Source organism: Lactuca virosa, chromosome 1, assembly GCF_052849685.1.
Source record: "Lactuca virosa cultivar CGN04683 chromosome 1, Lactuca_virosa_CGN04683_v6, whole genome shotgun sequence".
Classification (NCBI taxonomy): domain Eukaryota; kingdom Viridiplantae; phylum Streptophyta; class Magnoliopsida; order Asterales; family Asteraceae; genus Lactuca; species Lactuca virosa.
In genome coordinates, this window is record NC_136426.1 from 74,773,402 (window position 1) to 74,845,490 (window position 72,089).

At 36.5% G+C, this 72,089-nt stretch overlaps 6 protein-coding genes across 7 annotated transcripts; 4 read left to right on the top strand and 2 right to left on the bottom strand.

Moving 5' to 3' along the window:
* Positions 1–8,749: 8,749 nt before the first annotated feature.
* Positions 8,750–12,968, top strand: LOC145146685 (squamosa promoter-binding-like protein 1). 2 transcript variants are annotated; one of them, XM_079075019.1, is made up of 10 exons: positions 8,750–8,870; positions 8,958–9,975; positions 10,065–10,213; positions 10,294–10,620; positions 10,718–10,792; positions 10,881–10,988; positions 11,135–11,252; positions 11,370–11,668; positions 11,748–12,296; positions 12,373–12,968. In XM_079075019.1, exons 2-10 carry the CDS (start codon positions 9,213–9,215, stop codon positions 12,808–12,810), a joined length of 2,826 nt encoding a protein of 941 aa, XP_078931145.1. In that variant the 5' UTR covers positions 8,750–8,870; positions 8,958–9,212; the 3' UTR covers positions 12,811–12,968. The 2 variants fall into 2 exon arrangements, with proteins under 2 accessions (XP_078931145.1, XP_078931146.1); XM_079075020.1 differs by having other exon boundaries at positions 8,750–9,975; positions 10,297–10,620.
* Positions 12,969–14,593: 1,625 nt separating this feature from the next.
* LOC145146711 (pentatricopeptide repeat-containing protein At3g06430, chloroplastic-like) lies at positions 14,594–16,274 on the top strand. Its single transcript, XM_079075021.1, has 2 exons — positions 14,594–14,975; positions 15,057–16,274. Exons 1-2 carry the CDS (start codon positions 14,646–14,648, stop codon positions 16,149–16,151), a joined length of 1,425 nt encoding a protein of 474 aa, XP_078931147.1. The 5' UTR covers positions 14,594–14,645; the 3' UTR covers positions 16,152–16,274.
* Positions 16,275–25,677: 9,403 nt separating this feature from the next.
* LOC145115198 (uncharacterized) lies at positions 25,678–27,105 on the top strand. The gene has a single exon (XM_079051436.1). The coding sequence runs from the start codon at positions 25,678–25,680 to the stop codon at positions 27,103–27,105; it is 1,428 nt and encodes a 475-aa protein (XP_078907562.1).
* Positions 27,106–28,759: 1,654 nt separating this feature from the next.
* LOC145146727 (calmodulin-binding transcription activator 3-like) lies at positions 28,760–33,075 on the top strand. Its single transcript, XM_079075023.1, has 11 exons — positions 28,760–28,905; positions 29,006–29,084; positions 29,552–29,671; positions 29,765–29,880; positions 29,955–30,043; positions 30,126–30,171; positions 30,248–30,556; positions 30,620–31,611; positions 31,705–32,254; positions 32,328–32,606; positions 32,675–33,075. The coding sequence occupies exons 2-11, from the start codon at positions 29,045–29,047 to the stop codon at positions 32,705–32,707; spliced, it is 2,574 nt and encodes an 857-aa protein (XP_078931149.1). The 5' UTR covers positions 28,760–28,905; positions 29,006–29,044; the 3' UTR covers positions 32,708–33,075.
* LOC145146743 (wall-associated receptor kinase carboxy-terminal protein) lies at positions 32,810–34,706 on the bottom strand. The gene is made up of 2 exons (XM_079075024.1): positions 33,850–34,706; positions 32,810–33,023 (listed from the first exon to the last, which is right to left on the bottom strand). The coding sequence occupies exons 1-2, from the start codon at positions 34,640–34,642 to the stop codon at positions 32,920–32,922; spliced, it is 897 nt and encodes a 298-aa protein (XP_078931150.1). The 5' UTR covers positions 34,643–34,706; the 3' UTR covers positions 32,810–32,919.
* Positions 34,707–40,499: 5,793 nt separating this feature from the next.
* LOC145146759 (ADP-ribosylation factor) lies at positions 40,500–42,629 on the bottom strand. Its single transcript, XM_079075025.1, has 7 exons — positions 42,465–42,629; positions 41,827–41,982; positions 41,588–41,658; positions 41,181–41,300; positions 40,978–41,096; positions 40,800–40,881; positions 40,500–40,708 (listed from the first exon to the last, which is right to left on the bottom strand). Exons 2-7 carry the CDS (start codon positions 41,972–41,974, stop codon positions 40,703–40,705), a joined length of 546 nt encoding a protein of 181 aa, XP_078931151.1. The 5' UTR covers positions 41,975–41,982; positions 42,465–42,629; the 3' UTR covers positions 40,500–40,702.
* Positions 42,630–72,089: the final 29,460 nt, after the last annotated feature.

Genomic DNA, 72,089 nt, shown 5'->3' on the forward strand with positions numbered 1-72,089 from the left:
CTACAATAATAGCTACCACGCGGGTATTGACCGTCCTCCCTTCGAGATGTTATACGAGAGGAAGTGCAGGACCCTGATATGCTGGGGTGAGGTTGGGCAGAGGGTCATGGGAAGTACCGAAGTGGTACTCAAGACGACGGAGAGGATCCAACAGGTTCGGAGCAGACTTCAGACTGTTCAGAGTCGGCAGAAAAGTTATGCCGACAAGCGCCGTTCGGACCTGGAGTTCCAGGTCGGGGATATGGTTCTCCTGAAGGTGTCACCTTGGAAAGGTGTCATCCGGTTCAGGAATCGGGGCAAGTTGGGCCCCAGGTACATTGGACCTTTTAGGGTTGCAGCCCGAGTGGGCAAGGTGGCATATAGGCTAGATCAGCCAACCGAGCTTACCCAGATTCACAGTACCTTTCACGTCTCCCATCTGCGGAAGTACTTGGTAGACGACTCTGCAGTGGTGCCTCTAGAGGATATTCAGGTGGATGACAGCCTGAACTACATCGAGCGACCAGTAGCTATCCTCGACATGAAGTCGAATGATCTGAGGAACAAGAGGGTCGAGCTGGTGAAGGTGCAATGGCAGCGTCGCAAGGGCTCAGAATGGACTTGGGAGACGGAGGACGAGATGAGGGAGCACTATCCCGAGCTTTTTCCAGATGCAGCAGCAGACTTCGATGATGAAGTCTAAAATAAGTGGGGGAGATTTGTAACGCCCGGATCCCTGTACGTATTTTAAATATGAGTTTTGACGAGTCGAGGCCCCAAACTCGTCGAGTAGGGGCGAATCTTAGACGCGGGTGGAAGAGTCTACTCGACGAGTCGGAAACCCCGACTCGACGAGTAGATATGTCTGAATGAAACCCTAAATTTTAGGGATTGCACCATATTTAAACACCTTATATGGCCTCTACTCCAACCTCCACCACCCTCAGACCCTATTCTCGAAACCCTAATCAGCTTGTGAGTGTTCTTGAGTTATTTTGTACCATTTTAGTGATTTGAAGCTTGGAGAAGGAAGGAAAGGCTTGGAGATTCAAGAGGAGGGCAGTAGATCCAAAGCTTGGGTTGCATTTCCAGCTTGGTTGAGGTATAAAGCTTATAACTTGGCTTTCCATCACTTAGATCTTCTTTGGGGCTTGCATATTGTCATTTTGGGCCATTTCTAAGTCACTCTCGGGATTTGAGTACATAATAGAGTAATGACTTCAGATCTGGGAACTTTTGAGCTCAGTAAGCTTAAAGTTGCCACCTTTATTAAGCTATGGCCCTATCCCACGCATTAGAAGTCCTTTATGGCTTAGTTTTGGTGTTTTAGCTTCATAACACCCATGCATGCACGTAAAGTTTGTAACTTTACGTGTTATATCGACCCTAGGAGGCCAGATCTATGCTTTGCATGCAATAAGCCCGAATGAAATCGACTATACGTACTTGGACTTTGGGGGACTCGGCGAGTCGTTCATAGGACTCGACGAGTCGGGTCATGGTTCCCCAACCTTTAGCATAGCAGTGCACAACCCGAAATTCGAATTTTAGATCGATCAATTTTTAGCCGACACAACCTAAATGAGAATTGAAGATCTCATTGATAGGAACTCAATGATAAAAAGACAATAAAAAGGGAGTCCGTATGTAGAATATATGAATTTTACATGGTCGTTTAACAGTGTAATCTTCTCATACTGTTAAAATTAAAATGGGTCAAGAATTAGCCAATGGAGTCAAAAGGAAAGTTGTAGATCTTGTCAATACCTACGCGTGGATATAAAGAACGTAAAAAACGGAACTCGTATTCGAAAGTTATGCTTTTTTTAAAATTGACTGCTTCACCTGCGTCTGGCGCCACGTGTCAGCACTAGGAGAAGCCTTGGTGCCTACGCAACGCTCACGACGTGAGATCCAAGTCTCACGACATGAGAGGCCCCAGACAGCTTATAAATAAAGGCGTAGATCACCCCCAAAACTCACACCAAAACCATTCTTTCTCTCCCATTACCCCCAAAACCTCTCTTCCATTCCCTAGTACTTCCTAAGTGCTAGAAGCGTGTTCCGGAGCGCCTGAAGGCACCAAGAAAAAGTGTTTTTCGCCTCGAAACTCTTCCCCTGCAGAGCCTGGTTTTCAAGCAAACCTCCCGGTTTCATCGAAGCAAAGCGTTGTCCAAGTTGGAATCACCACCTTATCAAGTGAGTGCATAGTTACTTTCATCTTACACATAGATATGAAGTATTTTATGTAAATTACGTGCTATGTGTGCATATTTACTTGAGATATGTGCTAGATGAAAGATTTAAACTTCTTTTTTTTTTTCAGATCTAAACCGTATATGTATTTTGTTTTCAGATTTGAACCTTTTCTTCAGATCAAGACCGTATATGTATTTTGTTTTTAGATTTGAACCTTTTCTTTAGATCTAGACTGTAGATGTATTTTGTTTTCAGATCTGAACCTTTTCTTTAGATCTAGACTGTAGATGTATTTTGTTTTCAGATATGAACCTTTTCTTCAGATCTAGACTGTAGATGTATTTTGTTTTCAGATCTAAACCTTTTATTTAGATCTAGAATGTAGATGTATTTTGTTTTCAGATCTGAACCTTTTCTTCAGATCTAAATCGTAGATGTATTTTGTTTTCAGATATGAACCTTTTCTTCAGATCTAAAACTATAGATGTATTTTATATCTACAAATATGTTGGGTAGAACATGGGTAGATAAATGATGAGGGATGAAAGATGATATAGATGAATATTGGTAGCTGCGCCACAACCTGTAGATGTTTTCGAACCACGATGTACTCTAAACATCCTAGCAGCTACGCAAAAGGATAATATCGGCAGCTGCGCCTAATAGAGAACATCATAATCCTGGCAGCTGCGCCTAAATGATAATATTGGCACCTGCGCCTAATAAATAACATTGGCAGCTGCGCCATAGGCAAAGATGGACTTCGTGCATATTCCCTAGGAGAATCCTTAGGAATGAAAAAGTGAATGATAGATGATTCTTAGGCTAGATCCTTAAGAGTAAAAAAAGATAATGGTGATGGGTAATTGGGTTGATTGTTTGATGTTTAAGCATAATAACTATATTATTGTGGGTTGAAAACCCTATGTACTCACCAGGTTTCCCAACCCGACTCACTCAGTTTATTTGTATCACATGTAACGATATAAAGCTACACTACACCGAAAGATTAAAGAGATGTAGATCACTAGTGTAAATGAATGTAAGTTCTGTTTATGCTTATGTTTCTGTATTGACGTTGACATCCCAAAGTTTTATAATGAATAAAATACATTTCTTCGGAAATGCTTTGATAACATATTTATCATGTTTTTCTGGGAACAAAATTCTGCAACACTTTTCTTTAAAAGAATACTCTGATTTTAAAAATGAAACATAAAAAATCGGTTTTTTCTGGCCGTGAAAATGGGGATGTCACATTAGGAAACCTTAGGGAGCAAGAAAATGGATAAGGGTTATCCAAGGAAACTTGCCTTATCCGATACTCCTTACTCACCTATATAAACCCTTCATGGGATTCATAATTTTCGCACTCCTTCTAAAAGAGCCTTAGAGCTGAAATTCCTTCCCATCTCCTCTCTCCTCAAAAGTCTTATATTGCTAGAGTTTGAATACAAACCATTAGACGCACAAGATTTCTGGTGCTTGCTTTATGAAGCTTGTTGAAGAAGGAATTATTGATTATTTAATACAATAATCAAAAGGTATGTAAACCCTAAAACCCTTTATGGAATTCAAAAATAGTAGAACACTCCTAGGGTTCTTGATGTTCAATTAATTGTTGCAAATCAATAGTGAAAACATAGATCCATTAGGTTGGATGTGAACTTAGGGTTAGGTTTTTTCCGCCACATAATTTTTTTTTGTAACCTATAAAACCTATCAGAGATAACCCACAATAGTATTCAGGACCATCAGGTCTTTACAATGTAACTTATGTATTTGTATTGATTATGACATCCTTAGGATTTTAACATTTTAGAAACAAACATTTGTAACCAAAATGATCTGTTGTATTGGGATTTTCCGCAAATATAAATAAATGATTTTAAAAGCGTAAAGAAAAGTTTTAATTGGTTATGAAAATTAGAGGATGTCATAATCTCATTTGATGTTCAACTTTGGGTAACCCGCGTTAGATGTCTAACTTTCAACACATAAGAGGAAGAAATCCCATCTTGACTACATAAGCCTCTTGCACGATTCACACAACACACCTGATATTGGCTTTTAAAACTGCCCGATTAAGGATCAGCGTTTAACTACATCAAAGCATAACACTCCTTACACTTAAGTCCCATTATGTATCTTATGTATTAAGGATACAAAGATAGTACCTTTTTTTTATCAAGTATCACTCACAAAAGTGATCCATAAGGTGATCTTGATGCGGGTATGTTCAATACCAGTTCTCTGACAAGTACCTATGAATATTGGTTACAACAACTTGCCTAATTTCACCTAATGAGATTCAATCAATCCAATTCATATTAGTCTTACTTCATAATTTCTCCCACAATTATGACCAACTATGAACTTTTAGAATAATAAGATTATTCATGGATTAAACATGCTAATATAGAACACAAAAAGTATTAATGTGATGAACATATCCCAATATATGAAAACAATGTAGTCGTCGTTGTTTTAGTGTTCCAATATCCAAATACTAAATCCAAATCAAATCTCATTTCTAGACTAACAAAGTCTTATAGTTTAAGTGTGACCATTCATGCTTCCCTTAAGGAAATACTTATTTAATGGGTATGATTATATTTAATTTGTGTGAATTATGCGAATACTATCATCTCCATATTTAACTTATTCTAAGTATAGTTAAATATCTCAGAGAATATGATTGGTGTTATTATGTGAATTAGAGTCCTATATCTTGATTAAGAGTACTCCTGAAGTCACAAAAAATTTCCAGGTCACCTTGAATGGAAGGATTGAACCTAGTTTTTCGATGAACTCATTCATTCAATCATATTTGATTATAACTTTATGATTTTGTAGTAAACTTTGTTATTTTGTTTTGGTTTGACCTCATTCCAATAAAACTTACTCTTCATTCCATAACGAAATCATAATCCAATTATAATTCATAATTATATTTATCTGTTTTGAAGTTGGCATCTTGTTTCTCTTATTATACGTTCATATTCATTTTAAAACACATGGAGTAATGACAAAAGGGTGAAGAAGCACCAACAATTGGGGTTGACTTGGGGGAATGACATACTCATGTAATCATGCGTTGATGTTAAGTATGGAAATATTGAAACTGATTTGACAGTTATGATGAAGGCTATGATTGAAGACTTTTGAAGTGGTTTATTAGTTTATTTGACATGTGATGTATTTAACCACTATATATAGCCTTTAGCTTAACTTGTTAGGTAAACTTCCCATAAGTTCCTTCTCTGTATCAATATTAGTTAGGTTGAAACTTAACCCCATAGTCTCTCTGTATGTTCCATTTCCCGATCAATAATATACAAGAACTTTGATCAGATTGCTTGCATTTGTGCGTTTGATTCATGAATCTAATTCTTATTCCACATATGTCATTTCATTTTGGACTTCACAATTGGTATCAGAGCTTAATCTTGTATATCTAAGCGATTTTTTTGCAAGAAATGATCAGAAATGACGAAACTCGTTCATGAATCTCAATCTGTTCTTCAAGTTTTGTACGTTTTCTGATGGGGAAGTGAAATCTCTATTGTATTTGCAAAATTTAATCTAGATTTGAAGTTTTTGTTCAAATCTGTTGTTCTCTACACATTCCTTCTTCCAATTTGTTCTTGATTCGTGTTTGAGGAGTGAAGTAGAAGAATATATTCAAGTTTTATTCTCAGATTGTGTTCAAATCTGTTTTCTCTCTCTAAAAATCTATTCAGATCTATTCTCTCTCTTCTTTTTTAGTGAAGATCTAATGGATGAATCATATTTGTTGTTATCCTCCATTAAAGCACTAGGATTAAAAGTTACAAATCGAAATTTTCATATTTCAAGAAGGCATTTAATGTGGAATGTTTATGGTCAATCTCTGTTAAAAGATGCTTTTGATATGTATAATCTCTATGTTGATGAGAAAATATTTTACTACACATGGGGTACATGTGAGTATTATAAGAGTTGTTGGTTAAAAGATGATGATATTTTATGAGAAAGGTTTCGTATTATCAAATATCATTTAAATCGAGAAAATGAAAAACGGAAATTAGAGATGTAAGATGTTCAAAAAGATGTTCTTGGTGTTCTTGATAAAGTTCATGATGTTCTTCAAGTGTCGGAGAAAATTGAGACTCCAGATGCTTTTGTTGAGTGGGAGTCAAGTGTTTCAACAAAGTCTTGTGATTAAGAAGATTTACACTCCGAATATGGTGTGTCAAATGGTGAATCTCAAAGTGAATCTCCTGAAATCGTGAAAGTGAAGGTGTTATGCTCTATTGAAATCGTGAAAGTGAAGTGGTATTGGAAATCGTCAAAGTGAAGGTGAATCTCAAAGTGAAAGTGAAAGTGAAGGTGTTCTAACAGTTGATGTATGGAAACACAACCGAATCGAGATCATAACGATTGACCTACAATTAGAAGAACACGACAACTATATTTCAATAACCAAACAAAACCAAAGATACGATATCCAATCCCTTAAATAGATGGAAATAAAGACGCTTGTGATGCTTTATTGAGTAGAAATTATGACTCCAATGTGCATGATTAAAATTTATGCCGAGAACGAGCAACACATCAATTATCACAAGGAAATAGTTTCTCGCAAACAAGTACCAAACCTTGTTAGGTGGAATCGTTGATTGTTTGTTAATATAACCGCAAAAAAAATATATATCCGAAAAATGGTTAATGGAATGCCTTTTATGTCAAATCAACATAACAAGAGTTTGGGATAATATTTTTCGTAAAGTTGTTGGTTATTTTATTAAAGTCAGGAAATTTACAATGTGCTCTTGGATTGTATTTTTGTAAATAACTTAATATTCAATATCTAGACAGTTATATAATTTCATAATCCCACCTTTAACATGAACAAATTCTAGGCGATCATAAGACTAAACTGCAAAATTGGTCCTTGTGGTTTCATAAAAACTTTGGATAGGGTCCAAAACGTTTCTGACTTGCATGGAAGGTCCAAAATCAAAAACTTCCTTTGATTTTAGTCCATTTTAGTCATTACAAAACCTGAAAAGACTTTTTTACCCTTTTGATTTTTTTTCATTTTTAATATCAGTTTTAACTATTTTATAATTAAAAAAAAGAAGAAAATATCATTCTCTCTCTCTCTCTTCGATTCTTTCTCTGTGAAATTCTTTCTCTTTTTTCCATTTTCTTCCTCACTTTTCACTTTCAAATGCAATTAAATGGAAAAAAAACCAAGATCAGAGAAGCAAATCCATGTCAAAAATGGAATAAGAATCAGTGAAGCATTAATATCAACTTGCCCATTTCCCGACCATCTTCTTCTTCCCCTGTTAATCAACCCCCTGATTGAATTGATTGAACCCACCTACCTCATCTCTATGTTGTGTCTCATTAGAGAAACGTGGTACGATGTCTCTGGCGAGACCAAGCGTTCGTCACCGACCTTGCCTCCACCGACGACTTAGGAAGCTAAAACTCGTGGCTTCCCTTATTTGATCTCCATTCTTGCAATTAAAGGTGTTTTTTTTCTTGCTGATCTTACCCCTCATTGTGGAAATCAAAAACCGAGAAGATGAGATGATGTAAACTGAAAACCCATAAGAATATTTAAACCAATGTCGGAGAAGATGAAATGGTGGCTGAGCGATGTCATCAGATGTCTTGACTCCTAGAACCAACACCTCTATTAGCGGGTTTCGTTTGTGAGAGATTTGATTTTCAGGATGTATATGTGAGAGGTTTCAGTTGCAAGTAAATGTGAGGAAGAAGAAGATGGGAGGGGGTGGTGATGAACCTGCATCAACAACATGAGTCTTCCTCATCAGATCGTTCGATAACGATGTATGTTTTGGGGTTGAACCAGCAATTGTTTATGAGCCTCACCACCAGAAACAATATCTAAATCTGTAAACATGTGTGTTGAATCTAGAATCAAGGTGCACTAACTTTCTGAGATAATCTCATCCTTCAACACATAAACAAATAAACACAATAAAATTAATGTTGATTTCGTAAGTGTGTGCTGATTTCGTCATCGGTTTGACTTGGAAACTGAATCAAAAGTGTGTATGTGTGAGAGTGTGTGTTTATGGTGGAGAGAGAGAGAGACAGAGAGAGAGAGAGAACGGTGGAGGTGGGTGGGGATAATCCTTTTCTTTCCTTTTTTAAAGTTAAAATGATATTAAATTAATTATAAAAAAATACAAAAAAGTAAATGAAAGGGCATAACCCTCATTTCAAATTTTTTTGGACTAAAATCAAATGAAGTTTTTTATTTTGGATATTCCATACAAGTCGGAAACGTTTTAAATCCTATCAAAAGTTTTTATGAAAGACCAATTTTACAGTTTTGTCCGATCATAAATAGTACCTTTTAACCAATACAAGAAATTACGTACAAGAAAGAAAAATTGAATTCATTTTTCAGTCCGTTTCTAAAAAAAATGAATTCATTTTCAGTTATAATTTATTATTATGAAATGATCGATAACAATCAGGCCCCACCACCCTCCCACACTTTTTCCATTTTGTCTTGTTAATTTCCCTCTGCTTTACTTTTATTATTTTATTTTTCACATATTTCTCCGCAGACTGCCGTCCCCAAAAGGCCAAAACTCTCTCACTACATCTCTCCTCATTCCTCAATCATCGTCTTCCTTATGTCCCCTTTATTTCCGTAACTCCAGGTAGTTGTTCATGAATTCAAAGCTCCCTTTGTTTTCTTTATTATTAGCTATAGCTATACCATTCCTTTTTATATGATTATTCATCAGCGCACTTTGGCTGTTGTTCGGATTCATGGATATATTGTTGGTTGCTTGTTTCATGATTCCGGCAATGTAAGAGATTTCGACGGTACCTTTAATTTTACCAAAGGAGTTTGTTGCTGCAACTTACAGTTGTGGATTTAGGTTTTTTTTTTTCAAGGAAACCGGGAATCTATTTACTAGGTGTTTCGGATAAGGATTAATTCACCAGATCATATGTAGCACCTTGGAGTTGAATTGATTTATTTTGGATTTTGATTAATGGAGGCTAGATTTGGGCAAAAGTCCCATCATTACTATGGGCCAGTCCCAGTCGTGTCCGATTTGAAGGCTGTCGGCAAGAGAACAATGGAATGGGATTTAAATGACTGGAAATGGGACGCTGATCTGTTTACCGCCACTCCATCGGATTACAGTAGCAGACAATTGTTTCCCGTTACTACATCCGAACTTCAGACAAACACAGGTGCGTCTAACAGTTCTTCATCTTGTTCTGTCGAAATCAATCTGCAAAATCAGAAAGGGAAGAGGAGGGTTATGGTCCTTGATGAAGAAGAGGTATGTGGTGAAGCTGGAGCTCTAAACCTCAAACTTGGTGCTGGTGGTCAAGTATACCCCATAACTGAAGACGAGGCTGAGAGATGGGAGGGGAAAACTGGGAAGAAGACCAAAGTTGCTGGAACTACATCCAATCGTGCAGTATGTCAAGTGGATGATTGTAGAACGGATTTAAGCAATGCTAAGGATTATCATAGAAGGCATAAAGTTTGTGATTTGCATTCTAAAGCCACCAAAGCACTGGTGTTGAATGTGATGCAGAGGTTTTGTCAACAGTGCAGCAGGTTTCATGTTCTTCAGGAGTTTGATGAAGGAAAAAGAAGCTGTCGCAGGCGTCTAGCTGGACATAATAGAAGGAGAAGGAAGACACATCCAGAAAATACGGTTAATGGTGTCTCTTTGAATGTTGAACATGGGAGTAGTTACTTGCTCATTAGTCTTTTGAGAATACTCACCAATATACACTGTAAGTGCTTGAACATAATACTATATATTGGCATATGCCTATTTTGTATTTACTCTGTAATTTATATCTTAACTTTTTATTTATTGCAGCCAATACCTCAGATCAAAGGAGTGAGCAAGATTTGGTCACTCATCTACTGAAGAATCTTGGCAACATCAATGCGAGTAACTTGTCTCGATTAATAACTGGATCTCAAAATTTCACGAATGCTTCCACATCCATTCCACCCCTTGAAAAGGTAAATACAGACACAAGTGCATAAATTGATAATCTTTAAAACTAGATTCAACATCTAAGAGTGAAAAGATTTGTTTATAGGAGGCTTCACAGCCTTTAGAATATGAAACAATGGAAAATGGAGGAGCTTTACAAATAACTGACCCCTCAAATAACAACATCCCATTCCAACCTAAATCCAGTCCTATGGAAGCTACTGTTGGAGTTGGAAGGATGAAATTTAACACCATTGACCTTAACAATGCTTATGATGATTCTCAAGATTGCATGGAAACCTTTGATACCTTTGAAAATACAGACAATGTCCCCATGTGGTTACGTGGGGGGGACCCACACAAATCAAGTCCCCCTCAGACCTCAGGCTCCACAGCAACACAGTCACCATCTAGCTCCAGTGGCGAGGCACAGGTATTAAATTTTATATATACGTCTAAAATAGTACAATCCTTTGCTTTTTTTTTTTATGAAAAATATCTTTAAAGAGATTTTTTTTTCAAATTTTCAGAGTCGTACAGACAGGATTGTATTCAAGCTATTTGGAAAAGATCCAAACGAGTTGCCTGTTCTCCTCAGAAACCAGGTCTTTTTTTTTTTTACTTATTGTAGGCTATATGGTCTTCTGATATTTTTATTTTTGTGCTGAATTTGGTAAACTGTTTAAAATACAGATTCTTGATTGGTTGTCACAAAGTCCAAGTGATATTGAAGGTTATATCAAGCCTGGATGCATCATATTATCTGTTTATCTTCGAATGGATAATTCCTCTTGGGATGAGGTACATTTCCTTGTCACTCTATCCGAATATTATTTACAGTTAATTACATTTTTAGTCCCTGAGTATAGCTGATATTTTCAATTTTGCTCCCAAAGGTGGTTTGTGGTTTTTGTAACGTTTGTAAAATGACTATATGTTTGTTGCAGCTTTGCTATGATTTAAGCAGTAATTTGAGGAAGCTTCTGGAAGCATCTAGTGATTCTTTCTGGAGAACAGGATGGATTTACACTAGGGTGTTGGATCATGTTGCATTTGCATGCGATGGTTAGTTCTTGTAATCTTTTTATACACACATAATATGCTTTCAAGAAAAAAAAAGGTTACCTTTTTTTTTTTTTTTTCCTTAATCTCACCAAGATTCTTGATTTCTTGCTTCTACAGGCCAGATTGTTCTGAACACATCTTTACCTCATAATAAAGACCATAGAAACTCAACTATTTTGAGTGTTAAACCCATAGCAGTTTCTTTCTCTGAAACTGCTGAATTTTCAGTCAAAGGCTTTAGCTTTTCATGGTCAACATCAAGGTTGACTTGTGCCCTAGAAGGCAGTTACCTTTTCCAAACAAATTGCTCAAATGTAATGGACGGTGGAGATTCGTCGATCAAGCACGACCACCACCTCCAGTCTCTAACCTTCTCCTGCTCTATACCTAACATCCATGGTAGAGGCTTCATCGAGGTGATCTTTATTTTCTTAATCCTCCTTAATTTTTTCAAAGATTTTGAGTAATCTTCTTATGTTTTTATTTTTTGATTAGATCGAGGATGACAGTCTGAGCAGCAGTTTCTTTCCATTTATAGTAGCGGAAGAAGACGTGTGTTCAGAAATCCGCACACTAGAAACCGATATAGACGATTCAAAATTAGAAGCAAGAAATCAAGCACTAGATTTTATAAATGAAATGGGTTGGCTTCTACATCGAAGCCAATTAAAATCAAGATTATCATCCATGGATCCAAATTCAGATCCTTTTTCGTTTGACCGATTTAGATGGCTCATAGAGTTTTCAGTTGACCATGACTGGTGCCGTGTGGTCAACAAACTACTGACTCTAATCTTCAAGGGTATAACAGTAATAAACCACACTTCAATTGAAACCGCCTTGATGGACATTGGTTTACTCCATCGGGCTGTGAGAAGAAACTCGAGACCCATGGTTGACTTTCTGTTAAACTTTCGTGGGCCCGGTCCCGTTTTGTTTAAACCTGACGCAGTGGGGCCCGCTGGTTTGACACCTCTTCATATTGCAGCTGGTAAAGATGGGTCTGAGGATGTGCTTGATGCATTAACAAATGATCCTCAAATGGTAATTGTTTTCAAATTTCAGTTTAATTTAACTAAGTTGTAGAAAATTGTCTGATTTTTGTAAAATGATTTAAAAGGTGGGAGTTGAAGCATGGAGAAGAAGTCATGACAGTAGTGGTTTAACACCTTATGATTACGCGTCCCTTAGAGGCCATTACCCTTACATTCATTTGGTTCAAAGAAAGATGAATAAAAACAAGGGACATGTGGTGGTTGATATTCCTTTAAAAACAAAGGTGAAAGGAGGGGCAGAATTGTCATTTAAGGGATTTGAAATGGAAAAGGAAAAGGAAAAGGCATTGGTGTTTAAGGGAAGGTGTAATGCGTGTGAAGGGAAGTTGGGGTATTATGGTGGGGTGAGATCCTCGCTGGCGATATATAAGCCAGCGATGCTGTCGATGGTGGCGATTGCTGCGGTGTGTGTGTGTGTGGCGTTGCTTTTTAAGAGTTCGCCCCAGGTTATGTTTGTGTTCCAGCCTTTTATTTGGGAAAGGCTCAAGTATGGGGCAAGTTAAATTAAAAGCTTATATATACACGTAATTTTTCAAGACTTTTGTTTTCCATGTATTATTTATTATTATTATATATAGAAAAGGGCTGGATTTGTATGGATGGATATGAACTTCAAGTTGGGTGTTTGCATATTTATATGTATATTTTGGTGCTTGTATTTTCTCATGATTTCACACTTTATTTTTTTATATGATTTGTAGGGAAATTTGTTTCTTCATTTTGCTTTGTTGGAGTTTTGATTTTTTTTTCATAAATCACATCAATAACTATATACTCAACAAATTGCTACATAAATCACATCAATAAACATTATAGTCAATAATTTTCTTAGGCATTCTATTTTATTCATCTTTAAATTAAAAGACAGTAAGACACATTTTTCAGTTAGCAAATGTAGAACATTCAATCGTCAAATTAGTTTAGTTGATGCATCCAAATTAATTGACTCAAATCTTTGGCCTCTAAGTTGGCAGACACAACCCTTTGTGATACGATTTCCATCAAGGTTAGCAGACACTGAAGCTTCATTTTTCAAATTGAGAGACATGAAACAATTTGTTATATAATTTCATTAAAATTATCAAACAAGAAACCTTCAACTTCCAAATTAGCAAACACATATACAATTGAATATTTATATATTTCCACCAAAACACCATAAACAATATCAGCAATAAGAACAAACAAATTATGATCCGAAACCAAAAAGTTGGATCCAAACGAGATTTTTTTTTATCAAATTTAAGGGTATTTTTGAAAAAAAAAAAGTTAGGTTTTTTCTTTTCAAAAAAAAAAAACACCAAATGATGGAACTAAAAAATTTATAAAAATATGAGAGTTTTATTTTATAAATAAAAAATATTTAGATTTAAGCAGAAAAATATAAAATATAATGTTTCTTACAAACATTAAACAACTCTATATCACATTTTTAATATTATTATAAATTAACTGAAATTGCTTTATCAATGACCTTCATTATAAAAACATTTTAATTTTTGTATGATATCTTGTCCAAAACATTTTAGACATTACATATCCAAAATATAAAGAATAATATAACAGGTAGGTCATAATTTCTAGGGTTGCTTGTTTGGATGGATCGATTTGATCCGATCTAATCAAGTGAATCCAAATTGATTTCGATTTTCAAAACATGGATCCGAATAGTTCAAAATAAATTCAAATCCGATCCGATCCGATCCAGTTACAATTCGGTTGGATCGGTTTTTATAAATCGGTTTTCAAAAACCGAAACATTTTAAAGTGGCATATAATTATAATATTACCTAATTTTATACAAGAAGCGAAAACAAATTATTTAGTTTTGATTTGAAAATTATAAACAACTACTATGAAGATATATTATAGTTAAATATTTTATAGATAGAAAACTTTTGAAAGATAATACATATTGATGTTTTTTTATCGGGTGAAACGTTTTGAACCTATTTGAAAAAATAAATTACAAAATTAATAGATAACTATAGATATATATTATAAATAAATAAATAATAAATGTTTATTCGGTTTATTTTGGATCATTCGGTTCTTATTTTATAAATCAAAACCAATCCGAAATCCAAAATAATAATTCGGTTTTGTTAAAAAACAATCCAAAAATCCGAATATCCGAATTAAATAGTTCAATACAAATTATGCAGTTAGACAATTCGGTTTTATCCGAAGTTCCCTAATAATTTCTTAAATTTGGTTGCATTTTGGAGATTTTTTAAATACTATATATTATCCCATTTCATTACTATTATTTTTGTTTACAAAACGATGGAAAGACCTGATTTATGTAGCAATTTTTGCGACTTTCTCGATCCAAATCATGTTATCATCGGCGGCGCCTTCAATTTCTTTCCCATTCTACAACGGCAACCACAACCACAACCGCAACCTCAATCACAATTACGGCATTGCTCCTCCTCGATTCGTAATTCGATGTGCAATTGCGTCAGCTTCTTCCCCAAAGAAGAAGTTGTGGAAACAAGGTGAGCACCCGGGCCATGTATCGGAAAATTCATCCAACAGAAGAACGCCGATTAAGAACATTAAGAAGAAGCTCGACCGTAAAGCTAACCTTAATCCTTGGGTAAATACGGTTACTGAAGCCTTATCTGAATCCGTCGACGTAAAACAGTGGTCAAGAGCTCTACAGGTAATCATATCCTTCAATCTAATGTATTTTATTTCGCGAATTAGGACTGACTACTGAAAATGCTGGATCCAAATTCTCCAGGTATTTGAGATGCTGAAAGAACAACCATTTTATCAACCCAAGGAAGGAACTTACATGAAGCTCATCGTTCTACTTGGAAGATGTGGTCAACCAAAACATGCCCGCCACCTGTTCGACGAAATGATCCAAGAGGGACTAGAGCCAACATCACAACTCTACACAGCCTTACTCGCTGCTTATTGTCGAAGTAATCTAATAGATGAAGCATTCAAAATCCTCAACCAAATGAAGACCCTTCCTTTATGCCAACCAGATGTTTACACCTTCAGCATCCTAATGAAAGCTTGTGTTGATGCTGCAAGATTTGAGCTTGTCGAATCCATTTACCACCAAATGGATGAAAGATCCATCACTCCCAACACTGTAACACAAAACACAGTCTTAGCTGGATATGGGAAAGCAGGGAAATTTCAAGAAATGGAAAAGGTGCTTTTGAGTATGCTTGATAGTGATACATGTACACCAGATGTCTGGACAATGAACACGATTTTGAGCTTATTTGGCAACATGGGTGATATCGAATCAATGGAAAAATGGTATGAAAAGTTGAGAAACTTTGGAATCGAACCAGAAACACGCACTTTCAACATTCTAATAGGTGTATACGGGAAGAACAAGATGTATGACAAAATGTCATCTGTAATGGAGTACATGAGGAAGCTTTCATTTCCATGGACAACATCCACCTACAACAATGTAATTGAGGCGTTTTCAGATGTGGGTGATGCCAAGAACATGGAATACACATTTAAGCAAATGCAAGGAGAGGGAATGAGGGCAGACACCAAGACTTTTTGCTGTTTGATTAGAGGGTATGCAAATGCAGGGGTGTTTCATAAGGTGGCAAGTGTTGTGGAGTTAGCTAATGAAATGGAGATTCATGAGAATACAAGTTTTTATAATGCGGTGTTATATGGTTGTGTAAAGGCTGGTGATTTGATGAAGATGGAGGAAGTGTTTAAGAAGATGAAACAGGAAGAATGTAGGCCTGATGCAGTGACTTATTCTATAATGATGGAAGCTTATAAAAAGGAAGCCATGGATGATAAGGTGCATGATTTAGAACAGGAAAGACTGAAGATTGGTGTTTGTTAACGAGGGAAAGGTTTTGTATAAATGTAGATGGTTTTGTTTAGGATAATCATATGTGTTGTCTTCTGTATTACAACAAATGAATTGTTATTTTGTTTTTTGGACTATAGATAAAATTTGACATCATTGTTTTGGCTTTGTCACCATTTAGTCCTTTAAGTTCAAATCATGCTAAATTAGACCATAAAGTTTTGGCTTTGTCACAATTTTATCTTGACAAATATTTTTTTAAAAACATAAATAAATAATAACCTATATAATACATTATTATGTAACGTTTTACTTGTATGGAAACAAATTAGAAAACCTCCAACAATATATATAATTCACTTTTCATATAACATACAATTCCAATCTCCACACTACAAATGTAATTTGAAAAGTGGAATAGATAACATAAATTATTAAATATTCGATATTGATTCGTTTTTACTAAATTATGTAAGTTAGAATCGGCTTCAATGATATGATCTTCGTTAGGACTTGTGAGAATACTACCTTCAACATCAAGTATTTTTTTTCCATGTTCATCAAGTGCGTCTTCAAGTGATTCTTGATCTTGAAATATTGTGTTCACAGCTAACCAAATAGCTCTTCAAGCAAACACAAACTTCCAAATATTCATCCAGCTAAAACGACGTAATCTTTTCCCTTAGTTGCCACCAATCGATAATATTAAATTGGGAATATTGTTCTTGGATACTAGCTAGGGCTCATTTTTTTTTTCTTCTTAGTTTAATTGTCCCTTAAGCTTCAGTATTTGTGGTAACATTTTTTTTGCTTAATTGGGTTTTGTTTTTTGGATGCTAGCTGTTAAATGCCAATTTCAAATTCAATGCGAATTGCAAGCTCTTGTGGGGTAAGGGTTCATTGAACCTTTCTCTGGTGTCTGGTATCTGGCTTTTCAGAAAAAAAAAAAAAAAAAAAAAAAAAAAAAAACACTTATAAGAATAAAGCAGTGGATCGATGTGGATGTGGATGAAACTTGAATACAACGTGTATCCGGAGGCAAATCAAGTATTGGTTTTACATTAATAAAGCTACTATTTTAGTCGTGTTTGGATTGGTCCTGGAATCAGTCAATCGATGCATTTTCTAGTTCTTTTCAGGTCGTTGACCTTGACTTCAAGTCATAAACACACATATACATATTTGACGTGGATAAAGGGTTTATTTTTAATCATTGCTGGTCCACCACTGACTCCACTAGGTTCTAAATTTTAGTTATTTAAATAAAAAGATTATCAGAAAAATAATTACACAAGTCTTTTTCTAATAATAAAACTGTCATATATTCATTTTCGGTAATTTATTTAAAAGCGTTCATAAAATCCACCTCATTGTCTTTCATTTTATCATTTTATGCTACTTATTTAAGCATGATCTAAGTTTATATATTTATTTATATGCAAGATATACAATATAAGTATATAACTATTAAAAACACGAAAATTGCATAACGAAAACAGAGGTTTTTATATATGTTTTAACTTAATTTATACTAAGGTGATCTTACTTGCTATGTGACTACTATATGTATGTTGTTGCATCCATGAAACATATTTTGAAAGTATTTTCACATGGGGAAAATATCATATTTGAATAAAAACTTGTTTAAGCATCCTATTTTTTGTATATCACTTATTCACTTAATTATAGGTTGACTTGAATGTTTCTCGACAACTATTACGATTAAATCCTATTGCCGGTATAGGTTACCACTTTCAATATTGTTTACCGTGCAAGCTAATAATGTTTAAGAGATTAAATTTTCAAGCTCGTTCCATGGTTTTATATGGGATAACAGTCATTATACATATTTTCAAAACATCGATATTTTTTACCATGCCTTTAAACGAGTTTTGGGTGTAGTACTAGTACCATGTTTATGCCATTAAACGATGAGGACCCTCATAATGCAATGGATTTGTTTGGAGTGTAAAGAACTTGCGTTGGGAATCTAAAAGCACATTCACTATATTTGGTTGAATTTGGAAATGGTTATTTCTAATGCTTCTCATATAACTTATAAGTCCAAATGATTTTAGAAATGTTTTTGGGAGTTTTACTTTAAAATTGAACTATTGCCACTATCCAATTTCATTATAAAGTTTAATTATGAGTTTACTTTCTAGGTTTTTCAACTCTAACATTACTATTTTGACATATACTCACAATATCATATTGGAGCTTGGGATAGTGAAGAAATCATGGATATTTAAAAGGCCACATACCTTGTGATGGTATCCTCAGACTATTGTTTTGATTTATTTGTACACCCTCATATACTAGGTTTACAAACTTGGATTGTTTTATTTCACTTTTAGGATCTAATTTCCTAAACATCTATTTTAAAATGATTAAACACTTTCAAAGATAACTTAATTACTTATAGCCCATACAAGATGTGTTTCACGATCATGAGTTGATCGGTAAAGAGACCACAATCTGATAAAGAAATCATGAAAAAGAACTTACAAGAAAAACACTTTATTCATAGGTTGAAAACTATAAATATTGGTGTCACGAGGGCTCACATGCTAATGTGTAGTTTAAAGGGTTGAATGATTTTTGGTGATTATAATAATTTCTGAAGGGACATGAATTGTTTTATCGACAATGTAGATGCAAAAATATTTGTTGAAAAGAGGCAAAACAAGAAAGATCAAGTGTCAAACTTTTTGTTTAAGATGTTATCTGGTTATGATGCTTATAAAAACAATTTCACATTAAACAACATAATAAAAACAATATCATATGATAATATTATCATGTGTATTGAACTTTTTGTAACCAATTCTACATCAAGAGGGATAAGAAAATATTACCTATAATTGCAGTCAATAACACAACCAAAATGTCCACAATTGAACCTATCTACAAGGTCACACCCCCGACAACAATCAACAAGTATGAAAGACACCTAGTTTGTGTATGAGGAAATTCTTCTAGAACCCTGTTTAGGGACATGGTTTGGGTTGCCAAGGAGAGACATAAGGAGAAGGCCACAATTTTTTATTTTATGTGTCTCTCTAGGGTAAATGGAGGTTCATATTTGTTGTTCACCAAAACCTTAAATGTAAGAACCTGAAATTTAGAAAAATTTGACTTTTATTCCAATATTGACCAAAAGGGCAAAATAGTCAATTATAAGAAAAAGATGAGAATATGAAGTTGTGACTTCATGAAAATAGCCAATAAGAGTTTAAATCACTTAAAAGAGGTTAGATGAGTAAGTTCAAGAGAAAGAATGCATGAAAAGATGAATTTTTTTGTCAAAAGGATAAAATGTGAATTTTATGCTTTTAGGCCAACTTCATGACTTAATAGATTAAGACTTGTATTAAGTCAGTGAGAAGTGACTTAATATAATTATAGAGTACGTTCCCACCTTCATGTGGATATAAAGAACATAGAAAATGAGTTAGAACGAAGAAGGTATGTGCTTTAGAAGTTGGGACAAAAATATCCCAAACCTGGAATGGAATCAGCACGGAGTGGTGAGGGTTAAAAGCGATTCAGAAGAAGTCTTTCGTGTTAAAGAAGTAAGCAATGTACTATGCACCAAGTCGTGGTGGGAAAACTAGGATGCTATGAGAAAAAGTCGCCACAACACGGAGAAGAGAAGACCACAGGGTCATTTAGACCACGACGACATGGTGAAGTCTTCACCACGGTGTGGTCACGCAATCAGAACATAGGTTTTAAACTTGATAGAGCCTCATTTCAAACCAAAACTCCCCAAATCAATTGAGAGCTCAATGCAGGCAATTTTAGTGTTGGCATGTGTGACATCCCCAAAATCACGGCCAGAAAAGACCGGTTTCATTTATGCTTTTAAATAAAATCAGAGTAATCCTTTGATTAAAAGAGTTGCAGAATTTGTTCCCAAAACAAAATATGATAAGAATTTATCAAAGCATTTCATAAAGAAATGTATTTTCATTATATAACAAAACCTCGGGATGTCATGTTCCGATATAGACCAAAAGCATAAACAATACGAAATAGACCTTACAACAGTTACATATAACTACAGGTCTATAATCCAAAAATATCTTGACAATGTCATCCAACTTATGCCCTCGCGCCACTACCTGTAATACAAAGAAAAACTGAGTGGGTCAGGCTTGGGAGCCTGGTGAGCATATAGGGTTTTCAACCCACAATAAATAATTATATTTAATTTCACCAACCAACAATAACCCGATTACCCATTCCCGTTATCCTCACTTTATGTCCCTAAAACAACAACTATTACAAGGGACCTAATCTAGGATTTTCATCGGGACGGACATTACTGCAAAGGGGTTTCCTTAACAATAGATGTCCTAAAGGCAACCATGAGGGGGATAGAGTACACCGGTGAACACATCGTTCACAACACCTACAAGTTATGAACATGCTAGTGTTCTACTGGACTGTCTAGAAAGAGTCTGTGGTCGTCATCCATACTCCGCTAGATGACTAGATCAAAAACAACATCGAGGCCTCTCATCATTTTATTTCATCACACAACAACTGTCTATCCATGTTCTACCCAACATATTAGTAGATAAAAATATATACATTTATATACAACTTAAAACCTGTACAAAACATCCATTCAACAACTAGTTCAAATAATCAAATAATATATAAATAAACACATAGCATGTATTTTATAAAGAATACTCCATATCTATGTGTTAGAAGAAAATGAATATACACTCACTTGATCAGAAGATGATCGGACAGCACTACGGCTCTAAGAGTAGTATCCTGCGGTGAAACCGGGAGATCTTCACACACCGGGCTTCTCGCGGGCAGGGCTTCGGCTCGGAAACTCTTTTCTTTTCGGGATATTCGGTGCTTCGGGACTCGCTTCGGGTCTCGGGATGATACCGGGGCTTCGGGGGTACTTCGGGATGGCTATAGAGAGTATCGGGAGTGAGAGAGAAGAGATAGAGCAACCAAAATCGGCTGACCCTCGATTTCTATTTATAGGGCCAACATTCGGGATTCACGTCGTGAGTTTCCAATGCTCACGTCGTGAGCCTAGTAGGTCACTGGGTTCGTCACTCGTCCACTTGCTCTGGAAGACGTCCATCACTTGCTCACGTCGTGAACACTGTGCTCACGTCGTGAGCTCCGACACAGCCTCAAATTTTGTGTTCCGAACTTCATAAATTCATATCTTTCGCATACGAGCTCCGTTTTCGACGTTCTTTATATCCACGTGTAGGTGAGATCATGCTCTACAACTCTCGTTTAGACTCCGTTGGCTAATTTTGACTTTATTTTTATTATATTATTTTTAGTAGGTCGGGACAAGAAAACTCCGTTAGAAAATCATATCTTCTTCATCTGACATCCGTTTTCGTCTGTCTGTTCACCGTTGGACTACTATCGACGAGATCTTCGATTCTTGTTTAGATTGTTTCGTCTAGAAATCACTCGATCTCATATTCGAACTTCGGGTTGCATACTGCTAAGTCGAAACTTCGAAAAATCATAACTTCCTCATACGAAGTCAGATTTAGACGTTCTTTTTATGCACGCTCTCGGTTTAACATATTCTACGACTTTCGTTTAGATCACCAAGGCTAGATATCGCTCTATCTTAAATTCGTATTTTACGTCATACAGCGTCGTGCCGGTTCTGTCGCGAAACTTCGACATGTCATAACTTCTTCGTTATAACTCGGATTTCGGCATTCTTTATATATTCGGAAACCTTGTCACGACCACTTCGTCTTCATGTATCGATATCGGTTTTATCTAACATTTTATTTTGACGCTTATTTTTATCCTTAATTCATTTAAGTCACACAATTAAGCACAAAACACATAATACTCAAATAATACATCTTTATTATTTCAAAATGAGTTACAAGGTTAACCTAGCCTATTACATCAACATTAATGCCTAGCCCAGAAACACGGGCGTTACAACATGGAGGCAAGAGAAGCTAGAGATAGAGCTTAACAAGGATTTTCATCCTTTATTTATTAAGCTAAAGATTTCTCCATTTTATGGAAATTGTTAGTTTGTGTAGATTGATTGAATTGATTAACCTATAGCTTGATTATGATGTAAATGAGAGTGTTTAGAAGCTTTAATCAAGCTTAGAAAGTGATTTCCATGGTGGAATCAATTCAATGAGAGTTAGGGTTTGAAACACTAACTAGCGAGATTATGAATTGATTCATTAGATGTGGATTATAACACATTAGGTATCACGGGGGTGCTTAATTCATTGGTCGGAATAGATTAAGAGGTAGAAAATGTGAAGTTAGAAATATGATCCATTAAGAGGTCACTTTGACCATAAGAGTCATTAAGCTCTTAATAGGCTAAGACAAGTATTAAGAAACTTGTATATGTATATGAATAGGCATAAGAGCAAAGAAGGTGGATCAATAATGCATCAATTGAAGAAATGAGCCAAAGGGGTAGTTAGTCTTCACTAACTAACAAAGTAAGTTATAATTTTCACACACACACACACACACAAATACACACACACACACACTCTATATATATATATATATATATATATATGTTGTTATATATAATTATATATGTATGTATGTTTGTATGTGAGAGTCATGTAACTGAGCATGACAAAGAGAAAGAAAGAAGAAGATTATATGTACTATAATCTTATGTACGATTATATACTTGTGGTTATACACTTAAGATCATGTATCTGATCATGTGTGTATAACCAAAGTATATAGAGATGTATATAGAAAGAACAAGGGTATTATGAGTAATACCTTGAGAGTAGACACATAAAGAATGGGAATATATCTATTATAATCCTAAGTACAAGTATATGATGATGAGAAAAGGTATACGTAGATACCTAAGAGAATATAGATAGAGACAGAGAATGAATATATGTAGTATAATCATAAGTATATGTATGTATGTCTAGACATGAATGGTATTATATAAAATACCTATATGTTATTAGACATAGATAATGAACAAGTACTTAATGAGTTAAGAATTAGATGTGTAATAGAATATCTATGAGATAAAGAGATGGAATGTCCATGGGACAAGTATTATATGATGAGTCACATAATGGAGATAAAGATGTTTAGAAAGATGATTCATTCGGAAATGTGATAGAGGTTCCTCCGGGGACAAAAGTATGATTCCTTCGGGAATGAGGTGATGGTTCCTTAGGAAACATAGATAGATGATCCCTTTGTGCAGGGCCGGCCCATGGGCCTGGGCAAGCTGGGCGACCGCCCCGTGCCCCCAAACGCTAAAGGGCTCCATATTTATACCTGTTATTGGGTTATATTAGTTGCAGCCCATATTTTTTAAGCCTATATTAATCACAGCCCATATTTTTTTGGCCCAAAATTAACTCCTACACACTGCGCCCAAATTGAACTGCGCCCAAATTGAAGAAGCGGGAGTGACGGAGTCTGACCTACCGTGTTTGAGTTTCTCGGTTCCAATTTCCAAGACTCAATTGAATCTTCGACAGTTCGACTTCTCTTCAGCTTCGCTAGTTCGCTTCCATGGAAAATCCAAACGACACACCATCTCTAACGGTTAGTTCTCGATTCTCCTTCTTCTATTTCTAGTTCAAGACTTCAAGTTTATCGGTTACCCTTCTCCAATCTCCTCATCTTCTCTGAATTTTGATTTTCTGATTCGCCATCGCCGATTAGTCGATTACGAATTACATAATACTCATTCTCTATTTCTCTTTTATTTTCCAATTTCATATTTCTGAAATAGCTGGTGGAGTGGTGCTGTGGTGGTTCTTTTTCTGATTTCTGAATCGTTTGGTGAATCCGTGAATGGTGAATTCAGATTTCGTATGAACTTTGAAGACTGAAGTACAGTACAACGCTTTGATTGTGAGTCTAATTTTTTAATCTGTGAACTATTTGTCTATTTTGTTAAGAGTAGGCAATGGAATGTGATTTAATTATTGATTTTGATTAAATAAACTTCTGTAATGTTGATTTTGTTATGAATGATTAATCAGATTTGAGATTTGAGATAATAAGATATGAGATAAATTTTCTAATTTCTTTGTTTAACTGTTTTTTATGTTCAGATAATAAGATTTGAGATTGCTCAAAGATTATTAACAGCTAAGCTGGTTACAGACTTACAGCCTACTGCCTACAGGTAATTTCTTTTTAAAAAAAGTTAATCTATTTTCTGTGATTTTGCTAAATTTGAAATTTCTCATATTTAAAGATTATTTTGTATTTTTAATCTTCAGATTTCTCATTGCTTTGGGAACAAAGGATTAAGGATATACAATCTTATAAACAAGCAACAGAAAGTCAATTGCTGAGCAGCCACATTAGCCATCAGGTAGTCTACTTTCCCATTATTTTGTTAAGTTGTTTTTTGTGAATCTGTGTGATTGTTTGTTATCGGTTATCTTAATTGTTATCTGTTAAAAATGCCTCCTAGAAAATATATGTCTGGAAGTAAAAAAACAAAAAATTGAACAATTAAATGATTCTAAAAAAGGATCTATGAATAAGTTTGTAAAAAAAATAAATTCTTCTAATGTAGAAGATAATGTTGCACATAAAAATGGTTTAGGTGAAGAAGATAATGTCATACATGAAAATGTTTCAAATGAAAATGTTGTTATTGATGATGAAATTTTTAATAATGAAGATGTTAATTTTTCTCATGAAAATGTTAATATTACAAATGAGAATGAAAATGAAAATGGCATGAATAATAACAATGAACAATTTATTCCACCTTTAGATATATATGATCCTAGTAATTGGAATAATCTTGATAATAACTTAAGAGATCTTTTGATTGAAAAAGGGCCAATAAGAGAAACAAATTTTGTGTATCCTAAAGATAATTTATCTAGACATTTTTCTTATGCTTCTTATACTAGAAAGTTAAGTAATGGTGAGACGAGTGATCGAAAATGGCTAATTTACTCAAAACAAGCTGATAGAGTGTTTTGTTTTTGTTGTAAATTGTTTTAAACCTAATAATTATGTTACTAAAATTTCTTTAGCAAATGATGGATTTAATGATTGGAAACATCTATTTGATAGACTTAACGAACATGAAAATAGTTCCGAACATCTTTTTTGTATGGATTCTTGGGATGAAGTAAAAACAAGATTGGATAATAATAAAACAATTGATAAAGATTTACAAAATAAATTTTTAACTGAAAAAGAACGTTGGAGGCAAGTTTTAAAAAGAATAATTGTTGTCATCAAATATTTGGCAAAATACAATTTGGCTTTTCGAGGTTGTAATGAAAAACTTTTTCAAGAATCCAATGGTAATTTTTTGGGAGCAATTCAAATGATGGCAGAATTTGATGTTATAATGCAATAGCATGTTAGACACATAGAAAATCATCAAACTCATCTTCATTATTTAGGGCACAAAATTCAAAATGAAATCATTTCTATTTTAGCTAATAAAGTTAGAAATTCTATAATTAATATTATAAAAGAATCAAAATATTTTTCTGTTATCCTTGATTGTCACCCCAATGTTAGCCATCAAGAACAAATGACTCTAGTTATTCGATGTGTGAACATGTCTAATAATAAAATAAAAGTTGAAGAATTTTTTATAGAATTTTTGAAAGTAGAAAACACATCAGGTTTAGGACTTTTTAATGAGTTATTAAATGCAATTAAATCATATGGTCTTAATATTGATGATGTAAGAGGACAAGGTTATGATAATGGTTCTAACATGAAAGGAAAACACCAAGGGGTTCAAAAACGATTACTTGAAATTAATCCGAAAGCATTGTTTATGCCATGTGCTTGTCATAGTCTTAACCTCACGGTTAGTGATATGGCTCATTCTTGTGCTAAATCTATTTCTTTTTTTGGAGTTTTGCAACACATTTTTGTATTATTTTCGGGTTCAACTAAAAGATGGTCAATATTACTTGATAAAGTCCCTAACTTAACGGTAAAATCTTTATCTAATACTCGTTGGGAGAGTCGAATAAAAAGTGTCAAAGCCATTAGGTTTCAAGCTCCTCATATAAGGGATGCCTTGGTAGAATTATGTTCATCATGTGATGATGCAAAGTCTAAAAGTGAAGCTGAAAGTTTAGTTCATGCTATTGAAAGTTATGAATTTTTACTTGGTATGGTAATTTGGTATGATATTTTATTTGCTATTAATAAAGTTAGTAAGAAAATGCAAACCAAAACTTTGTGTATTGATGCCACAATTGATCTATTAAAAAATATGATGACATTTTTTAAAAATTATAGAAATGAAGGTTATGCCCTTAGTATAGATAATGCTAAGGCCATTGCATCGGATATGGATGTTGAACCTATATTCCTAAAAAAACGACAAATTATTAAAACAAAACAATTTGATGAAACTAATTGTGAAAATATTTCACTATCACCCGAAGAATCATTTAGAATCGAGTATTTTATATATATTGTTGATGTGGCAATTGCGTCATTAGAAAGTAGATTTGAGCAATTAACAAACTTTGAAAATATTTTTGGATTTTTATATGATTCAAAAAGGTTAAAGTCATTGGATGAAATTGAACTTAAAACAAGTTGTACTAATTTTGTAAATAAGTTTACTCATAATGACTTATGTGATGTGGATTTAAATGATTTTATTACGGAACTTAAAGTATTAATAAAGACTTTGCCAAATGTTGTTATGTCATCGATTGAAATTTTAGAGTTTGCCAAAGGTAAAGATTGTTATCCAAATGTTTGTATTGCATATAGAATTCTATTAACCATACCTGTTACTGTAGCATCAGCAGAAAGAAGTTTTTCAAAACTAAAATTATTAAAAAATTATTTGAGATCATCAATGTCACAAAAAAGATTAAATGGTTTGGCTATGTTATGCATTGAAAAAGATTTGTTGGATAATATTGAACTTGATTCTATAATTGATGACTTTGCATCTAAAAAAGCTCGTAAATGTAAATTTCTTTAGTTTTTTCTTTGTTATGTTTATGTATTATGGTTCAGAGCATGTTTGGCCTTTTATTATTTTTTTTGTATTAATAGTTGCTAGGTTGTTTGGCTTTCGGGGCCTGTCCCGAAGCCCTTTTTTTTCATAGGTGGGGAGTCCCCAGCCTTCAATTGTATTATTTTTTTAATTAATAAAAATTTCCGGAGGTACCGCCCTCCTTTACAAGAAAAAAAATTTATAAGGGCGCCAATTTTTCTTTTTGCCCCGGGCCCCAAAATGTCTAGGACCGGGCCTGCCTTTATGGGATGTAGATAGATGATTCATATGTGAATAAAGATTGTGTATTGTTAGAAAATATAGGGAAAAGGTTCCATGAGTGGAACAAGGTAATGAAGTGTTTTTAAGAACTCAAAGATAATCCGTGAGGGATTAAAAGTAAGGAATCCGTGGATAAATTCAAGAGAAAAAAAAGAATGTCAAGGGATCCGAAGGATCGAGATGAGAAGTATGTGATGAAGTAAGATGCGTATGAGAAGGCATGCTAAGAGTTAGATATATGAGAAGAACATAGTAAGAGATAGAGAATAACATGCATAGAGCATAGAGAATGGCATAGAAATATGAGATGTGATATAGTATATATAAAAAAATAAAGATAAGGGTAAAGAAGATATATAGATAGAGTATGTGCAGAGTATGAGATGAGACTGAGAAGAGGCTAAGGAAGATAGAAGAGATAGATTAATGAGAAGAATATTAGTGTGTGCTTTTAGAGATCAAGAGTATAAGATAGAGTATGCGAATGAAAGAATAGAATGTTAATGCATGAGAAGGGATAGAAGAAAGAGGCATATGAGATGAGAAAAAAAAACAAGAGTAAAGAAACATAATAGAAAGATGCATCAAGAAAAGAAAACAGAAAGATAGAATATGTGACAAATATAGAAAAATTTGAAGAAAAGTAGATGAACATGAAAACAGATTAAAAGATAACTCATCAAACATTGTTGTATGATATTGTAGAGATGTTTTATGTTTTGTAAGTTCAGGTAGCTGCCATGGTACAAGAGGAGAAGACACAAGAACACAAGGACCTAGACTAGAATATTTAGCTGTAATTCTTATATTTGGTGTTCTAATAGGTCTAAGTTGTCTATTGAAGGGTCATATTTTTATCTTTCTATCTATATCTCTATGATAGCACAAATCAACCTTTCTCTTTCTACCTCTTCTATCTTTCAATCATCCACAACTATGAGAACGATCGTCTTTATATCCTACATCTTTGACTACAAGACACAATACATACGGTACGAACCTATACAGGTAAAACATACCTCCACCTAGAGATGCGTCCTCAATTTGCCTTTACCGGTTACATGGGATGTTATCACGGGTACCGGGTGCCCACATCGACCAATGCCGAGATCATTACCATTACCCTAATGTTTTTTTAGAATTTTTTTTCTAAAATTGATTAAATAACTAAAGTTAACAAAATAATCAAAGTACTCTATACGTGGCCAATGCCAAGTGAACTTGTTTTGAGTTGTACAAATGTTCCAGTGAAAACTTTTTGGCCCTTGACACGTCATTCCACGTCTACACAAACCCACGTAGCCAATGCTAAGTCAGGTCATAGATACCAAATCCTCTTTATTCTGGTGTGGACACAACTTTTGACTTCCCTCTCTATCTCTATTATATTTTTCTCTTTATACTTGCCTTCCTCTCTCGAGACTGACACACTTTGGCTCTAGGGTTTTTTTTTCTTCTTCAAGAATCTTTGGTTTCTGTTTTATGAATATTTTTTTCATCTGGGTAATTGACTTTTAGGCGAAACATCAAATCTTGTTATTTTTTTATTCTAATCCTCTCTTATTCGATGACCCTTTTCGTTTTGTGAATGTTCTTCACTCAGATTACACCAAGAAGACTACCGTTCATGAGAGTTTGATTGATGGCTGACACAAAATGTTACATTCCCAATCAATTGTTAGGTTAGTTCTTTCTCTTTATACATAATCTGTTATATTCAATTCGAAGTGTTGCGGACTCTGTTTCTCTCATATGATCGTCTCGTCGTTGTATTGGCAATTTAGCACATAAACCAGCTCGATTTAAAGAAAACGAAAGAACATGATCGTACAAAAAAACCCAATCAATAATCGGTGCAGATTTCCCCCCCCCCCCCCCCCCTTTTTTGCGCAAAATCGAGGAGCCATGGTGCAACGGTACGGTACTGTTCTTGGTACACCGGCGCCTTCGCCTGCCGTTCTGCAATCGTATTCAGAATATCGGAAACGAAATGGTTCCAAATTGAAGAACACGAAAACGTTGATCAAATTTGAATTTAGCTCTCTTGATTTCTTTAATCTGTTTTCTCGGTGTTGGTTGCATGTGAAATTTTGGATTCAATATCAGGTTTATATGTTTTTATACACTTGTTTTCATGGAATTGTGGCAGATTTGGATCAAATACAGCAAGAAGCACAGCATCGGTGGTTGCGACCTGCTGAAATTTGTGAAATTCTAACCAACTATCAGAAGTTTCAACTGAGACCTAGTCCACCTGTCATGCCACCAGGTATCCCACCTATGCTACTTTAACATATACACATATGCATATAGATTACTCATCTTATAACTACTAAACATTGTCACTCTAATTTCATGATAGCTGGTTCTTTATTTCTCTTTGATCGAAAAGTGATTCGATACTTTCGAAAAGATGGTCATCGTTGGAGGAAGAAGAAAGATGGAAAGATTGTTAAAGAAGCTCATGAAAAATTAAAGGTGTTCATGTTTATATAACTTTAACTAATACTTTGAGTCTTGATATAATACTTGCTGTTATTTTCATTTTATAGGCAGGCAGTGTGGATGTTCTTCACTGTTACTATGCACATGGAGAAGATAATGAGAACTTTCAGAGAAGAAGCTACTGGATGCTTGATAAGTTAGTCTTTTTTTTTTCAGCAACGTTCCAACTTCATTTCTTACTTTATATATATTCTTACTTGATCTTTATAATGTTTTAGGCAGTATGAGAATATTGTTCTTGTGCACTATAGGGAGGTTAAAGAGGTAAATTTCCAAAAGCCTTTGGTAGATGATCGTATTTATGTGGACTAAAGTGTCATCCTTGATTCGTCATACACAGGGATACAAGTCAAGTTTCTCCCATGGGTTAAATCCAGATTCAAGAACACTGCTTCAAAACTCTCAAAGCAGTGAACAAACACCACATACTTCATATGGTTATGATATGAATTCAGTTGATAAAAACGAACAATCAGTGTCTTCAATATCAAATAACGAGCACTCTTCACAAGATTTTGGGATCGATTCATTTACAACTGATTTGCTATCTTACAAACTAACAGATGCTAGGTTAGATTCTGACACACATTCTCAAGATTTCTTGAACTCCGGGAATGGCTTTTTTTCTGATCATGAAGTTGCATCACAGGTAACTTTTCAGATTGTTTCTTTCTCGAATCTTGGTTGCATATTAATGGCAGTGTCAATGCAGGTCGATGTAAATACTGAAGTGATAAACTTACAAGATAATGATGCTGGAGGACTGAAAAAGATGGACAGCTTTGGAAGGTGGATGTGTAAAGAATTGGGTGGAGAGTTTGATGATTCCCTGATGGCATCCGATTCCGGGGTTTACTGGAATGCAATTGAAACCGAAACTGGAAACAACGATAAAACCGAAGTCTCGAGCTTATCACACCATATGCAGTTGAATACAAGCCCTGTGGGTCCCTCTTTAGCCCAAGAACAGCTCTTTACTATAACCGATTTTGCACCAGATTGGGCGTATTTAGAAACAGAAACAAAGATTTTAATAACAGGGAATTTCTTGGGTGACAAAAAACGTATGAATGACATAAAATGGTGTTGCATGTTTGGTGAAATCGAAGTGGCAGCTGAACTTTTGACAGAAAATGCCATTAGATGTCAGGTTCCTTTACGTGCTGCAGGGCGTATTCCATTTTACATTACATGTAGCAATCGATTAGCTTGTAGTGAAGTGCGTGAGTTTGAGTATATTGATAGGTCAACAAGATTAACAACAGATGATCATCATCATGATGATGATAAAACTTGGGATGAAGAGGAATTCGGTTTAGTAATTCGTCTTTCAAAGTTACTATCTTTGGGGGTTGAAGTGAACAAATGGTTAGACTGCAAGGTGGTAGATTGTGAAAAATGTAAGATGAAGGATGTGTTTGATTCGATTATAAGAAACAAAGAATGGTGTTCAAATAGAATCACAAAGGAGTTGCTAATACAGAATTTGCTGAAAGATAAACTTTATGAGAGATTAGTTTATGAAGTCCATGAAGCATGTGAAGGATTGCGTGTGTTGGATGAAAAAGGACAAGGTGTTATTCATTTGGCCGGAGCTCTTGGTTATGAGTGGGCGGTTGCTCCGATCACCGCCACCGGTGTCAGCCCTAATTTCAGAGATTCACGTGGCCGGACCGCCCTCCATTGGGCTTCACTTTATGGCAGGTTTTGACTTTTGATCCATTTTTATAAGTCAATGATCAAAAAGAGCATCATTTGCTTGAATCTTTGTGTTATGAGAAAGTGTGTTTTTTGCAGAGAGGAAACAGTGGTGGCACTGGTGAAATTTGGTGCGTATGCAGGGGCGGTTGATGACCCAACACCTATGAATCCAGGTGGACAAACGGCTGCTGACCTGGCATCGAGTAAAGGGCATAAAGGGATTGCTGGATATTTGGCAGAAACTGATCTCACCACTCATCTTTCAGCATTGTCTGTGAAGGACAAGGACAAGAATGGTGTCAAAAGTGATGCGTTAGTGGATGATGATGCTACACATTCACATTCTTTAAAAGGGTCACTTGCAGCAGTGAGAAGATCAGCACATGCAGCTGCTTTAATTCAAGATGCTTTCAGAACTCGTTCTTTCAATCAAAGGCAACAACAAGCAACAAAGGCAGAAACTGAAGAACTTGTTGCTATTGCTTCTTCTTCTTCTTATTCTTCTTTACAGAAGGTGAAGAAAACACGTGATTATGAAGACTATTTGCATCTGAACATTGCAGCATCAAAGATCCAGCAAAAGTACAGGGGGTGGAAAGGAAGGAATGAGTTCTTAAAGATTCGTGAGCGCGTTGTCAAGATTCAGGTAAAGTGGTGTTGGTTTTTTTCATGATGTTAATTTAAGTGGTATTCTTATTTATTTATTTTTAATGTTTTAGGCACATTTTCGTGGGCATAAAGTTCGGAAGCATTATAAAAAAGTGGTGTGGTCTGTTGGGATAGTGGAGAAAGCGATACTCAGATGGAGACGAAAGAGCCGTGGGTTGCGAGGATTCCGGTCGGAATTGAAAGCTCCGGAATCGGAATATGATTTCCTGAGAATAGGTCGGAGACAGAAATATGTTGGAGTGGAAAAGGCGTTGGCTAGGGTGCATTCCATGGCTCGGAATCCTGAAGGCCAGGAACAGTACATGAGGCTCGTGGGGAAGTTTGAAAAGGTAATGACACTGATACTGTTAATTGTTAATGTGGTGGTGGTGATTGTGATGTTTTTTGTGTTTGACAGTTGAGCCATGAACATGAAGATAGCAGCAAATGACGTTGAGTTTGAGAGTTTGTAAGTCTAACCCTTAGGGCCTAGGGTGTAGGGAGTCTAATTCTAGTATGCATGCATATATAGATATAAATAGAAATATGAATATGAATATGAATATGAATATGAATATATAAAGTGAAATTGACGAATAGGTGAGAGGAGAGGAATGTGTTTAGATTGGATTGGAGTTACAAGTAGAGTGAGTACATTGATGATTACAAAAAGAAGAAAGTAGAAAAAGCAAAAAGGATGGTGGAAAGAGACGGAAGCACTGATCCTGTGTGTGCCTCCCCTATACCTCCTTCAACTGTACCTGCACCTGCAATTTTTATCGATTAATCCATAACTAATAATAGAATCAGCCTTGAATCTATCTGTTTCTTTAAATCTGCAAATTTTTATCGATTAATCCATGCACTTTAACTTGTGGGTTTAACAAAAAGGATTTCGAGTAAAGGTCCAAAAGTTTTGACTCCAGTATCTTGTAACAACATTTGTGAGTCCAAACTCCAAGGCCCCTAATGTTCTATTAACATATAATTTCTCCATTAAACTTTATTCAACTTTAACATGTTTTGAAAAAAACTTTTAATACATAACAACATGAATCACATTAATATAAGCAATATAGTTAATGTATCATTGTTAAAATAAAAAAAATTCCCAAATTGAAATTTAAATCAAATTCTCACAATGCACCAAACACTATACCATCCTTTAGACGCAATCTTTTGTTCCTGATTTTTTTTTTAATGAAAGGAAGTAAATGATGGAGGAAAATGGAACGGAAGTAAATGATAGAGAAATACAAATAATTAAGTGTCTGTTTTTGACTTTTTGAGTTGGAGCGAAATATAATGAAATGAAAGAATTTGAGGTTTTGACACGGAAAGAATTAATCTAAACATTTTTTTTTTACAAAGACAAAATGTTTTAAATAACCAACTACTTTATAAAGATACAAATTATATGATGATTAATTATTTAAATCTTTTGAAAAAATTACGGCATCTAGAAATACATTTTTATTTTTTATTAAAGTAATAATAAATGGGAATAAATCATTTTATAAAAGTGGCTTTTGAGAAAAATACAGTTTGCTAAATTATGATGTGACAACTAAAAAACATATTTTGGAAACTCACCACATTCTCTTGTGGAGTTAACGGCGGCGGAGCAAATGCACAGCGTTCCTTCAGTTTCAACGTCAAACCCACAAGTCCCACCGGATTTCCGGCAGCGATCACACCCAGTATCCGGCAAACCATACGACAGCTTCATCCCGTACGACCAATCCAATGGCTTCTCCCCCTTCAACTTATCAGCATCATAGAACGTCGTATAATGCGTGCAATCCAGTATATTCATACTCATAAACTTCACAGTGTTGTATGACGTAAAGCAACACGCCGGAGGAGTGTCGTTGGATAGCATCTGAAAAATCTTGAACGACGTGCAGGAACCATATAGCTCATCACACGAGTGGTCGTCGGAGAAGTTGAAACAAAGGGATTTGTAGTGGTTGAGAACCGGAGAGTCGATGGAGCAGTTCATGAGAGCGAAGACGGTGTCCGGAGAAGGAGGAATGAGGGCGGACTGGACGTCGGACAAGACAAAGTCGTGGTGGGGTTGAAGGATGGTGCAGGTGGACATGGAAGGGTCGTAGATGGTGAGAGATTTGGAGGCGTAATCGATGGACTCTACTTTGTAGCTGCCGGAAGGGGTCTCGAAAAAGAGATCCGTGGTGGAGATGGTGGTGTTGGTGGCAAATGTGGTGGAGCAGTTAAGCATATTCCGGTAGAGAGGAGCACCGCAGCCGTCATCGACGGCGAAAGGATAGTCTATTTCGATATTGCCGCATGAATTCCGACAAAGGGGGAGAGAGTGACATAAAAAAGGTAAAAGAAAGAGGAGATACACGAGAAACAGTGAAGTCATATTTTGTGTAGGGAGAGAATTGAGAGAATGAAATGTGAATGCTTTCGGTGGAAATAGGAAGAAAAAATGATTTCCGCAAATTGCTCTTTAAAGCTGCTTCTTTTTATTTCCTTTTGACTTTTTGGCCCCCTGTCAGGAGTTGATGATAACTTGATAGGTTGTACGCCCCAGAAAAGAAAAAAGTTCAAATAAATTTGAATGAATGTTCGATCCTATTTTTTTTTTAGAAAAATGGGTTAATTATTAAACCAATTATTATCGATTTGCTTTTTAAAACATTAAAGTTCTAAAGTTATTTGATTAACAATGTTTTAAAAACATGTTTGAACCGGATGGACCGGGAACCAAGGCCGAGAACCATTCAACAACGATCAGTTTTATGTTAATTGTTACATCGGATCGAACTGGACGGTTTTTTTAAAAACCGGTTTGAATCGGTGTGATAGAACACGTGTCAAAACTCGTTACAGATTGACATGTGACAAAATTATTTTCATTTATTATAATAGATTCAACCAAACACACACGACTTCAATTCTTTCCATTAAATTTATGAACTTTTTCATATCATCACACGTGGTAATCAAGATTTGTGACATACGCCGAATGATTGACAGTCAAAGGTCTTCGACTTTTGAGGTCCATAATAGGGTCTATAAGTTACGCAAGCGGCTTCGCAAATCTTTAAACTGAGAAATGAAGTTCAACACAATGTTGTAAACAATATTGTTTTATACTTCAAGCATGCAACTTTAGAATTTTCAATTTTGGTGACAAAATGAATTGAAGGGATTGTGAAAAAAACATGTGCACACTTTAACAATTAATTGGTGCAGCCATAAGTGGTTATATATTTGTGAATAACTCTACAAAATTTTTACTATAATGCATATAACTATACCATTTTGGATAAGTCCTTCGTATTTGGGGCTGTGGTTTCTATTGTGTGTTAGATAATAGATTGATTGATACTCAAAAGACAATTACATAGAGATATATAAAGAATACCTAAACCCTAATCACTAACATCTCGCACAGTTTGATCGGGAGAAGACGATTAAACTGGAAAAATAAAAAAAAGAACAAAACATAAAAACTAGATGAAGATAGCGGCAACGGCGATGATAGAGCTCTGACGATGGCGGTTAACATTGACTGCTCGTCGGAGAAGAAGAGAGAAGAAGTTGCAGCTAGAGGCGATTATGTTGTATAAGAAGAAAAGATCGGCTACGGCGACATCGGCGATCATGCAACCGGTGGCAGAGGAAATCGGAGAAAGGTAACAAGAAAGAAAGAGGGCTCGATATGTTGCGGACTGTAACGCCCGTAGATCCGGGCTAGTCAATTTAGAGATAATAGGGGTCGAAAACGACTTTTTGACAAACGATTATTTAGAATAAATAATCTTAACCAGGTTGTAGAATACGTCTCAAGGGTTCCGTACATATAAAGAACGTTGAAATCCGAGTTATAACGAAGAAGTTATGGTCCGTCGAAGTTTTATGGCAAAACCAGCACGACACCGGGAGACGTAAATAGTGAATTTACGATGGAGGACTTTTTAGCCTTAGAAATCTAAACAAAAGTTGTAGTATACGTTAAACCGAGAACATACAAAAAAAGAACGCCCAAATCTGACTTCGTATGACAAAGTTATAAATTTTCTAAGATTTGGCTTAGCAGTGCACAGCCCGAAACTCGAATTTTAGATCGAGCGGTTTTTGGCCTACGCGACCTAAATGAGAATTGAAGATCTCATTAATAGGAACTCAACGGTAAAAAGACAGACGAAAACAGAGTCCGTATGTAGAAGTTATGAATTTTACGCTGATATTTAACAGTATAATCTCCTCGTACTGTTAAATTTAAGATCGGTCGAGAATTAGCCAACGGAGTCAAAATGAAAGTTGTAGATCTTATTTTTACCTACGCGTGGATATAAAGAACGTCAAAAACGGAGATCGTATGTGAAAGTTACGGATTTTAGAAGTCGGAAGTGTGTTGTGCGAAAATGGGTGATGTGGCACAATCTTGGCCATTGCTTTCTCCCCAAGTCTTGCCACTAGATGGTGACATGTGGCACCAAGTTCAACCATTTTTCACCCTATAAATAGAACCTCTTCCACCCTCATTTTCTTCACACCTTTCTCATTCTTTCTTCTCTTTACTCTCTCTCTAGAACCTCTCTCTAGCCCCGAACCCCCCCCCCCCCCCCGAAAAGCCTAGGGAACCTCCCTAGCACGAGGCGGAAGCCCCGGAGTGCTCGACGGCTCCGAGAAGAAGAGCTTTTCGGCTCGGGAACGCTGCTCCAAGCAAAGCCCGGTTATCTATAAAACCCGGTGTAAATGAGCTACGCCTACGCTATTTTTAATATAGCTTTTATTTAATTATAGTAACGTTATTAGGAACTTATAATAAGTACTTGGGCTATTATTATGGGTTATATAAGTATTGTTTAACGCTTATATAATAGTAATAATAGCTAGACTATTAATTAGTCTCGGCGAATAATAGACTAAACTCTAGTGGTAATAATATTAGGTTTCGTCGAATAAAATTATTTTTAAGAAGCGAAGCGTTGTCTGAGTTCAGAATCACCACCTTTTCAAGTGAGTGCATAGTCTCTTTCATCTTACACATAGATATGAAGTATTTAATATAAATTACGTGCTATGTGTGTATATTGTCTGAATATTTGCTGTCTATGCTGGGTGAAATATTTTTTTTATACATGTTTTAAATGTTTTAAAGTGTATATGTATTTTATATCTACAAAATGTGTTGGGTAAAACATGGGTAGATGAAATAGTTGTTGTGTGATAACACGATGAAAAACCTCAAGGTTGACAGTAATCCAGTCATCTAGTGGAGTATAGATGACGACCACAGACTATACTAGACAGTCCAGTGGAACGCTAGCAGGCTCGTAACCTGTAGGTGTTCTTGAATTAGGTGCTCATTAGGTATTTTGAACTGAGTGTGTTCACTAGGTATTTTGAACTGAGTGTGTTCACTGGGTATTTTTGAACTAAGTGTTCACCAGGTATTTTGAACTAAGTGTGTTCACTGGGTATTTTTGAACTAAGTGTTCACCAGGTATTTTGAACTGAGTGTGTTCACTAGGTATTTTGAACTGAGTGTGTTCACTGGGTATTTTTGAACTAAGTGTTCACCATGTATTTTGAACTAAGTGTGTTCACTGGGTATTTTTGAACTAAGTGTTCACCAGGTATTTTGAACTGAGTGTGTTCACTAGGCAATTTTTGAACTAAGTATGTTCACTAGGTATTTTGAACTGAGTGTGTTCACTAGGTATTTTAGAACTAAGTGTTCACCAGATATTTTGGACTACGTGTTCACCAGTTGTAATCCATAAGCCCTGGTAACGATGGACTTTGTGCCTATTCCATAGGATAATCCTTAGGAATGAATGAACGAGAAATTGTTGATTCTTAGGGTAGACCCTTAAGAGTAAAAAAGATAATGGAGATGGGTAATTGTGTGATTGTTTGATGTTAAACATAATAATTATATTATTGTGGGTTGAAAACCCTATGTACTCACCAGGTTTCCCAACCTGACCCACTCAAGCTTATTTGTATCACATGTGTTGATATGAAGTTACATTACACTGAGAATTAAAGAGATGTAGATCACTGGTGTAAATGAATGTAAGTTTTGTTTATGCTTATGTTTCTGTATTGACAATGACATCCCAAATGTTTTAAAATGAATAAAAAATACATTTATTCGGAAATGCTTTGATAACGTATTTATCATGTTTTACTGGGAACAAATTCCGCAACATTTTTATTAAAAGAGGTACTCTGATTTTTATAAAGCATAAACAAAATCGATTTTTTTCTGGCCGTGAAAATGGGGATGTCACACGGAGCCAATTCCGGCGAGATCGGCGACTGCAATGTCAATAGAGAAAGAGATGACTGCAGATCAGAGGCTGTCCGACAGAGAAGGAGCCATCAGAGGGAGACAACAACAACATCAGAAGGGTCTGAATCGGAAAAGAGATCTGAAGAAGTGGCCATTTGAGGAGGATGCAGAAGGCTTAGAGACAAGGGTCATCTGACGAGGAGGCAAAAATAGACGAGGTAGTAGAAGAAGTCGATGAAAGAGTTCTAGTTTGGTGTCGGCGGCTGAATTATTATTTAGTCGGAGAAGAGAAGAAAGAGAAAAAAAAATATGGAACATAATGAAGGCACCTACGGCGACTGTTAGAGAAGGTCGTCGGAGATGGAGGGCGGCGGTTGTGGGTTGTGGTAAGTAGTAAGGTTTTAAACTAGAGCCCTGATACCATTTTAGATAATAGATTGATTGATACTCAAAAGACAATTACATAGAAATATATAAAGAATATCTAAACGCTAATGACTTAAACCCTAAAGGGTTTGGGCCTAAATCCTAATCAGTAACATTGTGGACATCGGTTTTAAACTAAACGAATATCTAACTAGGCAAATAACCACAAAGGTATAACCTACTATTACAAAACACAAACAAAATACTTATTTTAATAAGAATAACTCAATTTTAGACAAGTTCTTCCCTCTTTGAATCGGGGTTTTCATTTCGAACATCATTCGTTTGGATATTAATAACATGAAAGGTGATCTGTAGTAAACAAATATGGTCATTATAATTATAAACAACTTACATGTTACATCATAATCTCCTCTAAATCCATAGTTTGATTTGAAATAATCTGAAATGCAGTTTTTATGCGCGGTGTGTACCCACATTTCTTGGGAGGACCGCGTAAATAGGCAAGTATGCATCAGATTTGGGCTCAGAATGACCCATTTCAAAATAGGTGGTTAATTTCGCAAAGGGCCAAAATCTTGGTATTTTTGCTAATCCAAAAAAAAACATATGATCATTTTTATGAATATCTCTGTTATCGATGCAAGGAGGAGATGATGTCCAAGAAGAAAATGAGAAGATAATATGAGGTTTGACAGGAAGGACTTAACTCTTACAAAAGACATGACCATCTTATTGCCCCCTTGCTCAATTCTTATGAGACTGGGGTATTGCTATTGTTGTGTATTGTTTTCTTATATTTAACTAAATCTATATTATAATTTATAAATAAACTAATAGAAATGTAATAATATAAATTTGGCATACTTTAAATTTTTAATAAGAGATTTGTTAAAAATATGTATATATAAATTACTTGTTAATGTGGGACATTGTGGGTATCAATTCTAAAAGTGGGTTGTTCTCGTATTGGTGTTAGAGGTAATCGCAAAAAAAAAAAAAAGATGACGTGTTACAATTGAAAATTAAAAGTCTAATGACATTGCCCTGGATTGTCTATGTGGCGTCCATTTGACAAATTTGATCCGAATCAGGATTTTATTCAACCTTAATTGATACTAACAAACACAAAGACAGTGTAATGACAAACCAGCGTGATGGTTTCCAATATTGAGATATGGGTTTTGATCCATGAGACGAACAAGAGGAAAAAAGAATGAAGATTAAAGATTCACATTTTAAGTTTGAATTCTCGTTTCCAATGAAATAAACTACAGGTTGGAAATCATCAATGATTTGTTCTTAGTTGTCACAACAACTCGAGTTAGGACGAACATGTTACAAACCCAAATCTAATTTCTTGTTGAGAATAGTTTACTCATCTTAATGGTTGTGCAATTTTGATAATGATGATGACGCATAAAGTCATGTAATTTGAACAAAAACCATATATTTGAATACAAGACGATGAACACATGACCATTCATTTTGATTTTTATTTAAAAACTAAAAATAAGCATGCTTGTATTAATTTATTGCAACTAAATCCACAGAATATGGATTTTAATCATAAGCCAACTAAAAAAACAAAAGCTGTAAACCACACTACTCGTCCATAAGAGTAAGACATCTCAATCTTGAAAATATGTAAAAAGTGACACAAATTTTAGGTTTACATATAACACCCACAACTCGAAAGATTTAGAAACAAACACTCTAATAGTAGCTGCAGTAACCCAAACCAGTAAGAAGACCATGATGAAGATGATCTATCTCTCTCTTTTAAGCCTGGAAATTCAACAAACCAATAATTAAATAATTATCATCATGACTAAAAAAATAAAGAAATGGAATTCTATTTGTTAAATAATTTGTTTACCTTGTTAGCAATGTTGTTGGAAAGCCAATCCAGACCTTCATATAGACCCTCTCCAGAGGTGGCACATGTGCTCTGAATATACCTGTTTCATTATTTTTGTATGATGAATAAACGTTATTTAATATTTTATATGATGATAATTGAAATAATCCAACATAATTTTATAAGATGATTGTACCAGTGTCTCTGTCTGAGAGAATGCAAGCCAAGTTTATCAGTAATCTCAGCAGCATTCATGGCATTTGGAAGATCTTGTTTGTTGGCAAACACAAGCAAAACTGCATCTCTTAACTCATCCTATCAATCTCACACAAAAATTAAAATAATAAAAAAACTGTTTGCAGAAATAAAAATACTATATAAAAAGCATGATAAAAATACCTCATTAAGCATCCTGTGTAGTTCATCTCTAGCTTCCACCACACGATCACGATCGTTACTATCAACCACAAAGATAAGCCCTTGTGTGTTTTGGAAGTAGTGCCTCCACAAAGGGCGAATCTGTAAATTGTACTTTTAAATAATCAAACAAAGCTCTTCCATTTACATGGATTCAATGGTTGTTTCTTTTTTGACTTAATGTGTTAACCTTTTACCTATTTTCTCTTCTTCTTTTTTCCTCCAAATTCCATTCATGTTAAAATTGATGAATATTGTGAAACTTGTTTTTGGAATGTATGGATAGTAATAGTAGGGTTATTTAGTCTCATTAGGCAGTTTATTCAATCAAGAAAAGATACAAAATTTATGTATACAGCACTTTATCCAGACAGAATAAAGAATGATACCTTGTCTTGACCACCAACATCCCATACAGTAAAGCTGATGTTCTTGTACTCAACAGTTTCCACATTAAACCCTGCTCAAATACAACTCATTAAAATATAATTCCAATTCTTATTGATATAGCAGTTTGAAAATACAAATGTCCAACGATTTAAGATGAAATGAATAGAAGTTTAAAATCCAAAAAAGAGTCGTGTGATGACATACAGTAGACTTGAGTAGAAGAGATATAGAAATGTACCAATGGTGGGAATAGTGGTTACAATCTCCCCCAATTTGAGCTTGTACAAAATGGTGGTTTTACCAGCTGCATCGAGACCAACCATCAAAATACGCATCTCCTTCTTAGCAAAAAGGCGACTGAAAAGCTTGGTGAAAGACAACCCCATCTTTGTATCTACCAAATAAAAAAAGAACACAGTGAATCTTTAATGTACGTATCAGATCATAAGTAGTTTATAAGTATCATAATTCCCAAAAAACGGATCACGTTTAAAATTTCAATATCTCTCAGAAACAAAAGGGGATCGAGACGCGACCTAATTTCAGGAATGCAAAAGAAAGCTTAAAATTTCAAGTTCGCTCACAAAATGTGGCTGGTGGAAAGACAAAAACATCAATTACCCTAACAAATCAAAATTAACAGCGAACTAAGATGTGCAAATCACTAATAAAGAATCAGGTAATTAGCACATGAGATCTCGTTTGTACAAACAAATCGGATCATTTGTATAAAAAACAATAAAGAATTAGAAAATCTTCACAAGACGGAAATTAGTAGATCGGATCTGGCATGTACATGCAAGTAAGCTTAGGTATTCACGATTCATTAACGTATTCATACATGTAGAAAGAGAGAGAGAGAGATCCAAGACTTACGATGGGACGGAGATCTTACGGAGTGGGGAGCCGGCGATCACCGATTAAATTTGCGATGAATAGAAGAGAAGGGATCGGAGAGAGTTGAGAGTAGGCGTAGTATTTATTAGTTGAAGGGGTTTGAGAGAAGAAAAGAGGACGTTTGAGAACCGTCAGTTTTTAACCAAATCAAATGGTCCCAGTCACGTCTCTCGGTTTTATATATTGTGCTGTTAAGCCCTTCTACTATGTCTTTATTCCATCAAACTGTAAGTGCTGAAATATGTAATTAGAGCATCTCATATGGACCTTTTTTTTTTTTTTTTTTTTTAATTTTATTTTATCAAACTCTACGAGTTTGATAAAAAATCATGTCGATTTGTAATCATTTTACGTAACTCCGACCACTAAAATATGATTCGGTACATGCAATCGGTGTGACCAAATTTATGCCAACTTGAATAGCAAGGTAGAACGTCACCATGTAAGTTTTCGTATTTTGCTATCGCTTTAATAGTTGTTATGTTTAATTAGTTTTTAAGAGATTTTATGTTACATTGGAACTCATTTGCCTGTAAATAATTTTTATATGTTATTAATCAAATGGATTATCACTTTTGTACATTGGATCTTAGTATAATTAAGTTTTGGAAGTGTAAAATCAAAGTAACAAAGTGTTAGTACATATTAAGGTCCATTAGAAGTGAATGAATGGATCAAGTGTAGAACTGATTTAGACGAGTTCTATTCACTTAGTGAGTTGGAAAACACACAAATGGTCATCAACTATGTCCACTTGACCAAGCTACCTAGTCAGCTAGGTCGAGTCAGAATCCATTCAACAGAGTAAAAGGCTAGACCAAAACCTTGTTTTGCCTCGTAATTTTTGCTACAAAACTCAAAATCATGTCCAGTCTTTTTTCAATACCCTCCTATGAACTTTAAGGTGATTGTGGAATAATAACTTTCTGATACTGACATTAAGAACTTAATTAATGGACCACAAAGGGGTACATGACCAAACTATTTCTATTCTTAGTTGATCATTGAGTCCTTTAACCATTCTAAAGGGATGTGAAGTGTTAAGAGTAGCTAGAAGTTCAAAGATGAGGGAATGTCAAGAGTACATATCCCTATCACTGTTATTAAAAGTATGTTTGATTTATTCTATAGTATAATACTCCTAAATGCTATATGGCTGGTATATGTAAGTTGTTGAATGCATGAAATCCAATTTAAAAATAGTATTTCATTTCATATCAAACTTGATTTTGATATTGATTTAAGCATAATATATGTGTAACACTTAGTTGGGGTTGATTTGAGTGTTTCTCATGCACTTTTGCGATTAAATCTTGTTTTGGTATTCATTATCTCTTTTCAGTATAAGTTACCGTATAATCTAAAATGCTTAAATGATGGACTTTGCAACCCATCCATGGATTCATATATATGATGATAACATGTTTTCAAAATGATGGTATTTGTTACCGAGTCTCTAAATAGGTTTTGGATATGATACTACTACCGTGTTTATGCCATTGGACAGGGCCTAAAAATGAAAGAGGCATCATTTTAGGTGTAGAAAATTTAGGGTGGCAAATTAGAAACATTTACATTGCATTTACTCATAGATTCTTATGTTTGTTTTGAAATGCTTAATATGCTATGTTGTAACGCCCGCAACTTCGGACTAGACAATTAAGATATAATAAGTGATATTATTGTAATTTGAACCCCCGAATAAGGAGATCCCTAGTCGTGCGCGTTACATACTATATATTATAAGTCTTTTTGGAAATTTATCGATAAACGATAAAACAAAATTTTGATAGGAGATTATTTAGGATAAATAATCTTAACCAAAGTTATATTAGATATGAAAATGATTCTGTACATATAAATAACTCTGAAATCCGACTTCATATGAAAAAGTTATGCCCCTTCGATGTTCTGCGATCAAATCGGCACAACTATGCATGTCGTAAAAAATGAATTTTTGATAGATTGCTTATTATCCTAAGTAATCTAAACTAAAGTCGTAGTAGTTGTAAAACCGAGAGTGTACATATAGAGAACGTCCAAATCTAACTTCATATGAGCAAATTATGATTTTACGAAGTTTTAGCGCAACTGTGTTAACATAGAAATAAAAATTCAAATCGGTTGATTGTTAGGAAAAACAATTTAAACGAGAGTTGAAGATCTCGTGATTAGGAGTTCGTTGATATAAAGACAGTCGGGAACGGATGTCATATGGAAACGTTATGATTTTTACATGGACTTTAACAATGTAAGTCTGCTAAAAATATACCTTTAAAAATAAAGTGAGAATTAGTCGTTGCAGTCAAAACGAACGTTGTAGATCTCGTCAATAGATGTGTGTGATATAAAGAACATCAAAAACGAAGTTCGTATGATGAAAATAAGATTTTTTTGAAGATTTCCCGGAGGCGCCACGCGCAGGAGGCGTGACGCGTGCTTCTAAAAGGGGTCCACGTAGGTCCAACGAAATGATGCCACATGTCACGAGGAGAGTGGCCGCCCAGAGCTAGGGCGCAGCGGGCCTCTTCGATATTTGCCCTATAAATACAGATTTACCCCCATTTCAATCCCCACACATTCCAAACATTCTCTCTCGAATTTCCGCTCATTAGATCCAAAAAATTTCTAGTATTTAAGATATTTTGGTTAGCTTGGAGGTCCCTGAGAGCCCGCCAATTAGAAGCTATCGGGTCGGAGTTTTGCCCACACATTTCCCGGTTTTCGCTAAAACCTTTGTAAGTTAAGCTTCACTTATCATAATTCAAGTCTAACTTATATTTATATTTATAGTCGTTATTATGAATCTATAAATAAGATTTATCAGTGATTTCATGTCATAATATTGATTGATCTACTTACGAGACGTGATGTCTAGGCTAGATTTAGTGAGGTGTTTAAAGTGGAATTTCCAAAAAGTATACTCTGTATACTAAACAGATCCTACCTCCAATATGATGTTACATGGATTGCTCCTTATTTGGTAGATCTTGATGTAGACATTGAGATTGTTGAGGAATCTAGACTATCATTAGTCACGATGAATATTAGACTAAGACTTAATGATAATTAAAACTAGGTCATATCAAAGGAAAAGTCAAGGTGTTAGGCGAAGCGCTGCCGAATTCACGAGTTATCCACTTTTAACAAGTGAGTGCATATTTAAACGTACACATAGATACACGTATTCTAATTGCTTAAATGTTATGTGTGTTTAGGGCTGTAAATGAACCGAACGAACATGAACAGATGCTTGTTCATGTCCGTTCGTTTAAGTTAGCCGAACAAATAAACGAACAAGAACGGATAAACAAACGAGTTTTCTTGTTCATGTTCGTTCGTTTAACAAATTGCATTGTTCATGTTCGTTCGTTTATGTTCGTGAACATGCTAAACGAACATAAACAAACATAACTGAACCTATATGAACATAAATGAACATATAATATAGTAATGTAATCAAACGCAATTAAGCATATATGAACAAAAAGAAACTTATATAATCGAACATAAATGAACAACATAAATGAACGTTCACAAACATAATCGGACAAACGAGACCATTGTTCATGTTCATTCGTTTAACTAAACGAACGAGAATTTGTGTTCATGTTCGTTCATTTATTAAATAAACGAACATAAACGAACTGTAACATCCCGAAAATACGGTCCAAAAATTTCGTTTTAAAATCATTATTTAAACCATAAACATCCATCATCATAATAAAACAAGAACCATGTATCTCAAAAACATCATGTCAAATACTGTATCAAATATAAGTAATCATCAGAGTCTAAAACAATCCCAGGCTGAAACTGTGGTGTGTGTCATGCTATCATCCCGAGCCCTTCCCCTTGCTAGTGGAAGTACCTGAAACCAAAACTGAAAACTGTAAGCACGAACCTTAGTGAGTTCCCCAAACTACCACATACCATACAAATATCAAGCAACTAGGAGATACGGTCCCCACCCACTCTCATGGAGATTTGGGCCCTGTCCACACTCCGCTGTCTAGGAGATTCGGGCCCCGCCCACACTCCGCTGTCTAGGAGATTTGGGCCCCGCCCACACTCCGTTTTCTAGGAGATTCGGGTCCCGCCTACACTCCGCTACTAACATACATATAATTATCACACAGACAAGAAGTACATCTACCAATCAATCACATATCTATACTCAAATAATACTATAAGCATCGGGCCCCGCCCACTCTAACTACTATGAACTTCGGGCCCCGCCCACACTTAGCCAATACATATAAGCATCGGGCCCTGCCACTCTAAGCTACTACATATCACTTATACGGGCCAGACTTGGTGCCGTAGACCCGTTCCTACTGAAGGAAACTCACCTCGCAAAACTGACTGCTGAAAACTCGAATGAGGAATCCCTGTCTGCTGCCCCGACGACTCTCCAGCTATCAATTCCATAATAACACTTAATCAGAATCTGTTAATCCTCACTTAGGGTAAAATGATAATTTTACCCCCGATCAAAGTCAAAGTCAAGGTCAAGGTCGACTCCTAGTCAACCCAACTCGTCGAGTTATCTCCGAACTCGACGAGTTCCTGAACGCTTAAACTCGTGCTCAACTGAGTCAACTCGTCAAATCCCCTAACAGACTCGTCGAGTCCTTGTTGTCATAAAAATCGGGACAACACGATTCGACTCGTCGAGTTCCCTTATGGACTCGACGAGTCCTTCTGTCTATTTGGCCATCTTAACAGATTAAGCCCCTATTTTCTAGATCCAAGGTTCTTAGCTCGTTTGTCCACTGGAAAGGCCTTCCTAAGGGTAAAGTTTCCAACTTTACCCATTCATAGCTCCTCTAAAAGGGTTTAGACAAAACCCTAATTCTTATGATACATGCATCTTGTCCAAAAGGCCATATAATCTCAAATCCACGCATACAAACCCAGATCTAAGGTCTTAACATCTGTTGGACACATAAAGCTTCGAACTTTCCTTCCATGCATGGTCTTTTAGGGCTAAAAGACCATAAACTTGCTAATATGCTTGCATGGGGCTTCCATGGTCATAAAGTTTGCACCTTTATGCCATGGAACCCTTTCTATGTCCTAGATCTGAGATATAAGTCACTTGGGACGTCCTAACCCCAAGGACCAAGGTTCTTGACCCAAAACTTTCATAATATGGAGATAACTAGATCTAAGAGAAGAATGATCAAGTTGGAAGCTTGATTACCAGAAAATGCAGTAAATGAAGTGTAGCTCCTGCATCTACTTCTTCCCCTTTGAGCCTTCTATCTTCTTCTTTTCCCACAAGCTTCACAATGCACAAAAACACTCAAAAATGGCAAGAACTAGCTCAAGATCACTTATGGCGGATTAGGGTTTGGATAATAGGGTTTGGAGGTGATGGAGGCTGGAGTGGAGGCCAGATATGATGCTTAAATAGGGTGAAAACCCTGAAAATTCGGGTTTCCTCCTGACGGACCTACTCGCCGAGTCCAGGCTTGGACTCGTCGAGTAGACCATTTAAATCCCGTGTCCAAGCTGGCACCTACTCGACGAGTTAGGGCTACCAACTCGTCGAATAGCTCTTACAAAATGAACATTTTAATAAATTAAATACGTACCAGGAACGGGGCGTTACAATTCTCCCCCACTTGTCTTAGACTTCATCCTCGAAGTCTGCTACATCTGAAAACAACTCCGGATAGTGTTCCCTCGTCTCCTCCTCGGGCTCCCATGTCCACTCTAAACCCTTGCGGTGCTGTTACTGCACCTTAACTAACTCCACCCTCTTGTTCCTCAGCTCCTTCGTCTTGCTATCTAAAATCGCCACTGGTCTCTCGATGTAGTTCAGGCTGTCATCAACCTGAATATCCTCAAGGGGTACCACTGCTGAATCATCCATTAAGCACTTCCGCAACTGAGAAACATGGAAAATGTTGTGGATCTTGTTGAGCTCTGCTGGAAGATCTAATCGATAAGCAACTCGACCCACCTGGGTCAACACCCTAAACGGACCTATGAACCTGGGGCCTAGCTTGCCCCGATTCCAGAACCTGATAACACCCTTCCAAGGTGACACCTTCAGGAGGACCATGTCGCCCACCTGGAACTCCAAGTCTGAATGTTGCTTGTCGGCGTAGCTCTTTTGCCGACTTTGAGCAGTCTGGAGCCTGCTCCGGACCTGCTAGATCCGTTTGGTGGTCTTGAGTACTAACTCCATACTACCCATAACTCTCTGACCGACCTCACCCCAACAGATTGGGGTCCTACATTTCCTCCCATAGAACATCTCAAAGGGAGGTCGGTTTATGTTGGCATGGTAACTGTTGTTATATGAAAATTCCGCTAACAGAAGATACGTATCCCAACTGCCACCGAAATCTAACACGCATGCGCGTAGCATGTCCTGGAGAGTCTGAATCGTCCTCTCACTCTGCCCGTCCGTCTGGGGATGGAAAGCGGTGCTGAAGTGGAGACGAGTACCCATCTCCTCTTGAAACCGCTTCCAAAATCTGGAAGTAAAACGGACATCTCGGTCTGACAGTACCGAGACAGGCACTCCATGACGTGCCACTACCTCTCGAACATAAATCTCGGCTAACTTCTCGGCCGAGATGCTCTCCTGGATCGGTATGAAATGGGCGCTCTTGGTCAACCGATCCACGATGACCCATATCGAATCAACCCCACGGGCGGTCCTGGGAAGCTTAATAATGAAATCCATGGTGATATCCTCCCATTTCCACACAGGAATGTCTAACGGTTGCATCTTGTCGTGCGGTCTCTGGTGCTCTGCCTTGACCTTCCTGCAGGTCAGACATCTCTCCACGTACCAAGCTACATCCCGCTTCATGCGAGGCCAACATGAAAGACCCCAAACTTTCATACTAAAAACATTATTACTCCGAAACATGCTACATGCATATTTATAAATAATATTTTATATTGATAGTGTGCTTACAAAAGACTGGATACAAATCGACTAAGTTTTAGTATATTCAGGATATTTAAGCTTTATACATATGTAAACCCTAAATACAAAAGTAATATTATAACTATTATAAACCTTCCAACAGTATACGACTATACTGTTTACTTATCTCCTGCAATTGTTAAACATTGAGAGGGGTAAGCGGTGACGCTTAGTGAGTTCAATAATAGATACAATATAACGTTATGCCATATATATACTTCAATATGGCAGAAGCAAAGGGAACAAGGAACAACAAAGGCATATGTGAATCATGCGACAAGCTTTCCATATCAATCAATAAGACATAACAATTTCAATACTTGATATACATCAATAACACTTCGGCCCAAATGGCACAGAAGACATACACTTTCTGATTAAACATTTTGGTAGATTTCAGGCTTTCAGCCCTGTCTAACCTTCTGCCAATGCCATAGAATAGAAGTCATTCTCTTACGAGACATGCTCTACATGGCCAGAGGCTACATACCAATACCACTGTGAATCTAAGTCCTTTCACTGATCACATGGCCAAAGGTACAACTTTGCTATCAAAATAGCGGAAATAATAACACAAGATGATAACACGGAAAAGCACATAGCACATATAACACATAACATACAATTATTCCTATATATTGAACTCATCGTGAAATAACCGAAGGAATAAATGATATTTTGGGCAGCACTTCGGCTCTAAATATGATTTTCTGCGATGAAACTGGGGATTTTAGTTGAAAACCGGCCTTACACGGGCAGAGTTTCGACTTGAAAATATAATTTTCTCGGGAACTTCGGAGCTTCGGGACTTGCTTCGGGTGTCGGGGATGATACCGGGACTTCGGAGGGTGTTAGAGGGGCTTGAGAGAGAGGCTAGAGAGTGAATGAGAGTGAAAATTTGTAACATAAACCCGGAGGGCTCGATTTCTATTTATAGGCTAAAAAACCGACTCTCACGTCGTGAACCATGTATGTTCACGTCGTGAATTTGATCCTGGTCATCCCCTAGGCTTGTATTGTGTCTTCTAGGCTCAAAACGCATCGTTCACTGAGTTCACGTCGTGAACACTGTGTTCACGTCGTGAATGCAGTCAAATTCTCGAAGTTTGTGCTCCGAACTTCAAAAATCCATATCTTTCGCATACGAGCTCCGTTTTTTACGTTCTTTATATCCACACGTAGGTGAGATTATGCTCTACATCTTTCATTTAGACTCCGTCGGCTAATTTTGACTTTATTTTTAGTATTTAATTAATATTATATTTTTAACGGGCCGAGACAGGAAAATTCCGTTAAAATTTCATAACTTCTTCATCTGACGTCCGTTTTCGTCTGTATTTTTACCGTTGTACTACTATTAACGAGATATTCGATTCTCATCTAGGTTGTGTCGGCTGAAAATCACTCGATCTTTATTTCGAGTTTTTTAGCTGTCTACTGCTATACCGAAACTTGGAAAAATCATAATTTCCTCATACGAAGTCAGATTTAGACGCTCTTTTTATGAAAGTTCTCGGTTTAACGAATACTACGACTTTCGTTTAGAGCACCAAGGCTAAAAAAGTAGTTTATCAAAAACTCACTTTTTACGTCATTCGGCGCCGTGCCGGTTTTCTCGCGGGTCTTCGATTGGTCATAACTTCTTCGTTATAACTCGGATTTCGATGAGGTTTTCGCCTAAATGTTTCTAAAGAAATTATCTACAACTTTCAATAATAAAATTTCACTTATTTCAAATTTTATATTTTCGTTAAATTTCAATATCTGACTTTTGATTGGAATCTCATAAGACTTCCAATATTTTCCGAGTGATTCTAAACATAGTTTTACTTTATTTCTAGTAAAAACTATCTGTTAGAACTCAACGCTCAAATTACATAATATTTCTTTATATTATTCACTTTTAAAATTACATAACACGATAACCGAACGTGTATGTTACAAATACCTCCTCCTTTTGAGGATTTCGTCCCCAAAATCATAACGATATAAATGACTGGGAATATTTCGCTCTTATCTCATTCTTATTTTCCAAATTATAATTTGGGCCTCGATGGTGTTTCCACTTGACGCGTACCAACTTCAAGACATATGCACAAAGCATATCTTCTACCGTTTGGATTGTTCTCTCCGTCTGACCATCTCTTTCTTCAATTCTCTGACTGAAATTTCGTCACTACACGAGACATGGTTCTCTGAACCGATCAATTCACTTCGCAGATCTATATTAGTCGAACTCGATTCTTTACAACCATTAAGGTTTGAACGAAAATCATATTCTTAGTCATCACCGAAACGAAGGTAATGACATACTCGAACAAAAACGGAATCGATTACTAGCTTCTTGGTAACCTTGTGACTTTCCCTGATCCAAGTGTGAGTCCTGTGCTTCAGGTAGTATAGGCCTCTACTACCATTCACACCTACTCATACTCGTTCCAAGAATTGTCTCGCAGTCCCCAAGTCAACATACCAAGAATTTTACAAAGGAACATATCACACATGAATATGTTCAAACAAATAATTTCTTCTAGACTCAATTAAGGATTTCGCGTTTCTATCAAACATATCTTGAATTTCTTAAATTCATCTTCTAGAATTCTTTTATGCATATGCTCGATCTAGCATATCCTAATATTTTTCCTAAGTCGAAAGGAATTTCACTTCCAGACCAAGGTCGGCAACAGACCTTAAACTTTCTCAAGTAATAGCAATATAAGTAAGCAACCTAAGGCATGCTATATCCATTTATTATATAGCACATATTAGAATATAAGGCATATCTCCTCTGATATTGTAGTGCTTGTGTTCATTTAGGTATTCAACCTAAAATATACTAGGCACACATCGTACCATCATCCCTTAGCTATCCATGTTTAAGTCTAGAAATTCTCAAAATTCCTAGTTCACTTAAACTAATTTTCTAAAATTTTTGAAGTAACTTAATATTTTAAAATACTAGGGTTTATCACTACCCAATACCCCACTTAAATATTTCCTATGGTTTGTATCCATATACTTACAAATGACTCCGTTCATATATTGAACGTTAGACAGTTTAAGTCTAAATATCAATCCGTGATATTTAGTTCGCTTAAACTAGTGCTCTGATACCATGATTGAAAGACCCCAAACTTTCATACTAAAAACATTATTACTCCAAAACATGCTATATGCATATTTATAAATAATATTTTACATTGATAGTGTGCTTACAAAAGACTGGATACAAACCGACTAAGTTTTAGTATATTACATAACTACCCAGGATATTTAAGCTTTATACATATGTAAACGAATACAAAAGTTATACGCAAACCCTAAATACAAAAGTAATATTCACTACTAGAAAAACAGCCTTTTACGACGCGCAATGCGTGTCGTAAAACGCTCAGACGATGCGCAAATGCGTGTCAAGGAAGGCCCTGTCATAACGAGAGACGACACGTTTTTGCCCGTCGTCTATTTACGACGCGCATTTACGACACACATTTACGACGCGCATGTACGATACGCAATGGGTATCAAGGAAGGCCCTGTCATAAAGGAAGACGACACACATTTGCGTGTCGTAACCTTACGACGCGCGTTTAGGACACGCATTGCGTATCATTAAAGCCCCTGTCATAAACGAAGATGACACGTATTTGCGTGTCATAATTTTAAATGTTTTAAAAATATATATATATTTTTGATAGAATTACTAATTTTCAAATTAAACAACATATTGAAATTATCGTAATACAAAATAAAATACCATACATAAGAACAAGAATTCATTTCAAAAAAAATATCACATGTCAAACAAGTTACCTAACATTACATGTCAAACAACACTACATGTCAACACTAATAACACTTAAAAACATGTTTTTTCCTGCATTTGGAGCACCCACTATTCCTATATCAGCAACCAAATTTAGGTCCAATTCCAACCACCTGTAAAAGAACAACAGTGTAAAAGAACAACATTAGAAGATCAATATTTGCTTGATTTGATGATCCAACATTAGTTGCCCTTGGACCTATTCCTGTTAAAAAGATACATATGATAATAATGTGAGCATTGTACGACCAAGCTCTAGCAAAATAGCACCTAAATGTTGCATTGCAAGCCCACACTCTCAACAATAATGAGTTTAGGTCTAAATATCATAAACTTCAGCGGCCTAGAAAAGCAAATTAATATATACTAGTATAACATGGAAGGCACAAGGTCATGCATGATTAGCAGCAGTACATAAAGGTCTAGGAGCATAGATTAAAAAAAAGAGGCAACAAGATGAAGTAGAAAGGAGAAAATATTACTTACAAATGACCCCAAAATGATGCCAAAGACCGAAGCCAGTCTGATACGTTTAGGCCGTCATCTTTTAGCTTTTCACGACCCCCTTGTACAAGCCGTTCGATCACAACATATTCCAAAATATCATACTCATGCTGTAGAGAAAACCACCACAATTCAATTCAATTCCAAAATATCATACGCATGCGATAAGAGAATCTTAAATATCCATCCGAGGCATCAACATAACAAAATCACCACCACCACCAGCACATGGAATCTGGTGGCATGCACAAATATCATATGTACTATGCTACTGTAAAATCAAACAGTTATCTCCACCAGAACATGATATGTTTCAACAGGAAGATTTTGATACCGAATACCAGTCAGCAAAATACATAAAGCATTCACACATTTCAATCTACTGATCAACTAGGAAATCATCATGTTACAAATTGCCAGGAATAGCCTGTTTTAGACAGCTACCTATAATAAATACACTATGGTGACCATGCAAGAAAATCCTTACTAATAGGTAGGTATTAATAACCATTGAATAATTCTTTTCAAAAAATACACAATGGGACCCAAAGCTACTATAATAATCCACTAAAATTACATACTAGACACCAGTGTTAGTTGTTCTGGATTGGAAACCATGCACCTATTATAAGTTATAGCTACTTGTAGAAAACAAAATGGAGGTAAATAATCCTACTTTCATCATGAGACAGCATTTATGCAAAGCACACAAGAGACATAGAAGAGAATCAATTATACACAGACCTGTGTCAAATATTTGAATGCATCTACAACTGGAGCAATCATATCCCTGTATGCCTCTATCTGTAAGTTAGAGTAACAACGATAATATTATCTTCTACAAAATGCCTACCAAGTAAACCTCATGAACGCAATGGGTACTTGGTGCACAATTGTTCGAAGTACAGTCATGGGATTCGCAGGAGCTAATTTTGCCACCATTCTTCCAAGCTGTTTTAGATTTTCCTTTGCAAGCCGTTTCAAGATCCGTCTAGTGTCCAACTGTATTTGCAGATTAATCTAGAATGATCAAAGGAAGAAGGGACAATGAATCAATTTTAATAATGTAGAACCTTTACCTTTACTGTCTGTTTAGTAGAGAGAACCATGGGGCTGGCCTCATCATCATTTTCCCATTCACCATATAAACGATACCTTGCCTAACATCACATCAGATGTTAAGATTCTTCTTCTTAAATATTTTACTGCTTGAAATTGAATATAATAATAATAATAATAATAATAATAATAATGACAACCTCATATGGTAGGAGACTCAGTACAACCCATATCTCCTGTCCAATAGCAGGATTTGCTGGTATTAACTGTAGTGAAAGAAGTAGACATGCACCAAGTGCTTCCTCAAGGTTCAATCTAGCTTCTTATAGGTGGAGGCGGGGAGTTCGATTTCCACTAACACCGCCTTCCAAATCACCAGAATTCACACTCTTCAATGCATAAAGATAATAACCTCTCAACACTCGGCATATCTAATCACCATACAACAACAGATACTTCAGCCTCATTTGGATAATCTTATACCAATGTTGGAATATATTGAAAATATAAAAAGCCAAAACCTTCTGTAGAAGAAATGTATCACGATGAAGATAAGGTCCCACACAAGTAAGCCAAAACCTTCATGTGGACAACAGGTCAATCAATCATAAGTGAAAAAAAGAAATACTTGAATCCAAAAAACAAGAATTCTAAAGTCTAAACATTATGGAATTGGAATTCAAGATTCCATTCCTTTGACAGATTCCATACCTTATTCTCCTTCTGCTTTGCATGTCGTAGTACATAAGCAAGTTGCTGAATTGAAACAAGTGCCTTGTTACAAGACTTTTCAACATCAAGAGAACATAAATTGACAAAAGAGTCCCTCAAAAACTCAATATGTTTTGCATCAACAGTTTCCATACTCCTGCATCAAGCAATATAAGCATTGTATGTTTTGATAAAACATGTGTCAAAGTAATTAGACCCAAACACAGAAATCACATCTTGTATCACAAGAAAAGAATTAGCAGAAAGTGTCCCCCCTCCTGTTGCCCATAAAGGAACTATAATCTGCATAATACATACAAAAATCAGAACCCATGGAAAAGTTTATTTACTCAAAAAGAAACATTTAAGTTTTAGTTACCAAATTACCTGAATAACCCTGTTCAGCAAAGATGGAAAAGCAGCAAAAAATATAATAGAGGCTCTCAATCGAGTAATTGAGAAAGCTAAAATCTCCAAGTCACTGACCTATTTCAGAAGAAATAATGTACTCCTCAAGTAAGACTTGACCATTGGTTTGACGTTTTTCCACCTAGGGGTATTCTTTAACTCCAATATGCTATTTTTTTTGCGATTGCCAGAAGGAATCTTTAACAAACCCCTAAATATATTATCAGGTTCAGAAAGCATGAATGTATATATGTTACAGAAGGTCTCGTTGTCTTGAATTATATTTCCTTACACTTCAATATAACGATACACTTTACTTTTCTTGATCCAAATCCTAATACAATACCTTAAATTCCCGCACATATTCAGAAACTGAATTCAACTTATATATAATAATTCACAAAATACAAAAGATAAATTATCTAAGGAAATGAGAAACGGAAAAATTAGAGGTTTACTTACTGCAAAAAATTAGTTGTTCTTAAGAAAAAAGCCCTAACTTTAGAAAAGAAGATTAAGATGAAGATGTAGGTTCAATTAAAAACCCTAGATAATTCAATAGAGAATCAGGAGAGATGTAGAAGTGAAGAGAGATGACTGAAATTCGAAGTTGTAGATTCGAATTTCAATATAGAATCCCTTCAATTTAGGGTTCAAACATGTAGCGGATGAAGTTGTTGCCTCATTCATATCATCCTCTTCCGTTCCCATGGAAGCCACAGAAACGTCCGAAGATAAATAAGTGTGTAACAGTGCTCTAGTTGGGAAGAAACTGAAGGCGGTTGATGAAGAGATGATTACCGTGGGGAAGGTGTTACTGGTGTAGGAAATCAAGAGACAAGTCTTCCCGTTTGTTCGCTTTTCTTCTTCTTCTTCTTCTATCTTCTATTTTTCCTCTTCCGATCACTCTTGACAAATTCACGGTTGTTTAGCTACAAACAAGAATCACGTCGACACTTGTTCAGAAAACATTAAGAAACAAACAAACAAATCCTAGAGAAATGGAAATGAAAAAGGGGGAAATCGAATAACATGAGTAAAGACTTTGTTGAGACAAACGTGAAACAAGAAATGTGGGGAGCAGAAAACCCTAAAGAAAAGGGGGTGAACGAATTAACTGGAGATCGATTAACATCTAGAAAGAGATCATTAGCTAATAAAACCACCGAAGCCTTATTATATGATAAACTTGGAATGATTGAAACAGAAGAGGGTAGTGATGCATAAAAGAAAATCCCCACATTTAATAGTAAATATGCATCCAATCAGATGAATAAACAGTTTGAGAGTAGAAATATATATTCGGTAAAATTCGATTACCTGTTGCCGACTAACTGATACATCATCGGAATCATCAGAAGCGTTATCCAAAAACTCATACCCAACATTGTAGTGAACTATCGATCTAAATCAAAATGGAAGAGAATGTTGCTTAATTTTTTACTGATAACTATAAAGAAGAAGAAGACGAAGGCCCTAGGGATTTTTCTTGCTAATTGGAAGAGGCGGGGGGTTTTAATTTTTGGGATCCAATAGGCGGGTGAAATCCCGCGAAAAAACGCGTGTTTCTTTAAAAATTTATAAAGCGACACAATTAGACGACACACATTTTATGAAAGGTGCCCTCCGCATTTCCTTTTTTTCTAATACTAATTTTAGGGCACGCACAAATGCGTGTCCTCTATCCTTCAAATTTTGCAAAAGTGACACTATTTTTTAGGGCACGCACAAATGTGTGTCCTCTATCAGCGTGTGTCATTGTTTGCGCGTCATTAAAGGGCTGTTTTCTAGTAGTGATTATAACTATTCTAAACCTTCCAACAGTATACGACTATACTGTTTTCTTATCTCCTGCAATTGTTAAACATTGAGAGGGGTAAGCGGTGACACTTAGTGAGTTCAATAATAGATACAATATAACGTTATGCCATATATATACTTCAATATGGCAGAAGCAAGGGGAACAAGGAACAACAAAGGCATATGCGAATCATGCGACAAGCTTTCCATATCAACCAATAAGACATAACAATTTCAATACTTGATATACATCAATAACACGTCGGCCCAAATGGCACAGAAGACATACACTTTCTGATTAAACATTTTGGTAGATTTCAGGCTTTCAGCCCTGTCTAACCTTCTGCCAATGTCATAGAATAGAAGTCATTCTCTTACGATACATGCTCTACATGGCCAGAGGCTACATACCAATACCACTGTGAATCTAAGTCCTTTCAAAAATCCATATCTTTCGCATACGAGCTCCGTTTTTTACGTTATTTATATCCACGCGTAGGTGAGATTATTCTCTACATCTTTCATTTAGACTCCGTCGGCTAATTTTGACTTTATTTTTAATATTATATTAATATTATATTTTTAACGGGCCGAGACAAGAAAAGTCCGTTAAAATTTCATAACTTCTTCATCCGACGTCCGTTTTCGTCTGTCTTTTTACCGTTGTACTACTATTAACAAGACATTCGATTCTCGTCTAGGTTGTGTCGGCTAAAAATCACTCGATCTTTATTTCGAGTTTTTAGCTGTCTACTGCTATACCGAAACTTAGAAAAATCATAACTTCCTCATACGAAGTCAGATTTTGACGTTCTTTTTATGAAAGTTCTCGGTTTAACGAATACTACGACTTTCGTTTAGATCACCAAGGCTAAAAAGGTAGTTTATCAAACACTGACTTTTTACGTCATTCGACGTCGTGTCGGTTCTGTCGCGAATCTTCGATTGGTCATAACTTCTTCGTTATAACTCGGATTTCGATGAGGTTTTCGCCTAAATGTTTCTAACGAAATTATATACAACTTTCAATAATAAAATTTCACTTATTTCAAATTTTATATTTTCGTTAAATTTCAATATCTGACTTTTGATTGGAATCTCATAAGACTTCTAATATTTTCCGAGTGATTCTAAACATAGTTTTACTTTATTTATAGTAAAAACTATCTGTTAGAACTCAATGCTCAAATTACATAATATTTATTTATATTATTCACTTTTAAAATTACATAACACGATAACCGAACGTGTATGTTACACACCAGTAATCGGGTCGAAGATCTCTGTACATCTTCGTTGCCCCTGGATGGATGGAGAACCTCGACTTGTGGGCCTCATCCATCAGAACCTGCCGTACTCTGACCCAGTACGGAACCCAGACCCTCCCATGCAGGGTCAACAACCCTCGGCTGTCATAATCAAACGAGGCCACCCGACCCACAATCCTCTCACACTTCTGACGCTCCTCCTTCAGGCCCTCGACCTGTACCTCTCTAATCTGCTCCAATAGTGGAGTAATCACTGTCATCCTCAGACAGATGTCTCGGATCGGGGCCGCTACCGCCGTTGTCCTTGCCCGGGTGGTAAAGGATCTCACAATCATAGTCCTTCACCACATCTAACCACCGACGTTGTCTCATGTTCAGATTCGACTGATCCATGAGGTACCTCAAACTCTTGTGATCCATATAAATGGTACACCGGACCCCATAGAGGTAATGTTGCCAAATCTTGAGGACGAATACCACTGCCCCCAACTCTAAATCGTGCGTCGGATAGTTAGCCTCGTGAGGCTTCAACTGTCTCGAGGCATAAGCTATCACATGACCCCGCTGCATCAACACTGCTCCCATGCCTATAATCGAAGCGTCACAGTAGACTACGAAGTCATCTACACCCTCTGGCAGAGTGAGAATCGGTGCCTCGCACAATCGCTGCCTGAGCGTCTCAAAGGCTGCCTACTGTTCAGGTCCCCAGTGAAAAACTACCGACTTCTTGGTCAGTCAATTCAACGGAACTGCAAACTTGGAGAAGTCTTGAATAAATCTCCTGTAATACCCTGCCAGACCCAGGAAACTCCGAATCTCGGTTGGAGACCTCAGAATCTCCCACTGCATCACGGCCTCTATCTTGGCCGGATCGACCAGAATACCCTTCTGGTTGACAAGATGTCCAAGGAACTGCACCTCGCGCTACCAGAACTCACACTTGGAAAACTTCGCATACAGTCTCTCCCTCCTCAGTGTCTCTAGCACCTCCCTCAGGTGCTCCTCATGCTCCTCCTGAGTCCTGGAGTAAACCAAGATGTCATTAATGAAAACTATTACAGACCGATCCAGCATCGGTCTGCATACACGGTTCATGAGATCCATGAACGTGGCTGGAGCATTGGTGAGCCCAAACGGCATCACCACAAACTCATAATGACCATAGCGAGTCCTAAAAGCTTTCTTCTGCACATCATCATCCTTGACTCGCATCTGATGATATCCTGACCGTAGATCAATCTTGGAGAACCAAGATGCTCCCTGCAGGTGATCAAACAAATCATCTATCCTCGGAAGTGGGTAACAGTTCTTCACCATTACCTTGTTCAACTCCCGGTAATCAATACACATGCGATGTGACCCGTCCTTCTTCTTCACAAACAGGATCGGGGCTCCCCATGGTGAACTGCTCGGCCTGATGAAACCCTTTTCTAGCAGCTCTTGCAGCTGCGTAGACAACTCCTGCATCTCGGGAGGAGCCAACCGATATGGTGCCTTGGCTATCGGAGCCGCACCAGGGACCAGGTCAATCGTAAACTCAACCTGTCTCTCCAGAGGTACCCCGGGTAAATCCTTCGGGAATACGTTCGGGTACTCTCGCACTACCGGTACATCATCAACGGTCGCCTTACCCTTATCCCGGGTATCCATGACATAGGCGACGTATCCTGCACAACCCTGCTGGAGGTGACGCCTCGCCCCACTGCTGAACATAAGACTGGTCCGCGCTGTGGCCTCTCGCCCTGAATCACTTGCTCTCCCCCATTAGGGATACGAACCCTTACTAGTTGCTGCTTACAGTTAATCACTGCCCCATTGAAGCTCAACCAATCCATACCCACAATGACCTTATTCCTATGCAGGGGAATAGGAACCAGATCCACTGAAAACGGCTGATCGAATAACTATAGCGTACATCCTCTGTGAACCCTCGCAACCCTGACGGTCCTATCATCGGCTATCTCTATATCAAGTGGGCAATCCATATCCCCTGGAGCTTTACTAAATCGCTTGCTAAATGCAAGCGACACAAAAGATCGGGTAGCCCCCGAGTCAAACAATACCATAGCTGATATGTCGTTCAATAGGAACGATCACGTAACCACATCAGGGGCTGCATGTGCCTCCTCTTCTGTCAACTGGAAGACTCTTCTCTTCGCCGCTGGCGCCGCTGCCCGGCCCTGACGGCCGTCTGTAATCCTCAAAGTGGTAGGAGCGGGTGCCACCACCTGTCCTGTTGATGCTAGACTCGGACACTGGGACTTCTTGTGTCCCCTCTGATTGCAATGAAAGCAAATCGGATCAGATGATGTAGTGGTGGTGGTAGTAGCAATACAATCCCTGCTGACATGTCCAGTTCGATCGCACTTGAAGCAGCCCGAACTACCCGCCCTACACGACCCCTCATGCCCCCTACCGCACTTGCACAGCGGCCTCGACCCTGCTGGCCCTTCCCTCGGGAATCTACCTGGGCCTCTTGCCCAAACCCTCCATGCCAGACACTTCCTCTGGCTTCCTCTTCCTCTCTATCTCCAAATCAATCTCCCTCTCACGAGCCCTCGCTATCATATCCTCCAGCGTCCTGCAGCTGGACCGGCTCACAAACTATCTGATATCAGTCCTCAACATCTCGTGGTATCAGACCTTTTTCATCTCCTCGTCCGCCACGTACTGCGGAACGAGAAGCTGTTGGGTTTTGAGCATTCTAACACTCCTAAGGTGTGCATGCAACCCTAAATACCTTGGACCTATGTTTTCTCTATTATGCATGCAAACTTGATCTTTCCAAGGTATTACCCTAACTAGCATACAAAAGTTTGATACTTGGGTAATAAAACAAGTTAGATGACATACCTTTTCTTGTAGTTGGAAGCCTTGGGCCTTTAAGAACTTAGTGCCCCAAGTGTTGCACCTCAAATGGAATCACACAACACCACCAACAAATGGAATAACTTGAGAGAAGAACACTTGCTTCACAAATCGGCTAGCCCTCACTTCTTTTCCCTTAAAAAGGATGTCATTTCATGAACTATGAGGTTTCTTATATAGTGTGCATGGGTTTTAACCTCCATGGAGTATCCATGGGTCACCACATGGGTTTATCCCAACATGAAGAACTATGGATCATAAGCCCACTTTATAAGAATGAATGATTTATCAAATCAATCCCCATTTATTTAATTAGTCTCTTTCGATCACAAAATTAATTCCAAACTAATTCTTGATCAATACTAATTAAATAAAATGATTTCATATTAATATATTAGAACTTATAATATATTAATAAATCATAAATATTCTCTTATCACAAAAGTCTATCCAAATTGTTCCAATGCCATGCAACCTAAATGGACCATGCTACTCTCGGGTCAAGTACATACCAATTATAGTTATGGGCTTAGACACCTAATCCAACAGTCTCCCACTTGGATAAGTCTAGTAACTATTATTGCAAGCATGACTCCAACCCGACTAGCAATCGTAGCTCCTAAAATCCGCTGTCGAACTCTGACCTAGTAAATGACGCACCCATTAGATAAGGGATCATATATTCCTCCATTCTTGATATCATATGGACTGAGACATGGATTATAATCATTCTCTCTGTCTATCTGTTGTTTCCCGATTTACGATTTATGACGACTGACTAATTGAACAAATCAAATCAGTACAGGCCTGATGTCATCACTAAATCATCGAGGGGCCCACAAATATCGCTTTTATCCACATGGGGTAAAAGGAATGGATAAACTTCGACCCAAATGCTCGCTTGTACTTACTCATCAAATTACACAGAACAATATGTTTTATAACATCCAAGTTACTGGTGCGTTTACATATGTCAATGTGCAACCGACTCGCAACTACAACTCACATGTCTCCATTTCAAGAATATAAGATATTATCGTCTCATGATCACTCGTGATAAAATCTATGAAGTGATTCAAATGAGCGTGGGTTGAATCCAATACTTGAATCTTATTCCAGGAGTACTCATGAACACTGTAGCAAATTTTTCGTAGACAAACTACAGACCCATTAATGATAGTCTTGCCTCAATACCTACTTCCAAAGTATGATCGACTGTGGATAGTTTGAATAACCTAGTTATTCGGGAAGTCAAAACATGCAAAGTGAAACACAAGAATAATAATACTAATCCTATATGGCCCCAAAACTTTTGAGCCATATTGATTACTTATCATTCATTGTATAATGTTTCGAATAATCAACTTAATACTTGAATTACAACAATAGTTATGCCATGCTCCAAGCATGCACACTATGTTTGTCTAAACAATAGTTATGCCATGCACCAAACATGCACACTATGTTTGTCTATGGTCCTTACTTTGTGAAATAGATCAATTGAAAACCATTTCAATGATGCTCATTTCAAAATTCCAAATCCTTATTGCAAGTGTAAGAATTCCAAATTCTTGTCACTGCTAGAAAGTGTTAGATTCTAAACTATCATGCAATGATTCTTTTGTAATGTCTAGGTGCCAAAAGTCACAAAGACTTTACCAATGATATTACAAAATATTCCTTTGGAGATTGTTCCAAGACAATTCCATGGAAATGAAGTCTCAAATTCAAAGTACATTCCTTTGAACATCCTTCTTGCATAAAAATTTCTAACTTTTTCATCTATTCTTCAACTCCCAATATGGAATCATTCCATATTTTTCGTACGACAACTCATTATTAATAGACTCCTGTTCATAATAATGTCGATATGGTTCATCATTTACTATACTTCCAACTGTCCTTAAGCGGCCAATCTTTGGCAAACCTTATATTATCCTTAACAGTTGTTTAACCACTTTAGTCATAACCGGTTCTAGTCTTTTTCCCTCTTAATGCCCTAGGCATTTGGAAAAATTTAGAACACACAAATATTATAGCATATGCAATCGATCCTATACCCGAAGCATATGGGACACGATTCATAATGTCTAACATAAAGACATGATACTTGATCAGTCTTTTGCTATAATATTTCTATTTGCCATATTCTCATAATTTTGATTATGAAGAGGGATGCCGTAATCATAATCAAATTTTTGAGAATGCAATTAACATTTCCAGATACATAATTTCCTTATGTTGAACCATTCCAACATAACATTCATATATATATATATATTTGACTAAATGTGATTAAAATCTCAATCTAAGCTTTTACAATTGAAATGAAGTATAATTTCCTCTCCCTTAATTATAGCAAAACAACTTTTCAAACTCTGCAACTTGCAAATTGAAACTTTTTTTTCTATAATTAACATTGCTAAGTTGCAACATTCACCATAATTGATTATGATCCCACTAGCATAATAATTACATCCTTATTAGCATAACACTTATTCTCTCACTAGCTTTGACATGTACTCAGAAATCAGCTGGACTTCTAGAAATCAACACTTTGTTGAATTTCTTACCAAAGTTCAGATTTCTGATACGAGATGGTTTAATAAGACTTTATCTAGGCGTCTCAAACTTATACACCTTTCCTCAGATAGCTCACATGTGTGTCTAAACAATTTAAGAACTTACAGCAATAAGTCTCAAATGTTTAGACCTTTTCCATTCCTCACAATTCGAATTATGAAAAGGGATGCCGTAATCATAATCAAATTTGAGAATGCAAATATAACAACTGCTATCTCCTTAAAATCTACTTATGAAAGCGTTTCCTCACCATCATTTTCATGAATCGAAGAGAAACCTTATGACACTTAGATTTTATGGTGTATGTGTTCCTATCCATGTGAATTTGTCATGAACATAATCATAAGACAAGGTTGTTCAATCTTAATTTCTTGCCACCTGGCAGCACAAGGGCCTACCATTGCTTCTAAGTAGTTATGCAAACAACTGAGAACTCATAGAACTCACATGCATAGTCAACTTTAACTGGAATGGGCACAGAAATAAGAATATGTCAACACGATAGGTCACAAACCTCAAGTCGTGTGCTAGTGTTTAACAATAGGTTTATTCTTGATTAGTTCTTGAAACTTGTCAAGATCTTTAAGACTCCCACTGACCTCTTGAAATATATGATTCACTTTGTCAAGGAACATTACTTGACAAACCAATATTCAAGAGTTAGTGCGGATTCTAATCAAGACAAACACTTCACACAATTGGCCTCAGTTGGTCTTTGTTTTATCCAAAACATCACAACTTACCAATTTCAAATGTACAAGAGTAGAAAATTTTTACTCTACATTTGATAAGTGTTTTAAACCTTTCTTAAGATTATGTCACTCAAGGTTACAATCTTGGAGTATTACTCTATAAGACTTGTTTTGGAAACGAAGTATGACTCATCTTCTTGATTTAAACTATTTTAACAATTCACGATCCCTCTTCTTAGACATACAAATGCACTAAGATGTCTTTAGAGGATCAATTGTGATATGGTTTTCCATAATCATTGAGATGATTATAAAACACGATACTAAAGTACTCTCCCATCTTTTCAGATTGGAGAAACTTTTGTTTTTCTGCCTAATTTGATTTTTCTCATTCGTTCTGCCATACATTGAAACTTTTCCAATGTTCAGAATTATAATTAAACTTGTAAGCATAACAATATGACGAATAGTCTTATCGTTCTTTGTGGTGGACCTGACCAGCGCACACCCAGTGTACCCGATCCCCTAGTCCTTCATTGACTCACATATACATATGAACAAGGAATTAGTCTTAATTTCCCAAATATGAAGGTTCTCATTCATCATACAATACAAGTTGCATGATTCCAAGTTTCTATCCAACTGAAACTTGGGTGATGAGAATCTTTCCTTATTTGGTAAAATATGACACTGCCACAAACGAAAGAATCAAATCCATATTGCTAACAATAGAAACATACAAACATCAATTTTTTATAAATGCCATTGTAAGGAGATATAATAAAATAAAACAAAATTTTATTTATTTATAAAATTCGGAAAAGACTTTTCCTTACAATGCAATTACAAATGAAAACTATGTTATTACATATTTCCTAGTAATCTATCATAACTCCTAAGCAGCAGCTCAAAAATCCGATCTTCGAACCATGCGATTGAAATCCATCTTCGCGATCAGATTCAGCATACTCTTCCTTTAAGCTTCCTTCCCTTTGCATGATCCTACAAAACATCAAAATGCAACCTTGTCACATCATGTATTAAGAATCAACAATTAGGAACTTAATAGAGTTAGACAGTAGACTTACCTGAAGCAGAGTCAAACTTTTTGATTCTACCTTTTTCTCAAATCTTTTAGGTAGTCAGAGCAGCTTCGCAACCAATGCCCCTTCTCTTGGCAACAAAAACATATGGACTCTTTGGGAATGGTACACGGGACAATCTCAGACTTAGCCTTTCTCTTTCCCTTGGAAAGAAAAATCTTTTTTGGACTTCCAATGTTTCCATTATCAATGTCCATAGAAGTTTGAAGAGTAGATCTTCCCATCAAATTTGCTTTTCCAGTGCACCACATCATTGCTGATTCAGCAGCAACAAGCAAATAGGTAAGATCAATAAGGGTCATGTCGTGGTCTGTCACATAGTAGTCCATAATGAACTCACTCTATGACTCAGGAAATGAATGAAGAACCCAGTCAACAGCCAACTCCCTTGAGACTTCGACACCCAATACTCTCAGCCTGTCAATATGTGACTTCATCTCCAAGACGTGAGTACACACAGGCCTTCCATCTTCATGTTTCATTGCAAGTAGGGCTTGAGTGACCTTGAATTTTTCAAGTCTTTGAATTTGTGGGTTAGGGATAATTTATTGGAGGAGGTGGAGGAAGTGAAGTATGACTTCCACGATCCAACCGCGGGACATCATCTTCAAGAGGAAAGCTTGTTCCAAAAGATTTGGGAAGACCATAGTTGTCCGAACTAGACATCTACAATGGGAGAAATTCAAGTTAGTTGATTTAAGTTCTTAATGTAACACCCAAATGAAATATTAAGGCTAGGACCCAACACAATATTTTACAATTTGGAAGAGGGATGTCGTAATCCAAACTGAAAAATATTTGAAGGTAGGTAAATGACGATTTACCAATTTCCACCACGAAAAACGAAAAATAGTTTTAGGTTTTAAGTGAATTGAAATTCCTAGATCCTTTGAGATTCATTGAATAATTCAATGACATGTTTAAATCTCGATTGTGCCCTTCAATTTTGTGACTGGGATGCCGAGGATCATAAACAAGGTGTGAATAACCATGCAAATTAGCTTGGTACACCCAGTGCTACAACCACCTAATCAATGTGTCAGTTAACCACACACGCTCCATTGATCTATGATGAACATCAAGCTACCCTTTTCCACGCACTTTCAGTCCATATTAGTGTGCCGGTTAACCACACACGCTCCACTAACGGCTTAACAAGGTGCAAAATGTAATTTCATGGGTTAGCACCATATTCATATTTTCCTAAGTAACTAAGATTGTGAATTTATAAGTGTTTAGTTACTTTATATTTATCATTATACTTTTAATTAAGGGAGAATTAGAGTCTTATCCTACCCGTTCGGCTAACGACCCTCCACCAGTCAAGGAAGCGGTGAGTGAGAGTGAACACCCATTAAACTGCCATTTTATAGGCAGTAACCTTATACCCCCCTTATAGACCGGCTTCGTGAATGAGGCCTACTAACAGTAAGACTGACTTTACTCTTATACATATATATAAATATTAAACCTATAATATTATAATAGTATAAGGGTAGAATTTTAAACTTTAAAATTCTAGGGTTTGGAATTAAATGTTTCAAAAGTTAGACTTTTACATTTACAAATTCCAAAACTTGAGGGCAAGTTTTGTAACTTTCAAAACCTTTTGGAATCCATAACTTATGAGTTTAATAAAGATTTTATGAAAAGACTCTTGACATTCCATAACTTGAGGACAAGGTATGGAGTTCATAAAAAACCATTTATGAGAAAAAAAACTCTTCAAGTTCATAACCTATGACTTTAATGATTTCTTAAAAAGAAAACTTTTCATTTTCCATAACTTGATGACAAGTTATGAAATTCATCAAAATCATTTAGATCAAAATTATAACAAGAAAATCAAACAATTTGTCTATGATCTAAATTAAACTCATAAGAACAAGACAATTCACATCAAACAAATTTCATGTAATTAGCCTAACCATATAAACTAATACAAAACATGAAATGTAACGACCCAATTTTACAAAGAAAATTTTCATTTTTAATTAGTCAACCATTTTCATAAAACATAAAGATTCCAATAATCATTTTCAAAACCATCAACATTACAACATTATTATTTTCAAAACATCAGAGTGTCCCCCAAACCAGATCGGGAAAAGAGAGATAGAGTGCACGCCGCATCATCACGCCTTGCCTTTACCCTTGGACTCCGATGTACCTGAAACAAATCCACAAACGGTAAGCTGAAAGCTTAGTGAGTCTCCCAGAGCATACCCCACACAAACCACATATCATATTAGCTATAAAGCTACCTCTACCACATATCACATGTCAATTAGTCATGAAGCTATCTCTGCCATTAGCCACAAAGGCTATCTCTACCATCAGCCATAAAGGTTGTCTCTACCATTGGCCATAAGGCCGTCTCTACCATTAGCCATATGGCTATCTCTACCGTTAGCCACAAAGGCTATCTCTACCACATATCATGCACAAATACATATCACACCTCTTCATAACAAGTAAACTAACTATCGCAAAATGAGCCGACCTTGGTGCCTTAGACCTATTGGTATGGTGAGGAGACTCACCTCTCAAAGGCTGAACTGGCAAACTGGATTCAGGTATGCCTGTGCTGATCTTCCCAAACTGTTTATAATCAATGAGTAAATATCTCAGCATAGTCCCATAAATACCCCCAAGGTCAACCCTGATCAAAGTCAAAGTCTATAGTCATGGTCAACAATCCATATTAACCTTGACTCATCGAGTACAATCATTCACTTGTCGGGTTCCCTGCTTAACTCGTCGACTCGCCGAGTCACCCGAGGGACTCGTCGAGTTCCTTGGTGTTTACGGCCGTAAACCACCAACCGTACATCTTTGACCGTAAACCCTTGGCCGAACACCCTTGTCCGTACACTCTTGGCCGAACACCCTTGGCTGTAAACGAGAAAACCCTCTCGACTCGCCGAGTCACTTGCAAGACTCGTCGAGTCCCCCAAAGTTCATCATGATTACGTTCCTTTCTAGTGGGACTTAAGGTCCCAAACTTTAGATCCATCATCTCCTATTGTAGATTTCACGTAAAGTTACAAACTTTATGTGCATGCAGGGCCTTTCATAACCGTAAACACCAAAACTAATGCTCCAACAAGGTTTTCATTCATGGGGAACGAATAAGCTTATAAAGCATGCAACTTTATGATATTTGGGACCTAGTGAGGTTCAGATCTGGAACTATACCCTTGTGATAGGTCCAGATCTAGGCTTGCTTCCATTTCCTCAAAGTTTGGTCATGAACTCCCAATTAGAATACAGGCTTAAGGTAACAGATTCGTACCTCAAGTTGATGCCCAAGACGAACTAGATGCTAGATCCAGTGTTTTCCCCTTGATTCTTCTTCTCCAAGATTGGATTCCTTCCCAAATTCCCAAAGTCAAGCTCTCAAATGCACACACGTCACACACCAGGGAGTTTGCAGCCGTACACAGTCTCTTATGATGTTAAGGGTGGCTACAAGAGTGTTTAATGAGGGTTATATAGGGGCAAACCCCAAAATTAGGGTTTTTCATTAAACAGACCTGACTCGTCGATTCAGCCTTCTGACTCGCCGAGTCACTTCCGGTTCGTTCCCCTGAAATACGACCCTACTCGACGAGTTGAGCTCCCAACTCACCGAGTCCATGCTCAAATCCTTTCCAATTCAAACCAGGTGTTACATGAAACTTTGACAATTATCTTATAAATTGGATAAGCATGATCATAACCACATCAAAAATAGGTTTATAAGATCAAAAATAGTTTAGGGTAATGATCCTAGTCCAATTCCAGCAAAAAAAACTCGAAAAACTGCATTTTGGGGCACAAACTCGTCGAGTGTATGAACCAACTCGGCGAGTTGGATGAATTTGTGCTTGGACTCGGCGAGTCCCCCAGTGGAATCGGCGAGTCCACTGTCCAGAACAGCAAAAAATCGATTTTAAAGCATTTCCAAGCAAGTAGCATCAAGTATAATTGAAAACAAGCCTAGACTCTGATACCACTGTTGGGTTTTGAGCATTCTAACACTCCTAAGGTGTTCATGCAACCCAAAATACCTTAGATCTATGTTTTCTCTATTATACATGCAAACTTGATCTTTCCGAGGTATTACCCTAACTAGCATACAAAAGTTTGATACTTGGGTAATAAAACAAGTTAGATGACATACCTTTTCTTGTAGTTGGAAGCCGTGGACCTTTAAGAACTTAGTGCCCCAAGTGTTGCACCTCAAATGGAATCACACAACACCACCAACAAATGGAATAAATTGAGAGAAGAACACTTGCTTCACAAATCGGCTAGCCCTCACTTCTTGTCCCTTAAAAAGGATGTCATTTCATGAACTATGAGGCTTCTTATATAGTGTGCACATTAGGGTTACACCATGTAACTCATGACTTTCCACATTCCTCATGATCCATGAGTTTTAACCTCCATGGAGTATCCATGGGTCACCACATGGGTTTAGCCCAACATGAAGAACTATGGATCATAAGCCCACTTTATAAGAATGAATGATTTACCAAATCAATCCACATTTATTTAATTAGTCTCTTTTGATCACAAAATTAATTCCAAACTAATTCTTGATCAATACTAATTAAATAATATGATTTCATATTAATATATTAGAACTTATAATATATTAATAAATCATAAATATCCTCTTCTCACAAAAGTCTATCCAAATTGTTCTGATGGCATGCAACCCAAATGGACCATGCTACTCTCGGGTCAAGTACATACCAATTATAGTTATGGGCTTAGACACCTAATCCAACAGAAGGGCCCTCTCCCTGAACTTGGCGGTAATCTCCGCTACTGTCTTAGTCGTCTGTCGGAGATCCTGGAACTCCCTAGCAAGCTGTTGCACCTCAACAACAGGTGCGAACTCGGCCCTGAACCTGGTCGTGAAATCACTCCAGGTCATCGCATCCAACACTACATCATCACCAATAGCTCTCCCAACCTCCTCCCACCAGTCACTTGCCCTGTCCTTCATAAGACAGGACGCAAGCCTAACCTTGTCCCCCTCGGGACATCTGCTGGTGCGGAACGCATTGGCAACATCAGCCAACCATCTGTTGCTAGCAATAGGGTCTCGAGCCCTATGATAGTCAGGAGCTCCACATGCTCTGAACTCCCGGAAGGTAAGTGTGCGCGACCCCATCATGTCCGCTATCTCAGTGCGGAAAGCGCTCAGCTTCTCATCCAGAAGCTTTAAAATACCCTCCTTGACCGATCCAAAGATCACAAGAGTCTGCTCTAGAATGCTACGTGTAACCTCAGATGAGAGAAACTCCCTCGTCTGCGCATCCATCTGCTCGGGTCCAGAGCCCGAGCCTGATCCCTTGATATGTGCATAATTAGTCATATATTTTGTGTTAAATCTTAATACTTTTTGGCTATTTTATCGTAAATTATGAACAAAAGGTACTTAAATATGTTTAAAATGTATTTGTAGCCTAAAAGATGAGCTCGGAAGCAAAAGGAAGCAGAAAAAGCGATAGGAAGCTCGGGAATTAAAGAAAGAAAGAAAAGAAAGAAAAACCCTGAAGAACTCGGCGAGTTGGGTGCCTACTCACCGAGTAGGCTCAAAGATTTGCGAACAAATAAGATTCCTTATCGTATATAGATTTTAAGTGGTGGACTCGCCGAGTCGGTATATGGATTCGACGAGTAGCCCCTGTTTTCAGAAACTATATAAAGGGCTTTAATTCACAAATTTGGGGATCTCTGGCTGGAACCCTTGAAGGATAATTTACGATTCAAGTTGCTGTTTGAGCTCTGGAACTCGAAGATCAATACTAATCATTCGATTTTGGGAAGATCA

Excerpts from the sequence above, each read along its gene's own strand:
- LOC145115198 (XM_079051436.1), top strand. The coding sequence starts at position 25,678 with ATGACTCTAGTTATTCGATGTGTGAACATGTCTAATAATAAAATAAAA.
- LOC145146685 (XM_079075019.1), top strand. The coding sequence starts at position 9,213 with ATGGAGGCTAGATTTGGGCAAAAGTCCCATCATTACTATGGGCCAGTC. Across the intron at positions 11,669-11,747 it reads ATGGTAGAGGCTTCATCGAG|ATCGAGGATGACAGTCTGAG; the intron begins GTGATCTTTATT and ends TTTTTTGATTAG. Across the intron at positions 12,297-12,372 it reads TAACAAATGATCCTCAAATG|GTGGGAGTTGAAGCATGGAG; the intron begins GTAATTGTTTTC and ends ATGATTTAAAAG.
- LOC145146743 (XM_079075024.1), bottom strand. The coding sequence starts at position 34,642 with ATGACTTCACTGTTTCTCGTGTATCTCCTCTTTCTTTTACCTTTTTTA. Across the intron at positions 33,024-33,849 it reads TAACTCCACAAGAGAATGTG|GTGCAGGTACAGTTGAAGGA; the intron begins GTGAGTTTCCAA and ends TAAAAATTGCAG.
- LOC145146759 (XM_079075025.1), bottom strand. The coding sequence starts at position 41,974 with ATGGGGTTGTCTTTCACCAAGCTTTTCAGTCGCCTTTTTGCTAAGAAG. Across the intron at positions 41,301-41,587 it reads ATGTTGGTGGTCAAGACAAG|ATTCGCCCTTTGTGGAGGCA; the intron begins GTATCATTCTTT and ends TACAATTTACAG. Across the intron at positions 40,882-40,977 it reads TCTCTCAGACAGAGACACTG|GTATATTCAGAGCACATGTG; the intron begins GTACAATCATCT and ends ATAATGAAACAG.
- LOC145146727 (XM_079075023.1), top strand. The coding sequence starts at position 29,045 with ATGGCTGACACAAAATGTTACATTCCCAATCAATTGTTAG. Across the intron at positions 29,085-29,551 it reads CATTCCCAATCAATTGTTAG|ATTTGGATCAAATACAGCAA; the intron begins GTTAGTTCTTTC and ends GAATTGTGGCAG. Across the intron at positions 32,607-32,674 it reads TCGTGGGGAAGTTTGAAAAG|TTGAGCCATGAACATGAAGA; the intron begins GTAATGACACTG and ends TGTGTTTGACAG.
- LOC145146711 (XM_079075021.1), top strand. The coding sequence starts at position 14,646 with ATGTTATCATCGGCGGCGCCTTCAATTTCTTTCCCATTCTACAACGGC. Across the intron at positions 14,976-15,056 it reads AGTGGTCAAGAGCTCTACAG|GTATTTGAGATGCTGAAAGA; the intron begins GTAATCATATCC and ends CAAATTCTCCAG.